Source organism: Sceloporus occidentalis, unplaced genomic scaffold (assembly GCF_023333645.1).
Source record: "Sceloporus occidentalis isolate IW3139 unplaced genomic scaffold, rSceOcc1.0.p SCAF_32, whole genome shotgun sequence".
Taxonomy (NCBI): domain Eukaryota; kingdom Metazoa; phylum Chordata; class Lepidosauria; order Squamata; family Phrynosomatidae; genus Sceloporus; species Sceloporus occidentalis.
The window spans coordinates 1,627,125-1,677,742 of NW_028317012.1; the positions used below are offsets into that span (position 1 = coordinate 1,627,125).

General features: G+C 45.9%; 1 pseudogene; it reads right to left on the reverse strand.

Annotated features, from left to right (window-relative positions):
- Positions 1–4,994: 4,994 nt before the first annotated feature.
- On the reverse strand, positions 4,995–26,420 carry LOC149298461 (neural-cadherin-like; annotated as a pseudogene).
- Between the last annotated feature and the right edge of the window lie 24,198 nt (positions 26,421–50,618).

Sequence of the window (50,618 nt, forward strand, 5' to 3'; positions counted from 1 at the left end):
GCCCTCCGGTCTTCCTGCAGAAAGCTTGCGCGGCGCTGCTCCGATCACACAGCTGGAGCTCTGTCACGTCGAATGCGTCCTGCGGAGAACATTCACTCGAATTAAAACTGATTGGTTCGTCTGTCTCAGCGAGTTGCCAAACGAGTAGTCATCCGATTTAACCCGTCCTGCCCCAAATCTGTGCTTCCCTACTCTGTCCGGAGTCAGAGCTACTACTGCAGAAAATGGAAAATCCCCCCCCCCCCCCCCCCCCCATAAATGTATTTTGAGTGTGATTTGGGTAATTAAAACATTCCATCTCGTTACACAAGGCCTTTATCCCTTTAACTTTTCAGCTGTGTATGAAGCGGCTTAAGGCATATGGAGTACGGATTGTATCAGAATTCCAGGATCGGCAGCAGCTGGTGAGTGGACCAAAGTCTTAAACTTGCTACAAACTACATATATAAAATGTAACATTGTATCCCACAAACACTTTACTCACGTGGTCTTCGTTGTAATGGAAGATGTTTTTTCTGGTGTCCTCAAGGTCCTGGCTATGCCCAGATCCGTGATAAACTCCTTGGTTTATGGTCTTCCTCCTCTTGCAGCGAGACCACAACAGAATTCCGGCGATCAGCACTGTGAATGGAGACACAAGAATTATCCTCTTGAAGCATGCAAGGTACTGAATATTTTTTATATTTTAATGCTTTTTCTTGATCCATCATGAATAACAGGGTTGCTACCAATCTTAACTTGCCCTGATCCACCCTTGGTAGGACTTCCAGCACTGTATAAACCAATGCCCTTGGGTTAATGAATTACCGATCCCCATAAAGGTGGTGCTGAGCCCCCCTCCCGGGTTACATGGGAGGTAATGAGGGAGACGGTGTGTTAAATTTACCTATGATCGTCAGGAGGCAAATCAAGATGATCTAAGGATTGCTGATCCAGAGTCCAGGGCTGAAGACGTGACATCCGCTCCCGACGTACCCCTCTGCGCAGAGGTGGGTGAATTCGGCTGGCGAGCGTGGCACGTGCCCTGTTTGCAGGGGTGGCTGGCACATACCGTGTAGACGCAGTGAGCCTCTGTGCCGTTCTCTGTAAGCAGATATCCGGGGGGGCACCTGTTGAGTTACAGGGAGAGAAGGGGTTAAATCTACCATAACAGCGGAAGATCAGATAAATTTTAAGCCAGTAAAACGAAATCCTGTAAAGTGTTTCAAAATGTTTTTCTCTTTCATACAGGACAACGATTCTCATTATCCCTCGACACATGGGAGTGGTGGTTTAACAATCGAGAGGAGTGAATGCGGTGTATGGAGTGCAGCTTAACTGGGAATGCATAGAAAGCACAAGGTAATTTCCCAAAGCTCTAATCTCTTCTGAAGTCTTGTGACCCCAGCACGCGTTGGGTGATACCTGCATTCGTGGTTCATCCATAGATCAACGCAGACAAAGCCGTGGCTGCAGGGGCCGCTGCTACAGACGTCGCAGACGCAGCCTTTGGTCACTCCTTCCCGGCTTATAACGGACACCGGCGAGGCAGTCGTGTTCTCCATGGGCAGGCGGCAGCCGTTCAGTCTCGCGTTCTTTATGCATCCTGATTACACAGAAGGAATTGGAGATCAGCGCATGATGGGACAGTGAGAATTCAGCATTGTATGGTGTATTCCAGGTAATGACGGGCAGGGAGAGTCTTTATACCCCATGGATTTACAGACGGCTTCTAATATTACATTCACTAGAATTGCTTTCAGTTTTATTGAAGCCCATTGTAGTGAAAGCGTAAACGCTTATCTTATTATCAGTAACTATTGTTTTTTTCCTGAAAAGAAAGGAAGTGTTGAAGAGTCATGACATAGTTTTTATGCATGTTTAATATCTGCAGGAGTAAAGCCCCACACCACGTGTTACTGTGACCCGTGTCTGATATGCATGCCATTCTCTGCAGGTTTTGGGAGCCGGATACCGTTCTGCAGCTCGGAGGCGTTAAGCAGTCATCTACTCGCTCCCACAATCTCCTTCCGCACAAACCCTTTAAAGGCCGTCTCCGCAACGTCGTTCTTAATAAGCAGGTAATGACTTTCTATCACGCAGAGTATTACTTACCTCTTACTGCAGACGGCTGCTCTGTAGTGGACGTGGGAGCTGCGGATGGATCCGGTAAACTGGATCAGCTTCGGTACTTTGGGGGTCTCTGAGCAGAGGGACGCGGTATAACCAGGTGGGTTAGCAGGATAGTCCCGGCTGGTATCATGTAGGACAGAGGTTGGTAATGATTCCTATAAGACACGAATACATTAGAAAGTTCTTTGATTAGTAATGTGTATTACCAATATTCAGTAACATACAACTCGCAGATATGCAGCCAAACTGTGTGAGGAGCCGGGTCAATAGACATTCTAAGGGTAACAAAGGGTAACTGAACCTTAAGAACGTAACAGGTAGGTCCGTATCAAAGCTTTCCACCGAGTTATCTGAGCTACTTTGTGCTGACCTGCAGAATGATATCTAATAATTTTCTTGATGCAGTGTGTGTTTCCTTTAACACAGGTATATGATCTAGCAGCCCCACTGGAGGCCGTTAATAGCTCCCCAGGCTGTGCGAGGAAGGGTACAGCTTACTCATCACCTGTACCCTGCGACTTTCCTTGCGTCAGTGACCCCCGGACCCCCAGCTGTGATTGCCCACCCCCTCACTAGGACTGCGGAAAAGGTACAGACTTGGCTTACACCGATGCGCTCACGGGTAATAACTCTACAAGAACATTAAAAAGAGACAAACCTGAACTAATGGTTCCACCACCTCGCTGATATCAGAATGTCTCCCACTATAAAGTGTTTTTATATTAAGCCATTTAGAAGAAGTGCTATTTTTCATGCCAATATTTGTTATATTAAAGAGACTCACCTGAACTGGGACATCTTTGTGAATGCCCAGAGTATAGTGTAGATTATTGGAAAAATGGGGAGTCGCGGTGCGATCATCAAGGAATCCATTCGAATGTTTGTGGCCAAAGCTCCGCAGACAGGACTCTTCATACATCACATCTGAACGCTCTGCCACCGCCTGGTGCTCTGCTGGGCGATCATTTCTGTATCATAGTGAATAGCGTAATCCGCATTATATACTCATCCTTTTGCAGATGTCCACAAACTTCTTCCATCCTGGAGGCAACATCCGGTACCTGCTCCCACATTCTCCATCCGCAGCGGACACATTTTCAGGCAACGTTAAGAACACGCAACGCCGACAGCGTCATCCTGCGTTTGTCTTCTAAGGACCGGAGCGAATCCATCCACCTGCAGGTACCAAACACAGCATGAAGTCCATACCTTGACACGCGCCATGCTGCACGTTGGGTAGAGTCGCGTCCACATCTGAAGCTCCCGATTCAGAGCAGCCGGTAGATGGGACAGCTTTAGGGTCATTGTATTTCAGCCTGTAGATCATAGCGATGGTTCAGCATGACCCGGGGATCTAACGGCACCGTTTTGTCGAAGTGATGCATGGGCTTCTAACAGTCTGCTACAATCTCGGTGATGGTCCCAACAGTCACACTTCCCGACCATAAAATAGACACTGGGGAGCGGAATGACGTTGGCTTGGAAAGGATGCAGAACGAGTTCACGCTTCGCTTTAATGGAGGAGGGGAGCACAGAGAGAAAACAGCAGCTCACGGGACCTACAAAGAAATTAAAGTCGATCCGAGAGGCGCGATTCTGGGAAGCATCAACCAGTAGGGTTATCAAGGTAGACTGTAAACCCAGTGGAGCAGCCGCTAGGCATTAATCCCGGTTTATTGTCTGTGACTTCAGAAAAGTCAGCCCTGATCTCCAGCCCAAGCCATCCATGTGCTCCGTACCTTCTGTCCTGCATGATGACTCCGTGGACTTCACAACTCGTTCGATCCTCTGTAAGTAGCTTTCCTCCGATCCCCTCTGTCATGTATCAAAGCCGTGTGGCAGCGACCCAGAGTCAGGCTGACTCCCTGCACTGAAGTAAATGAAGTCAGTAATTCATCTTCCCTGACTGCCCGATGTTGACACTTTCCTTTAAGTAAATGTGACTGCGTGCGATTAGAATCGTGTATTTGGCGTGACTTGTCTTGGTTATATGTTCCATGTAGAGTTAGCTGAGGGTCAGTTAGTTGAGTATAATGCAGCTCTGTGTCTGCTCTTAAAGATTTGCCTTCATTCTACTTCTGTGAGTAAAGGAGAATATTTAAGCTTTCCTGTGGCTGCATTAATTACATGTCTGGCTCACGATGTGATAATTAACTTACTTTATCTTTTACGCGCAGGTCTATCCGATGCCGTTCTGTCTGTAACGTTCTCCTGCTCTGGAAAGCCGAGCCTCAGCGTGGTCAGGTCTTGTCTGAAGATGAGAAGGAGCCGGCCGCTCGTAATCTCTTTGGGAATTGAAACAAAACCACATTAACAGCAGTGCGGCTGGACCCGGCGCAGACTAAGAATGTAATTAAATTGTGATTATTGTCAATGTAGATTTACTATTACACTCTGTGACTTCATAATTGTATTTGTAACTCGTTGTACTGTACTTGTGATTCTTTGCATTGATTTGTAACTCATTGTATTTTACTCCTTGCCTTGTGATTTGTAATTCATTGCACTGTACTTGTTACTTTTTGCCTTGTTACTTTACTTGTTACTCTCTGCATTGTACTTGTGATTTGACTCTCTCTATTGTACTGTGTAGATATTCAATAAAAGTGGTTTAGTTCGATTTCTTCTCAGTTTGAATCAATTAAAGCACAAAAACATACAACATTATCTTCCTCCTAAAGCAACTTAAAAGGATGTTTTAATTACTTAATAACCATACATAATAAGTATAAAATATAAGGGAGAGAAGGTTCTCTGCCTCTGCTCGCTAGTTGATGCTGCTCCTCCACGCTACACCCTTTCCTGATACTCACCAACTGGGATTAAGTTCTTACTGTCTCTTGACGCTCCGCTGTGTAGTAATAATCCATCTGTGCTGTCGCTTACGAACTCCAGCGATAAATGGCTGTCCGAGCAGTGGCCGATAGGATGAATCCATGCATAGCCGTTACCTCTGAGTCTGCTGGGAGCGTGGCCCAAGGAACGAAGTCAAACAGTGGCACCTAGAAAGACAAATGGAAATATTTCACACGGATAAGTCACACGGGAACATGGTCCAGAGAATCTGCCTACCTGTAACCGGTGAGAGTCGATGTGCAAGTCCCACCATTCAGGCAAGGGTTTTGAGGCAGAGAATAACAGTTCTGGTAAAAGTGTTTCTGTACCGGACATCTGCAGGACATGTTTCCAACTTGGGGAATTGAAACTATAGATGCGCTACCTCCATCCACGAGAGGCAGGGATCTGCTGACTGCGCTATGGATTGTGCACCCGCCATCCTGCAAACAGCCCATCCGTGAACAGAAATCAATGGATACTTGGGAATTCCTTTCCTTCAACACTGATCGGATCTGTCATTGAGAAGAATACAAAAAAACTCAGTTAAGACGGCACCAAAAACTTATCTAGACACCATCCCAGTTCTGTGGCCATTAGGCACCCCAGGACTAGCTCCCTCCCACAACAAATGCAGATAAAGATGATTAAAACGCATCGCTCTTAGATCCTTACTTTTGTTATAAAGTAATAAACCCCCGGCTGTACCCTCAGAGATTCAAAATCAAGGGAATTATTTCCACAAAACTCTGAAAGACAAACCAGATACATCTAGATATCACGAGACTGATAAATATTCTGCGTTTTGTAATATCATTAATTTTAAGAGACAGCCGACGTTATTCTTACTCAGTAATAACGCCATAAACACTCTGTCCATACCTTCTCTCTCTGGGCTGTCAATAAGCTCCGTAAGATCTCGGGTTTGTGGCAGGAGGCAGCTCCGCATACTGAAAATGTCACTGTGACGGGATCGACCTGTACCCCGACTGGGTACTCCCGCCAAACGTTGCTTCCTCCTGCCGGGACACCAACAAGTAACCCCTTCAGCACCAGGCAGAACCAGCGTTGTAGATAGAAGGAGGGACGTCGCTGCACCGAAGCCGCATTGGCACTGTGGCTATCCGAAGCTTAGCTACACAGTGTGGCTACAGCCCACCCCAAACATCAGGCAACACTCATGTTGAGGTGAAAGCAGGACTCTTTTATTAATTCACTCACATTCACTCACGAAGAACTGTGCAGCTGTCATCCAACAGCGGGCACAAAGAGCAAAAGACATGCTCAAGGACAAGACACAGGTGAGCAATTTTAACTGTGACCCAAGCCCTGACTGTGTCCCAGGTTCCCCTGCCCTTTTGTGGCCATCCCCGGGCCAACTTTGCTCAGGAGACCCTTGTGACGGGACCGACCTGTACTCCCGCCAAACGTTGCTTCCTCCTGACGGGACACCAACAAGTAACCCCTTCAGCACCGGGCATAACCAGCGTTGTAGATAGAAGGAGGGACGTCGCTGCACCGAAGCCGCATTGGCACTGTGGCTATCCAAAGCTTAGCTACACAGCGTGGCTACAGCCCACCCCAAACATCAGGCAACACTCATGTTGAGGTGAAAGCAGGACTCATTTATTAAAGCCAAATACAGAACTATATATACACAAGTAGAAAAGGGGCAAGACAAATATCACATGATCTAATTACCATGGCAGGAAGGAAGTAATTAGATCAAATCCTGGAACACAATATCCGGGGGAAGGACAGGATGACACGAGACATAAATAATTACATTAACTGGGGACGTAGACGTGGAATGACAATAGACATATAATTGGCTTAAGACAGACAATGGCCAGGACACAGGGATAACAGGAGCTCACAGGATTAACAGCTACCTGTTATGTAATGTATAATTAGGTATGCAGCAGTGACACCAAGTCATACCTACAAGGGCTAACTCACACAATAACAGGGGAAACACTTCACACCTATACAATCATCAATGCTAAGACAATCAGCCTTCTTCCTACCACAGGATGCCCAGCAGACGTTGCAGTTCTGAGACTCTGAGTGCTAAAACATGGGGTACATCAGCAGACTGAACCCCTGTATCCACACACAGAAGTCTCTACAAGGCCTGGGCCCATAGTCGATAGGGAGGAGGCTGGCTCTCAGGCCTCTCCAGGGGCCCCAGTGATGGCAGGTTCTGTCACAGTCACGTCGGTCGCGTTATCCTCTGCGTTCACCACACTGAAGATGTGGATATGGCTGGGATGGGCAGCTGCCATGTCTGCCAGGACGGCCTGGAGCTGGTCACGTCTGCTGACTCCAAACTCATCCTTCTTGATGAATTCCTCTGCTGTAATGCCTAAAATGCGGGTTAAAAAGTTATGACTGAGAAGCAGAGATAGTAACGTATTTACCCAGATAGGAGCGGGGAAGGGAATTGGGGTTACGCACTGAGTAGGACAGGGGTCACTTAATGCCAAGAGCGTTCCTGTCCCACCATTTCCTTCTATCCCTATGCAGGGATACTACATCATTTTAATGTCTTTATGGCACAATGTACAGGAGTCCAGGGAAATGGTTACATATATATGTAGCTATGGTGACCTGTACATCACTTCTTTATCTAGTGCAAACTCTATGATGGTCAAACCAGGCAGTCTTCCCATCAAATGTCCCAGCGGAGTCCTACAAGAATCTACCTGAGACCCCTCCGCACCACTTATTACTTACTTGTGAGTCTCAGAGACACGAGCTGCGGAAGGCGTCACTTCCAATCTCTTGTACATAAATTTTGATAGTAGAGAAGGTATCTGGCCACACACCGTCAGAAACCGTAATATTGAGGTTGTACGTTCCCTGCGGAGGTCTCTCGGTCATTAGGATTGTCCCGTTGTTTTGGTTCAAACAAAAATACCTACAGAACACAAACAGTCAATGCAATGTTATCTTCCTCAGACACGCCTTCTAACTCCCACATACACCAGACACGTCTTCTCTCTCCCTCATACACCAGACACGTCTTCTCTCTCCCTCATACACCAGACACGTCTTCTCTCTCCCTCATACACCAGACACGTCTTCTCTCTCCCTCATACACCAGACATGTCTTCTCTATCCCTCATACACCAGACACGTCTTCTCTCTCCCTCATACACCAGACATCTCATCTTGCTCCCTCATACAACACACATCTCATCACTCCCTCATACACCAGACACGTCTTCTCTCTCCCTCATACACCAGACATCTCATCTTGCTCCCTCATACAACACACATCTCATCACTCCCTCATATACCAGAGACGTTGTCTTCCTCACTCATAAATCAGACATGTCTTCTCACTCCCTCTTAACCCAGACATGTCTCCTCACTCACTCATACACGTCTTCTCTCTCCCTCATCCACAAGACACGTCATCTCGCTCCCTCATACACCAGACATGTCTTCTTGCTCCCTCATACACAAGACGCATCTTCTCTCTTCCTCATACATCAGACATCTCTTCTCGCTCCCTCAAACACCACACATCTCATCACTCCCTCATACACCAGACACGTCTTCTTGCTCCCTCATACACCTGACACATGTGGTTGTTCACGTACATAACAGACAAGTCATCAAGCTCCAACATACACCAGACGTCTTCTTGCTCCCTCATATATCAGACATGTATTCGCCCTCTCTTATACAACAGACACGTCTTCTCACTCCCTCATACACCTGACATGTATTCTCCCTCTCCCATACACCAGACACATCTCCTCACTCCCTCATACACCAGACACGTCGTCTCTCTCTCTCTCATACACCAGACAAATCTCCTCACTCCCTCATACACCAGACACATCTTCTCTCTTCCTCATACACCAGACACGTCTTCTCCTTCACTCATACACCAGACGTGTCTTCTATCTTCCTCCTTCAGCAGACACATCTTCTAACTTCCTCATACACCAGACACGTTGTCTCGCTCCCACATACACCAGAGACGTTGTGTTTCTCCCTCATATATCAGACATGTCTGCTTACTCCCTCACACACCAGAGATGTCGTCTTCCTCCCTAATGAATCAGACATGTCTTCTCACTCCCTCATACACCAGACACATCATCTCTCTCCCTCATACACCAGAGATGTCTTCTCACTCCCTCATACACCAGACATGTCTTCTCATTCCCTCATAATCCAGACATGTCTCCTCACTCACTCATACAGACATGTCATCTTGCTCCCTCATATACCAGACACTTCAGCTCGCTCCCTCATACATCAGACACTTCAGCCAGCTCCCTCATACATCAGACATGTCTTCTTGCTCCCTCATACATCATTCTTGTCTTCTCGCTCCCTCATCCACCAGACAAAGCTTCTCAGTTCCTCATACACCAGACACGTCTTCTGTCTCCCTCATTAACCAGCCATGTCTTCCACCTCCCTCATTAACCAGACACGTCTTCTCTCTCCTTCATTAACCAGACACTTCTGATCACTCCCTCATACACCAGACACCACTTCTCTCTCCCTCATACACCAGACACGGCTTCTCAGTCCCTCAGTCCCAGACACATCTGCTCGCTACCTCATACACCAGATATGTCTTTTCCCTTTCTTATACAACAGACATGTCATCTCGCTCCCTCATACACCAGACACATCTTTAATCTCCGTCATACACCAGACACGTCTTCTCGTTCCCTCATACACCAGACACTTCAGTTCACTTCCTCAAACATCAGACATGTCTTTTTCCTCTCTTATACACAAGACATGTCTTCTCACTCCCTCATCCACCAGACATGTCTTATCCCTCTCTCATACAACAGACATGTCACCTCGATCCCTCATACACCAGACACGTCATCTCGCTCCCTCATACACCAGACATGTCTTCTTCCACTCTAATACAACAGATACGTCATCTCGCTGCCTCATACACGTCTTCTCTCTCCCTCATACATTAGACATGTCTTCTCTCTCCCTCATACACGAGACACGTCTTCCCTCTCCCTCATACACGAGACACTTCTTCCCTCTCCCTCATGCACGAGACACGTCTTCCCTCTCCCTCAAACACCAGACACGTCTTCTCTTTCCCTCATACACCAGACATGCCTTCTCTCCCCCCAAACACCAGACACGTCTTCCCTCTCCCTCATACAGCAGACACGTCATCTCGCTCCCTCATACACCAGACATGTCTTCTTCCTCTTTAACACAACAGACACGCCATCCCGCTCCCTCATACCCCACACACATCTTCTAGCTCCCTCATACACCAGACATGTCTTCTCACTCCCTCATACACCAGACATGTCTTCTCCCTCTCTTATACAACAAAAATATACCAGACATGTCTCCTCACTTCCTCGTACACCAGACACGTCACCTCGATCACTCATACACCAGACACATCTTCTCTCTCCCTCATACACCAGACAAGTCTACTCGCTCACTCATACACCAGACATGTCTTCTCTCTCCTTCATACACCAGACATGTCTTCTCTCTCCTTCATACACCAGACACATCTTCTCTCTCCCTCATACACCAGACATGTCTACTCTTTCTCTTATAAAACAGACACGTCTATTCTCTCCCTCATACACCAGACACGTTTTCTCTCTCCCTCACAAACGAGACACGTCTTCTCTCTACCTCATACACCAGACACTTCTGCTTGTTCCCTCATACACCAGACATGTCTTCACTCTCCCTCATATACCAGACACGTCTTCACTCTCCCTCATACACCAGACATGTCTTCTCTCTCCCGCATACGCCAGACATGTATTCTCCCTCTCTCTTACACCGAACATGTCTTCTCTCTCCTTCATACACCAGACACGTCTTCTCTCCCGTATACACCAGACACTTCAACTCTCTCACTCATACAACAGACATGTCTTCTCCCTCTCTTATACAATAGACACGCCATCCTGCTCCCTCATGGACCAGATACATCTTCTCGCTTCCCTCAGACACCAGACATCTCTTCAACCTCTCTTACACAACAAACACTTCATCCCGCTCCCTCATACACCAGATATGTCTTCTCCGTCTGTTATGCAACAAACACCTCATGTCACTCCCTCATTCACGTCTGATCGCTTCCTCATATACCAGACATGTCTCTTTACTCTCTGATACACCAGACACGTCTTCTCTCTCCCTCATACGCCAGACATGGCATCTCAGTCCCTCCTACACCAGACACATCTTCTGTCTCCCTCATTAACCAGACACGTCTTCTCTCTCCCTCATTAACCAGACATGTCTTCTCCTTCTCTTATAATACAGACATATCATCCTGCTCCCTCATGCACCAGACATGTCTTCTATCTCCCTCATACACCAGTCACGTCTTCTCTGTCCCTTATACACCAGACATGTCTTCTCACTACCTAATACACTAAACATATCTACTCCCTCTCTTATACAACAGACATATCACCTTGATCCCTCATACACCAGACACGTCTTCTCTCACCCTCATACACTAGACACGTCTTCTCTCACCCTCATACGCCAAACACGTCATCTCGCTCCCTAATACACCAGACACGTCTTGTCTCCTGTATCATGTCTCTCCATCATTAACCAGACATGTCTTCTCCTTCTCTTATAATACAGACATATCATCCTGCTCCCTCATACACCAGACATGTCTTCTCTCTCCCTCATACACCAGATACTTCTGGTCGCTCCCTCATACACCAGACACGGCTTCTCAGTCCCTCATACACCAGACACGTCTTCTGTCTCCCTCATTAACCAGCCACGTCTTCTCTCTCCATTACAAACGAGACACGTCTGCTTGCTCACTCATACACCAGACATCTTCTCTCTCCCTCGTTAACCAGACATGTCTTCTCCTTCTCTTATAATACAGACATATGATCCCGCTCCCTCCTACACCAAACACGTCTTCTCTCTCCCTCACACACCAGTCACGTCTTCTCTCTCCCTCATATATCAGTCACGTCTTCTCACTACCTAATACACTAAACATATCTACTCCCTCTCTTATACAACAGACATATCACCTTGATCCCTCATACACCAGACACGTCTTCTCTCACCCTCATACACTAGACACGTCTTCTCTCACCCTCATACGCCAAACACGTCATCTCGCTCCCTAATACACCAGACACGTCTTGTCTCCTCCTCAAACACCAGACACGTCTTCTCTCCCCCTCATACACCAGACACGTCTTCTCTCTCCCTCATACAACAGACACGTCTGCTCTCTCCCTCATATACCAAACATGAATTCTCCCTCTCTCATACACCAGGCATCTCTCTCCTTTATACACCAGACACTTCAGATCACTCCCTCATACACCAGACATGTCTTCTCTCTCCCTCATACACCAGTTACATCCTCTTCTCTCCCTCATACACCAGAAACTTCTTCTCACTCCCTCATCCACCAGACATGTCTTCTCCCTCTCTTATACAAAAGGCACGTAATCTCGCACCCTCATACACCAGGCACGTAATGTCGCACCCTCATACACCAGACGTGTCTTCTCACTCCCTCATACACCAGACATGTCTTCTTCCTCTCTAATACAACAGACACGCCATCCCGTTCCATCATACACCGGATACATCTTCTCGTTTCCCTCATACACCAGTCAACTTTTCACCCTCTTTTATACAACAAACACGTCATCTCGTTCCCTCATTCACGTCTGATTGCTCCCTCATATACCAGACATGTCTCCTCGCTCCCTCATATACCAGACACGTCTCCTCGCTCCCTCATATACCAGACACGTTTCCTCACTCCCTGATACACCAGACACGTCTTCTCTCTCCCTCATATACCAGACACATCTGTTCTCATCCTCATACACCAGATACGTCTTCTCTCTCCCTCATACACCAGACACTTCAACTCTCTCCCTCATACAGCAGACATGTCTTCTCCCTCTCTTATACAATAGGCACGTAATCTCGCACCCTCATACACCAGACATGTCTTCTCTCTCCCTCATACAGCAGACATGCCTTCTCCCTCTCTTATATAATAGGCACGTAATCTCGCACCCTCATACACCAGGTACGTAATCTCGCACCCTCATACACCAGGTATGTAATCTCGCACCCTCATACACCAGACATGTACATACACCAGAGGACTTCTTCCTCTCTAATACAACAGACACACCATCCCGCTTCCTCATGCACCAGATACATCTTCTTGCTTCCCCCATACACCAGACATCTCTTCACCCCCCCTTTACAACAAACACGTCATCCGGTTCCCTCATATACCAGACATTTCTCCTTGCTCCCTCATATACCAGACATGTCTCCTTGCTCCCTCATACACCAGTCACGTCTTCTCTCTCCCTTATACACCAGACATGTCTTCTCTCTCCCTCATACAGCAGACATGTCTTCTCCCTCCCTCATACACCAGACATGTCTTCTCCCTCCCTCATACACCAGACATGTCTTCTCGCTCCCTCATATACCAGACATGTCTTCTCTCTCCCTCATCCACCAGACACATCTGCTTGCTACCTCATACGCCAGATATGTCTTCTCCCTTTCATATACAACAGACATGTCATCTTGCTCCCTCATACACCAGACATGTCTTCTCGCTCCCTCATAAACCAGACACGTCTTCTCACTCCCTCATAAACCAGACACGTCTTCTCGCTCCCTCATACACCAGACACGTCTTCTCTCTCCCTCATATACCAGACACGTCTTCTCTCTCCCTCTTACACCAGACACGTCTTCTCGCTCCCTCATACACCAGACACGTCTTCTCTCTCCCTCATATACCAGACACGTCTTCTCTCTCCCTCATATACCAGACACGTCTTCTCTCTCCCTCATATACCAGACACGTCTTCTCTCTCCCTCATATACCAGACACGTCTTCTCTCTCCCTCTTACACCAGACATGTCTTCTCCCTCCCTCATACACCAGACATGTCTTCTCGCTCCCTCATATACCAGACATGTCTTCTCTCTCCCTCATCCACCAGACATGTCTTCTCTCTCCCTCATCCACCAGACACATCTGCTTGCTACCTCATATGCCAGATATGTCTTCTCCCTTTCTTATACAACAGACATGTCATCTTGCTCCCTCATACACCAGACATGTCTTCTTGCTCCCTCATAAACCAGACACGTCTTCTCGCTCCCTCATACAACAGACACGTCTGCTCTCTCCCTCATATACGAAACATGAATTCTCCCTCTCTCATACACCAGACTTGTCTTCTCTCTCCTTTATACACCAGACACTTCAGATCACTCCCTCATACACCAGACACGTCTTCTCTCTCCCTCATACACCAGACACGTCTTCTCTCTCCCTCATATACCAGACACGTCTTCTCTCTCCCTCATATACCAGACACGTCTTCTCTCTCCCTCTTACACCAGACACGTCTTTTCTCTCCCTCATACACCAGACACGTTTTGTCTCTCCCTCATACACCAGTTACGTTCTCTTCTCTCCTTCATCCACCAGACATGTCTTCTCTCTCCCTCATACACCAGACTCATCTTCTCACTCCCTCATAAACCAGACATGTATTCTCTTTCGCTCATACACCAGATACTTCAGCTCACTCCCTCATACATCAGACATGTATTCTTGCTCCATCATACATCAGACATGTCTTTTCGCTCCCTCGTACACCAAAGACTTTATCTTGCTCCCTCATACATCAGACATGTCTTCTCATACCCTCATACATCAGACACGTCTTCTCTCTCCCTCATACACCAGACACGTCTTCTCTCTCCCTCATACACCAGACACACCTTCTCTCTCCGTCATACACATCTTCTCTCTCCCTCATACACCAGACATGTCTTCTCTCTGCCTGATACACCAGACACACTTCTTCTTGCTTCCTCATACACCAGACATGTCTTCTCGCTCCCTCATACACCAGACACATCTTCCCTCTCCCTCATACACCAGACACGTGTTCCCTCTCCCTCATACACCAGACACGTCTTCCCTCTCCCTCATACACCAGACACGGATTCTCAGTCCTTCATACACCAGACATGTCTCTTGACCCCCTCATACACCAGACACGTCTTCTCTCCCCCTCATACAGCAGACATGTCTTCTCCCTCCCTTATACAATAGACTCGTAATCTCGCACCCTCATACATCAGTCACGTAATCTCGCTCCCTCATACACCAAACATCCCTTCTCCCTCTCTTATACAACACGTCATCCCACTCCCTCATACACCAGACGTGTCATCCCGTTCCCTCATACACCAGACGTGTCTTCTCTCTCCCTCATACACTAGACATGTCTTCTCGCTTCCTCATACACCAGACACATCATCTCTCTCCCTCATACAGCAGACACGTCTTCTTGCTCTGTCATTCACCAGACACGTCTTCTCTCTCCCTCATACACCAAACACATCTTTTCTCTCCCTCATACACCAGACACGTCTTCTCCCTCTCTTATACACCAGACATGTCTACTTCCTCTCTTATACAACATGTCCTCTCACTCCGTCATTTATCAGACACATCTATCTCCCTCATACACCAGACACATCTGCTCAATCCTTCATACATCAGACTTGTCATCCAGTTCCTTCATACACCTTATAGACCGCCACTAAAGATCGTCCTACCTTAGCAGTGATCCACCTGAATGATCAAAGTCTGACATCTCAAACGCTTGTCAGGACATAGAGTATTCCAATTTACCTCTGGATTGATGAATAAATATCCGTGAACTTCTCTGAGACCTCTTTAAGCAACTGGTCAGCCACCGGCCGACATGGTCAACCTATAACCCATTGCGTGTCAATAGTGAAGTGCATTAATGACCATGAAATGCGTGTGTTATTCGAGCAATGGAACTCACCTGGTTATTTGAGAGACGGCGGAATAGTGTTTTGTATCCCATTTATCTTCATCCAGCACAGCGACCTTCCCAATCTCTGCTGATGACCACCCGGCTGTTTTAAACAAGAAAAAATGGTAAGACATTCATAAGTATGTCTGCATTCGTGCCCATCTGTATTTTTAATCATTTGTCCTACATTCTGCTGTCAGGAACTGTACAATATACGATCAGCATGCCCTGCTGGAGAATTAACGAGGACTAATTTCCAATACGTCCCTCCTGTTTAGCTCAGTTAACCGCGGAATGAAAATAACTGACAGCCATTAACGTTGACTAAAGATCATTCGTTCACTGTTGCTGCTCACTTTCACTTGGCGGCGTTTGCCAGGAGGGATTTTTGGATGTAAACTCATTGTGCAGATTTAAAGCGATCTAATAAATATCAATATTTTACATGTCATTAGCCTACTTAAAAAATGTAAAAAAAATAAAAAATAAGTGGGCCTGCGTGTCTGTCCTTGACAAGGAGATTAATTATTTTTTCCTTTGTTTCGATCTCTCGTATGCTTAAATTATTAATTTTATGTACAAATATAAAATTCATATTTATAAATCTTCTAGCAAAAAATGACGTGTCTAGAACGACCTTTATCTTACAGCCACCATTCGCCGTGGGTCTCTATAATCAGTTTAAAAACAAACATTATTCCTGCCTCTTTATCAAGAGAACGTACGTATAACCAAACTGATGTTCGGGGGGGGGGGGCGGATAGGAAGGGTTATTAAAGACTTGGAGCCAAAACATGTAAAATAATGCATCTGGGACAGAGAACGTAAAGATATAATTAATAGCTACAATACTGGTCACAACAGCAGAGAAGAGACTATTGAGGCTACTCACTTACAATGTTTTCCCAAACAATAGGTTTGTACAGAGCAGCCAATGCTGGCCCGTTGTCGTTAACATCCAGAACGTCTAGAATGACAGTTGCGCTTCCTGTTTGAACTGGGATACCCCGGTCTGAAGCTACAATGACCAGGAGGTATTGGGAAGTCACCTCCCGGTCTAGGGCTTTCACCACTTTGACAGCCCCACTTTGGTCAACATAAAACAGACTGAAGACATCAGACTCCGCGTGAACGCCATAAACAAACTGTCCATTTAATTCGGATCAGGCAGTGGGAAACTGAATTAAAATCACAGTCCCGGACCTCGATGGTAAGGTTAAATCTCCGTTCCTCAGGGATCTCATAATCCAGCTTCTTATTAAGTTTAATTATCGCGTGTTTCTCCTTTTGGTTGCTTTCAATAGTGAATGCGTGGCCTGGGTCTCCTCCAACGATGCTAAATGACAATAAAGTGTTTTCTCCGTCATCTTCATCTACTGCCACCACCTGAAGGACGTTAGAGTTGATTTCACTTGTCTCCCAGACGGTAGCATGCCACGTATCCTGAGTGAACACCGGTGCGTGATCGTTTATATCTAGAACATGAATAGTTGCCGTACCGGTGGAACTCATTCCTCCGCCATCTTCAACTTCAATAAGAAGAAAGTAAGTATCTGTCTCTTCATGGTCTAGGTTCCCGAGGGCTGTAAAAATAACATAGGTGGAGTCTATGCCGAAGATGCTTCGGTTAAGCAAATCCAGGGGATTGTTAACGATGGAGTAAGTCAGAATAGCATTGGAACCCTTGGTTCAACTGCACTCATCTCCATGACGGACGCGTTGGCAGGAGCGTTTTCCAGCACATCTCCACTGCAGGTGTTTCTCTCACAGATGAAATGCGGTACGTGGTCATTCACATCATCTACATAAATGATCACATCGGCAAATCCTGTGAGGCCATCTCCTCCTTCATCTGTGGCAAGAACCACAAACCTCCAGAGAGCGTGTTCCTCGCGATCCAGAGGCTTTTGGGCAAATATTCCTCCTGTCCTTTCATTTATGGTAAAAACATTACCTGCTCCGCTTCCATGCAGAAAATACTTCATGGTTCCTTGTTCTCGGTCATCTGGGTCTACAGCAGAAACCTTGACATACGTCAAAGAGTAAACACAGTAGTATTGTTATTATTGGCCAAGAACATTTGAAGAATACCCCTAACCCCCTTGTTCTGAGAGTTATAAGGAAGATGAAGTCAAACAAATTCTGGAAACATGTTCAAAGTACCAGTACCAAAACCGGTAAGTGTGACAGTTCTTCCATTATGTGACCTTGGTACTCGTTCTGCGAGAAAACCGGAGCCTCATCATTTTTGTTCAACACGTTGATCATGACCGTGGTATAATCTTCCCACTTCCCGTCCGACGCCAGCACAGTGAGTTCATAGACCGGCACCTCCTCGTAATTCAGTGGCTGGAAAATGAAGACAGCGCCGGTTTCTGGGTCTACATCCAGGGCTCCCCCGTTATTCCCAGCTGTGATCTGATAGCGGATCTTTGCATTCATCCCTGTAACATAAACAAACATTCTGAGAGCTTCTTCCAAACCAAACAGCTTCCCTTTAAACGGAATGACTTGTATGTCGAGTCAAATGAATGATCCGCATTACTGATAAGCACAGGAATGAGATATTACTAGTTACTGATAATTCCTTTGCTCACCAAACTTCCGTAACATGGACTTTATGTAGATTAGCAATTTCTTCTTGGTACAAAAAATCAGTTTATTACCATTCTTTACTCTTTTGAGAACTAGGGGTGGAAACCCCTGGTCTAGGGGTATCAGTTGAACTATCCTTGGTCACATTCCTAGACCCAGCTGAACTATCCTTGGTCACATTCCTACATTTATAACTCTTTGGGGGCAGAGCTCTGTAACTCTCTTACAACTCGGTCACACTTATTTCACCTTCGTCAAGATCAGTGGCACTGACAAGGGCAGCAATGGACCCCACGTCCTGGTCTTCCTGCACGTTAACGTGGTAAGCGCGCTGAGCGAAGGCCGGCTGGTTATCATTAACATCGCTGATGAAAACGCTCACGTACGCCGAGTCTGCAGAGACGAGAGGCAGGAGATTAAAATACTTCACAGAGGCACTTCTGTCAGCCGCAATTCCTTAAACTGTCCGCCCGCATGTTAAATGAAAACTAATATGCAGACAATCCGCGGACAGACCCTGCGGCTCGGAAACAACTTATACAGCCGCGTTATTCCAAAGCTCTTGAAGATGAGATGAATGTGGACGGGAATTTGTTTCAATGGATAACACGAGTATAACTCCCCATGTCAATGGCTCATTTAAAAAAAAAAAAATATTTCTGGCCCAATCGCCCCAATAACGCATTTTATTGGGGTTAATTTGTTCTCATTTGCAAACCGTGCTGCTCTTCAGAGGAGCGTTAGGACGTAGATCCTTTTGAACACCATTATAAATTAATGATATTAGTGAATTTCATTAGCATTGCATAAAAGAATACATTTCATTTTTTGCGCATAACTTAATTTAAATACACAAAAAGTTACATGATTTGCATAAACTTCTGGCAGCTTAAAGTCATTTTATACGAACAGAACTGCATGAGTTAATCCCGGGGTTTCTTTACATGTTGAAAGGTGTGCCCAACCCTAAATATTTAAAAGGTGAGGAGGTAACAGGGCTGAGAGTTACCAACGTAACAATTGACCCTCCCTCTGGCACTGCAGCAGGATCAGACTTTGGGGTATCTCAGCAGGATCAGATGTTGGGGTAAAGAGGGGCATGGATATCTCAGCAGGATCAGACCTTGGGGTATGGAGGGGTATGGGTATCTCAGCAGGATCAGACATTGGGCTATGGAGGGGTATGGGTATCTCCGCAGGATCAGACGTTGGGGTATGGAGGGGTATAGGTATCTCAGCAGGATCAGACGTTGGGGTATGAAGGGCTATGGGCATCTCAGCAGGATCAGACGTTGGGGTATGGAGGAGTATGGGTATCTCAGCAGGATCAGACGTTGGGGTATGAAGGGCTATGGGCATCTCAGCAGGATCAGACGTTGGGGTATGAAGGGCTATGAGCACCTCAGAAGGATGAGGCATTGAGGTTTTATGGGCTATGGGCTATGGGCACTGCTTTGTGAACATACATTGGGGTGGTTTGTGGGCAACTTCGCAGGATCAGACCTTGGGGTAGGGAGGGCTATGGGTATCTCGGCAGGACCTTGGGGTGGGGATGGTTGTGGGCAACTATTTAGGAATAGATCTTGGGATGTATGCTGCATTTTGGTTGAGCAGTAAGGCCACTGTGCCAAAATAAACCCCATATTATCCTCACCAGAATTGGGTTGCCCATGTTTTCCAGGTCGAGCAGACTCTGATCCATCTGACGACATAACTTCTAGGAGATACGAGCCCTTGGTCTCCCGGTCAAACACGGCAGCTGTGTAAATGACTCCCGTCTGGGGATCGATGTGGAACAGAGCATGGTCTCCGCTGCGATCTTCTAAAATAGAATAGGTGATCTGGAGCAAGACAATCAGACCACAGTTAGCGCAGGCTGGCTTGAAAACACTTTGCTGATATGAGGTGGAACTGATGGAAAACCACTAATGCTCTTTGTTGCAAAGGCCTGGAAGCTTTTACTGAACACGTTCTGCCAGGACTACATATATTATTAACGTAACAGTAATGCCGGTGCGCAGGAAATGCTGCGATCCGATGAGCAAAAGGTCTGTCTGCTCTTTATTATTTATTTGTGGCTTTAACTGACACGTGACCCCTCGACAATCAACAATCTGGCCCTAATACCAGACAGTGTTATCAGGCGAGAAAACCCCCCTATGTGGCATCAGTAACTCTAATTAACGTGCTGACCCCCTGATCTAGTGTAGATATTGGTATGGCCGTGTCCCACGGATCAGTATGGCCCTGTACTATGAACTGGTATACACCCCTCTCCTATGGATCGGTATGGCCCTGTGCTATGAATTGGTATACACCCCTGTCCTTTGAACCAGTATGGCCTGATCCTATGAATCAGTATTGCCCTGTCCCATGAATCGTAATGGCCCTGTGCTATAAACTGGTATGCACCCCTGTCCTCTTGATAGGTATGGCACTATGCTATGAAATGTTATGGCCTTGTCCCATGGATCGGTATGGCCCTGTCCTGCTGATTGGTATGACCCTGTCCTGCTGATTGGTATGGCCCTGTCTTACAGTTTGGGATGCCCCTGTCCTACAGATTGGTATGGCCCTGTCTTACAGACTGGTATGGTCCTGTTTTACAGATTGGTATGGCCCTGTCTTACAGATTGGTATGCCCCTCTCCTACAGACTGATATGCCCCTGTCCTACGGATTGGTATGGCCCTGCCCTACGGATTGGTATGGCCCTGCCCTACGGATTGGTATGGCCCTGCCCTACGGATTGGTATGGCCATAAAGCACTTTGTTTTACATGTGCAAATTACAGGAATATATGCTATGGCTAGAAGGACCAGGGATATCTAAAGAACATGCGTCAATGGGTGCAGATTTTATAAGTTGGTACCGCATTTAGTATACCTAGGAACACAGAGCTATAGGAGTCAGAGTGTGCGTGTGATGAGGTTTCACGTATGAACTCACCTCTCCATTCAGTCCGAGATCTTGGTCAGATGCAGACACCTGGAGCACAAATGTTCCCAATTCAAGGCCTTCTGTAACGGTGGCCTCATATATGGACGACGTAAAGAAGGGCACATTGTCATTCACATCTGCAATATAAACAAGTCCGGCTTCACATTTGCTGTTCTAGCAGCGCAGGCACAGAATTGATATCCGAAGATTTTACCTGTAATGTTAATGTACACCGTAGTGAAGGCAGCCAATGGCACAGCAGCAACGGTCTGAGCTCGGATCTTCAGGATAAAAGTCCTGGTTGTTTCATAATCTAAAGGTTCAGCTACAAGAATGGAGGCAGAGCCTTCTTCTCGATTTACCGTCAGGTAGAAACGAACGGGCATGTTAGTCTCCGGGACCAATCCTTCCTCTAAATTGTACGTCACACGAGGGTCTCCCAGCAGTGAGGAAGCTTTAACGGTCTGTAGGAATGGCAGAACATTGTGTAATTAACAGTGAATTACAGTAAAAAGAAGCCCTCAACAGCAGGAAGTCCACTCGGAAATGACAGACATTAGAAGGGTGATTAAGGCTCCTTAGTGGTGATGTCTCCATACCCCGTTCCCTCTCACTAGCTTCATATCAGGCCTAACGGGAAGCAGATGTCTAGATGGGAATGATCCCTGGTAGCCGGGCATGAGGGAGAAATCCATATTCAAATGAGATCATACACCAATGGGCAGAATCCTTCTATGACTCCTACCAATGGCTGGAAGCATTGTACAGTTCCCACCGACGGGTGGAAAAATTCCACTGGTTTCCAGGTCAGAGGTCACGTCATACCACAACAGGCGTATCTCTCATGGTATTTTCCGGAATCACCAGGTCATATCTTTCTTTTTCCCAGACCAGAGGCTGATTCTGAGCATCTGTGATTCGAACGGCTACTTCCACCTGCGTGCTTCTATTTCCTCCGTCCACGGCCGTGACCTCTAGTGTTATTAATGATTTCTGATGGGAAAAAAAAGGTTAAGACAAAAAAATGAATTACATTCACTTAAACCTTCTCCATTCAGCAACCTCCCCGACAAAAAAAACAAACCCAAAACTGCTCTCCCAATTGATTTAAAAGCTGTGAGTAACAGATGGTTGAGGAGTTTCATGCACCACTCACATACTCTGGTACTCAAAGTGTTATTTAGTTGTATGGTACTTTTCTTTTTTTTGTATGGTTTTTCATTCTATCGCGCAACCAATTTCCAATTGCAGAGCTACCCAGAGGCACGTATCAAAAAAACAAGAAAAAAAAGACAGTGGACGATTCCCAGCAAACAGCTGGCATTCTGCAATGGAGAGTCTCATTTAGCGGTAACCTCGGGGACTCACACGGGGGCCTTCCAATCAGTGTCCAGATGTCGTCGTCTGGCCGTAGAGACTTTTGATTTCAGAAAAAGCAAACATGACAGCTTGACAATGCCTTAAAACTATCCAAAAAGCCCCGTTACGTCCCCACTTAAAAAGCCACCAGCTGTGTTTGCAAAGCATAAAGTTGAAATATCCAAACACAAAGCTACTCGCTGTCATAAGAGATACATTGTAGTTTTGCAATATGTACATTAAACCGGTTACTTAATATTAGGAACAAAAGAGAGATACAAGTGCGCCATATCTTATTATTGCATTATATATATAGTGGCTTACAATCCTACTATAAGTCATATTGTATAAAGGGGTCTGGGGTCAGAAGGTGACACCGCGATATTTTCATTTAAGAGTACTATCACTTGTTGAAATGTAAGTTGGTTCTCTAAACACGGCATGTAAACGCTTGCTACGTTACCCGAGATATTGGCTGGCGAACATAAAGCCACCCCGTAGAGGTGTTAATGCTGAAGGCCACTGGTTCCTCTCCAGACACCGAGTACGTGATCGTTCCATTCACGCCATAATCGTCATCACGGGCCGCAACGCGGAGGAAGCTGGTTCCCACAGCAGCATCTTCTCTCAGGAAATCTGGGACAAGAATGAAAACATTTGAATTCTATGTTGTCAACTGGGGTCCCAAATACCCCATGGGCGAGCTGGCCAAGCTCTTGTGGACCAGCAGATCTAGGAAGACTCTAAACGCTGAATTCCACTTAAAGCTATAATTAGAAGAGGACAGAAGAACATGATGGGGACTTGGTGCTTGTAGAGATCTCATACTCTACCCACGGAAACATTCGTAGTGTTTGTTCTCAAAGCTGGGGTCGTTGTCATTTTGGTCCTGGATCTGTATGTTGATCTGGCACAGCCCTATGAGAGGCTCGGCCGCCTGGTCTGTGGCTTTGATGGTGACGGGGAACTCTTTCTGCTTCTCCCGATCAAAGCTCTGAAGGGTTGTCAGGACTCCTGCGTGGGAAACGTGTTAAAGAAAGCACGGAGGCAATGTGACTGGCAATTCCTGCTATAACACGTGAAGAACATTTTCTCATAAGCTTTTGAGAAAAAAAGCTTGGCTGATTAACCTGACCAACAACCATGGTTAAAACCTGCATCACCGAGCCTATCTGACCCACTGGTTTTAACAGAATCAAATGAAGCTCCAAGATGTCACCTCTGTTGACCCTGGGGTAGAAGGGTAGAAGCGTATACACCAATCCAGCAAAAAGCATATTAAAAACCTAGAACACAAATACACTGGGAGGAAAGTGTGTCCTCGGTCACCGTGCCGGAGCCCTTCTCTCCATGCAATGTTTAAAGGGCTTTAAGGTATAGGAGGCGGTGGCACCTGTGTCCGGATGGATGCTGAATACAGGAAGAGAGCCCTCGCGATGAACGATCCCGTATTCCACTTGACCGTTGACGCCAACGTCTGCGTCTTTCGCCTCCACCTGCAGCACAAACGTTCCTGGGGGCTGGTTCTCCAGGACTACGGCGTGGTGATGGTACTGGGCACACTGGAAATAACGTTAAATCCACACATTTCTTTTAGGATCTGGCTACATCTTGTAGCGAAGGACAGTTCTAACGCGGCTTTAGTTCGTTGGCGTTCAGTAAGGGATTATTCTTCTAAGCGGTTTTCTGGAGTTAATGTATGACGTACCTGATTGGAAGAAGGGCTTGTTCTGGTTGACGTCATCGACTCTCACGACGACCGTAGTCGTGCCGGTGAGGCTGTGAGGACCCTCCGAAGCGTTGTCATCTGTGGCGGTCACATACAGAACATACTCGGCTCCATGATGCTTTGGAAGCAGGTTAGAACCAAGATGGATTTTTCCTGTTAAATGGTTTGAGGATAAATCAGTCCCATTGTTACAAACCCTTAACCCAGGGTAAGCGATACCCCCTACTCAACTACTTAAGAATGTCAAGTTATAGTTACTGCGATGGAATTCTGGGGAGGAACTTGATTTTATCTGAATTTTCTTCCTAAGGTAGCAGAATATGCAAGAAATCATCAGGTATCTGTAAAAAGCATTGGTGGTATTTTACAAAAGAAAGCTCCCCGTACCTTTCTCGGAGTCAATAATAAAGTTTCCTTCTCTATTTCCTTCCAAAATGTTGTAAGTCACATGATCTCCATCTGGATCAAAGGCATGTACGGTGGCAACCAGGGTGTTGGGAGCCGCTTCCTCCGATACAAACGTTCTGTATCTGGAAAACAGTCCCCAGAGTACAAAATCAAGTCCCTCCGCAGAGAAACGCTGCCATAGAACCATTCAGTGCTACCTCCTACCCCGAGGCTCGTGAAACACCAAACCTATAGGTCTTCTGAGCCTAAAACTCATCCCAGCCTGACCGCCCCCGGCAAACCACTTGTGAGACGTTATAGAAGGAAGTCTATGCAGTCGCCTTTCATTTATGGATCGTATCGGGGGAAACTCTCGAGCCTTCGTTGGGAGAGACCCGATGAACCACAATGTATTACAACGCATTAGGTTATGGGAGTGAAGCTGATACGCCGGCTGTAATATTTTACGCCATGAAAAAAAAAAGACCAAAAGGTGACATTCTCCCCGGCAGAGACGTAATAGACGTTCTATGCCAGGCTTTAAAACGTATTGAGCTCTCGTCTCCAAAGAATCGCGGGAATTACAGACATGTCATCGATGATAATAGGTTGAAAAAGAAAAAAAAAATTGCATGACTTTATGATAAATGAATTTGTGCAAGCGGAAGAAATATGAAATGAGAAAACCCTGAATGAGAAAAAAAGGGTAACCAGCGGCCATTACGCCGAGACGTCTGCTCTGTCCGGATCACACGGCTGCAATTCCAAGGAGACCGGAGAGGAGATTATTGGAGAAATGAGGGATTCCCCAATACGCAGGACCCTCACTCACGAGTTTCTCCAATAACCCGGACCCTCACTCACGAGTTTCTCCAATAAGCCGGACCCTCACTCACGAGTTTCTCCAATAAGACGGTTTCTTATGATGTTGTTCGGATCACAGAATATCGTGGAGTTCTGCTTTGAGGTCCCTGCATTGCCCCTAAATCAGATTCACAGAGCTTACAGAGAGAGAGCGCATGGCAATACATATCCGTGGGCTCTGATCACTGCAGGTTATAACAGGGATCGCTCCATAGACTCCCACAGATTTCTCTATTAATTGTTTAAAAGCAGAACACACAGCAAGATTTTACATGTGGGGCAGTCACCATGGAGACCAGTGGGGTGTTAAATGTAGTGCAGTCACCATGGAGACCAGTGTGATGTTTGCCATGTAGCACGTTGTCCCAGAGTTCCGAATGGACCCCTTACCGGTACCGTCCAGCACTCTGAAGAGACAGCGGTGTTTGGCAGCGGACTCTCTGTCCAGGGTCCTGAAGAGGGTCACGGCGCCGGTCTCCCAGTTCACCCCAACAGGACAGTCCACGGGGGAGACCGGCTGGAATGAGGAGACATTGAGTTCTCCAGGTTCCAGGGCACTCACAGCAGAGCCCGGGGCGGCGTCTTCTGCTATGGAGATGGCATAGAACGCCTGGGGCACGGGGGATGCCCTCTTCCACCTGAAGAAGCCCGGAGAAGCCTCGGCGTTGGTCCCTTGATCCGGATCGTGGATCTGAACACCACGAACCTCAGCCCCGCCATCTCATCCAGGCTGATTGTGGAGCAGTTCGCAGGGGCAATCCGGGGGGCATTATCATTCTAATCCAACACATGCACGGTGAGCACGGCCAGCTCGCTGACGGTATGCCCCGGAGAGGAGCACCGCTGGCAGCACAGCCCCAGCCTGAACACATACCGGGAGCTCTCCTCCCTGTCCAGCACCTGGGTGGTCTTCAGAGACAGCTGGGCATACCTGTGGTGGAAATAGACCTCAAACAGAGACCCCCTGTCCCCGAGCAGCTCCAGATGCAGCCGGGACCTGTTACCCCGGAGCACCAAGTCTGGGGGCTGATTCTGTTCAGGGGGATGTTTAACCCATTCACTTTAGTCCCTATGGGCCAGTTCTCCTGCACTGACCCGGAGAAGACTTTTAGGTCTTTTAGGTACTTCATCAGTCCAGGTGGCCAGAAACACCAGAGCCGACCTGGAAAGGAGGATGCAGAGCAGGCAGCCCCTGAGCCTGGTCCTCATCACACCCAGCAGGCTAGGAAAAGGGGATTCAATGGAAACGAGAAGATACAACGTATCAAAACCCAACAACATCTGCGATCCTCCTGAAGCTGAAGGTAGTTTGATGCAGAAAGCCAGAGATTTGGTCAAGTTGGAGGCGTTTAGGGCACCCCCTATGGGTGGAGAAGGAGACATTCAGCCCGCTCTCTGTGTGTGGCAGAGACATCAAGGGGTCTGCTAGGATGTGATGGGAAGGGAGAGGAGGGGGCATTTCATTTACCAAAACAAGCCTTCGATATACTAAGCGATGCGTGAGACGGGGCACGAAGAACATTCAGAATTACCCTAGAATAAGACAAAGTACGGCGCAATTGAGATTTATCCTGTAATTAAATCAGTGAGCTTTCCATTGGGAACAATATACGATGTGTTAACTCTCGGTGTGCCAGCGCCGGTCTTTTTGCCACTTGAAGGGTCAACAAGGTCACAATGATGACAAGACAAATTGCCAGTCGGAGGATGTCCCCCTTTCTCTATATTTACGTGTATCAGTGATATTATCTGATATTATCGCACATCCTCAAACCAGAAAGTCATAAAAAATTTGAGGGGGAGTCCTAAAAAAACACCCATCCAAAAAAAATATTTTTTTTCTGCCCGTAGGCATAAAAAAGTGAAAAAGTGAATTTGAGGCGTTTTCTTCTGTTCTAGAAGGTATTTCAAATGTTACGCATCGGGTTTTTTTCTTAAGACTATTCCCCCCCAGTAACATTTTTATTCTTCAAGTGACCTTTGGAAACATTTTTTCCATTAAAATTATCAAAGGAAAGATCTGGAGGCCGGCTGTCAGCGTGACAGATTCCGAGGAAGAGTGACATAGCCCATCTCTTTCTATAACGTGTGGCAAATGTAATGACTCATAGAGCTGTAAGCCGCTTACGATGTCATTTGTACGATGCAGTCTTTGGTGTATGATACCCCGGGGACATCATTACAAACTCAAAAGCCAGCAGGATAAATGCTTTAGAACCCAACATGTATGCGGTGGAACAATAGGAACCTTTAAGAACCCAAACTTGTAGCCCACTGCGCCATCAACCTCTTAACTTCCAAAGCAGATCTGCAGCAGCTGTAGGCTCCGCGGACCACCGGGTATATGGACGTTCCACGGCACTGAGTACGCGCACAGGCAGCAGGTCCGCGGGCAGCAGGTCTTTATAATATAAAGACGCAGATATGCAGACAAAGTTATAATATAAAGACGCAGATCTGCAGATATAAAGTTATAATATAAAGACGCAGATCTGCAGATATAAAGTTATAATATGAGGACACAGATATGCAGATATAAAGTTATAATATAAAGACGCAGATCTGCAGATATAAAGTTATAATTTAAAGACGCAGATCTGCAGATATAAAGTTATAATATGAGGACGCAGATATGCAGATATAAAGTTATAATATAAAGACGCAGATCTGCAGATATAAAGTTACAATATAAAGACACAGATCTGCAGATATAAAAAGTTATAATATAAAGACGCAGATCTGCAGATATAAAAAGTTATAATATAAAGACGCAGATCTGCAGATATAAAGTTATAATATAAAGACGCAGATCTGCAGATATAAAGTTATAATATAAAAACGCAGATCTGCAGATATAAAGTTATAATATAAAGACGCAGATCTGCAGATATAAAGTTATAATATAAAGACGCAGATCTGCAGATATAAAGTTATAATATAAAGACGCAGATCTGCAGATATAAAGTTATAATATAAAGACACGGATATGCAGATATAAAGTTATAATATAAAGACACAGATCTGCAGATATAAAGTTATAATATAAAGACATAGATCTGCAGATATAAAGTTATAATATAAAGACACAGATCTGCAGATATAAAGTTATAATATAAAGACATAGATCTGCAGATATAAAGTTATAATATAAAGTTATAATATAAAGACATAGATCTGCAGATAGAAAGTTATAATATAAAGACACAGATCTGCAGATATAAAGTAATAATATAAAGACGCAGATCTGCAGATATAAAGTTATAATATAAAGACACAGATCTGCAGATATAAAGTTATAATATAAAGACGCAGATCTGCAGATATAAGGCTACGATATAAAGAGCCAAATCCAGTGAAAGTAACGCGTGGCCGAGCCAACTACCCACAGCCATTAATATCACATTTGTTGCACGAAGTCAGAATTATCCGGCAATTAAACACGGAACGTCCAGAACATGGCAGAGAACCGAGGGGCATCTGGGGGCGTGCGGGAGGCTTTAAATAACACATAGCAAACAAAAATGGCAGACGGCATTATTACTTTTATTATTATTACTTATATACAACGTATCAGCACCAAGAACTTGGAACGATCAGCTTTACACACATGAGAGGGGAACCGGCATGCCGCGGCCCAGCGAGCGAATCAAACCCCAGAACATGGACATAAACTCTGCACAAAGAGTAAACAGCGCTACAATATAAACCCTCTGTGTGCCACAGCGGCGTTCGGCCCATCGCCAGGCAAACACAATCGTATCATTAAAGACATATAAGCGAGCGGCAAACATCTCAGATGCTACATCACAACAGCATAAAACACAGGGTTTAACCCTTTCGGCCCAGTTTGTATTTTTTTAAAAAAAAACTATTTATTGATAAATAAAACCACATGCTTGTCTTATAAACAAGCCACTCACCGGCCCTCCGTGTCCTTACTGTAACAGTTCAGCCGGAGTCCAAACAATCCCTCCAGGGGGTAGATTTTGGTGTAATAATCCAGACCCCAGAGCTCTGCCGATCTGCAACCAATATTATATTCCAGGGCCTTGGCCTGCTGCTTGATTGAGCAGATAATTCCCCAATTCACCCCAAACAGGCTTTTCAGGGGGCAGAAAGTTGACAGCAGCCCCCCACGCAAACTTGTGGGGTCTTTTGGGTTTCCATTTCTTAATAGAAAGAGTGGATTAAGAGGCAACATCAAAGCAGCTCTTTGGAAATCACTGAACAGCCCAGCAGTCCTGACCCAGGTGGATCAATCAGGGCCGCCCTCTACCTGCAAGATCCACCTCCATTCCTACCAGGAGATCCTGACAGCCTGGGGGGGGGCAGACCTCGCAGTAACAATACGTGAATAAACCGTGATATTCATCGGAGGACAGCTACAGGAGCTGTAACAGGGCACCTACCGCATGGAGAGGGGCAATAATAATCATTATTATGTGAAAGATGTATAACGGGGCAATATCTGCACTTTATGCTATAAGATTGGACTATAGTATGTGCTATATAAGGTTTCAGACATGGCGTCTGTTCATCCTCACCCCAGCCTCAGGGAGAACCGGGAAATTAATGGGGTTCATTGTTAACCAACATATTCAATGATGCAAAAATTTTTAAAAATAAATGATTGTATCGATAACAATAATAATAATATTATTAATAACAATAACAGCAATACTAATAATAATAATCATAAAATATAACAATACTAATAGTAATAATATTATAAATAACAATAACAGCAATACTAATAATAATAATCATAAAATATAACAATACTAATAGTAATAATATTATTAATAGTAGTTATAATATTATTAATAACAATAATAATAACAGTACCGTATTTGCTCGATTATAAGACAAGGTTTTTCCCAGAGCAAATGCTGTGAAAAATACCCCTCGTCTTCCGCTCAAGAGGAAGTTGTCTACGCCAATCGCGTAGAGCTCTACACGCTGCCCGGACTACGCACCGGGGACTCAGAAGCACCGGTAAGTTTGGAGGAGGGAGGGGGAGGGAGTGTTAAACGGGGGGCATAAGGCATTTCTGGAGGCAGAGTGCTCTGTGAAATGCCTTTTTACCCCCTTAAAGCCACTCTGCCCCATAATATGCCTTTTAACCCCCTAAATGCCAGAGTGGCATATAGGGGTATAAGGCAATTCTGGAGGCAGAGTGGCACATATGGGGTCAAAAGGCATATCATGGGGCACAGTGGCATATAGAGGGTTAAAAGGCGTATCATGGGGCACAGTGGCATTTAGAGGGTTAAAAGGCACATCATGGGGCACAGTGGCATATAGGGGGTATAAGGCATTTCTGGGGCAGAGTGGCAAGCCTGGGGGCAGATGTGCATAACTGGGGGGGCAGGTTGTAAAAAAAGGAAATAAAAACAAAATATTTTTCTCAATCATAGCTTTTATTAACAAAAAATTGTTCACATAGTTTACATGAATTAACATTTACTGGTAAAACTTTTTTCCTATAGGGTCGTCTTATATTCAGGCTTTTTCTTTTTTTCCTAAATTAATATTCAGATTTTGGGGGGTTGTCTTATAATCAGGGTCATCTTATACTCGAGCAAATACGGTAATAATAATAATAGATACGGGAATGTATTAGGGATGTAACACTTTGTAATAATGTATCAACGTCCTCATTACTCGTGCTGCATTTTATTATAGCTGAATCGTTACAATTCTCCAAAATGACAAGATTTTTTATCTTTCACTTACATTATCTGCAGCCCTAGCACACGCTATTGCTGGTGATCATGTGACATTTGGATGCCCCCCTGTTATGCTCAGTGCTTGGTGGATGAGCTCCGTAAATCACCGCAACACATGCATTTGTAGCTGACCACCGTGCAGTAAGATAAGTACTTTCATCCAAAGTGACCCCTACCCCCATTACCCCTTCACAGTAAGTCAAGGGCTTTCGCGTTAAAGAAGACGATAAATTTCTCCGGCAGCACATCTCCTGTCTGCTGTCCTTTGTGCTTAATATAATTGGATATATAATAATATATAATATTATATAATAACGGTTTAATATGAGGGAAGCACATACTTCACCCGTGGCTACAGCGGAATCTTTGTGTTTAATATAATTGGATATATAATAATATATAATATCATATAATAACGGTTTAATATCAGGGAAGCACATGCCTCATCCACGGCTAGAGCAGAATCTTTGTGTTTAATATAATTTCATATATAATAATATATAATATCATATAATAACGGTTTAATATGAGGGAAGCACATGCCTCATCCACGGCTAGAGCAGAATCTTTGTGTTTAATATAATTGGATATATTATAATATATAATATCGGTTTAATATCAGGGAAGCACATGCCTCATCAGTGGCTACAGCGGAATCTTTGTGTTTAATATAATTGGATATATAATAATAATTAATATCATATAATAACGGTTTAATATGAGGGAAGCACATGCTTCACCCGCGGCTACAGCGGAATCTTTGTGTTTAGGCTTTTTATGTAAATTGTCCCATTTATGACAATCTCCAAGCCGCTAATGATACCTCCAGACTGAGAGGGTGGATGATTGCTCTGCTATAAAAATGCGCAGATTGCAGAGTGTATCATTCTGTATATACAATACAATTTGTAACAATGCATCCCGGGAACATGAATACAGAAGTAGGGGAAGGTGATTGGAGATTATACAATGGGCCATTTTAGGAATATCAGTTTTAAAGTGTTTTATATGCAGGGAAACGACGGTCCCTCTTTTTCAAATGTATCTGTTTGTCTTGGTCTGTCAATTCTAAATTTGTCACAGCCTTTGAATGTATGGACTGTATGAGGCGCTGCAGAAATAATAACAATAATAATAATGAAGCAGTTCTATGTCCAAAAGCAGGCAGTGTTAGGTCGCCCTCTGCTGGAGAAAAAGCGCAACTACATATAAATCAAGGTTCTTGCTCAGGCTATTTCTGTTCTTCCACCAGGGCTAAGAATATTTTTTATCTTGCATGTTGACATCTATGATTTTTATTTGTTCTATATTGATGCAAACCTGCATGGAATTCACTGTCGGTTCCATTAGTATTGTACACATGGAGTTGCCCCTATGTGTAAGATATTATAGAGGGGGGGGGGTCTATGAGGTACATGTAGTGTAAATGTATTGGTCCAACGGAGGAATTTTTTTTACCCCTTTTCTGATATAGAAAAAAGTCTGTTTTTAACCAATGGGTTAAAATGTAGGGCTCTATATTTTTAAATTGCCACAGTAAGCTTTTCCGTATTGTAAGATATTATAAAGGGGGGGGGTATATGTGACACGACTCAACTGTTAATATTTTGGTACAATGGGGGAAATTTTTTAACCCCATGTAGAATGTTGAAAAATGCAAGTTGCTAACTACTGGGCAGATATCTGGGGCGCTATATCTTTACATTTCCACTGTAAAAACACATCGTATTGTAAGATATACCGTATTTGCTCGATTATAAGACGAGTTTTTTTCCAGAGCAAATGCTCTGAAAAAGACCCCTCGTCTTATAATCAGAGTCGTCTTATAATCAGACCTCAACTAGGTCTGACTATGAGACTAAGATCCAGATCTTTCCCCTAGAGGGTTTAGCACTTGAAAATAAGGACAATTCATATGTTAAGAGTTTTTCGCTCACCTTTTTACTATCTGTAAACAAAGGTGCTGACCATTCTTTGTCTTTATATTAATATGTTGTGTGTGTTTTTTTTTTATACACAAAACAAAATAAAGATTTAAAATAAAAAAAATAATGGAAAAATGCCATAGTTGGCACTTAAAATGCGCACGGGTTTCATCAGGCTATAAAATGAGCATAAAGCGCCGCCTTGTGGACATAATATAAAACGACCCTTAAAATCTGGAACGGTGCAGTTAACCCCAACTATATAGTTACATTGTCACCATTATGGTAGTGGAGACAAGGAAAATAACATCAAACTATTGAATTTGAGTCACAGCAACTCAATGAGGGCTTGTTTACCTTCCAGCCTGTTGTGGGACTTTTCTTTAAGGCAAACCTGCAGGTGTTAATTGAATGACAGCTGACCCCAATCCAAGTTTGGTTCCGCCCCGTTTGAAGGTTAAGCTTAGAATGTTCAGGCTCGCCGTGCAGACGATTACTCTGGCTCTGCCGCCCCACACAAACGTAAGGAAAACATCTTGTAACAAACAACTACCGATAGTTTTAATAAGAGATTGTTTATGTGCAAGTGCAAACAAGTGCAGTAATATATTAAACACTGGTAACAGTGCAATGTCTGTAACAAAACTTGGGCCTTCCACACCCCCTAGCATGCAATCACTACCTCTGCTCCCACAACTTAAAATAAAATATTTGCCACACTGGCTGAGTGAAGACAGAGTTAATGCAGTCTTCCATCGTTCTGACCATACTGTAACGTTGGGAGGTCCTCTCCCCCGTAATCATCCCCAGAGTCCCTTTGTCCCCTCATTCACTAAGCTGCACCTCTCTTTTACATTTCTCCCTGTAGTTCAGGGATAGCTCAAATAAACATTGTGGTGTTGGTGTGTGTGTATGTGAGAGTTCCTGTGTAGGTCAGGAATCATGAAACGTTTAAAGGGTCGATAAGACACCTGACTTTCATGCCGCTATGTAAGAGTATTTGCTCTAAATATGTAAGACAATACTTTTGTGAGCTGTGTGAGAGATACTTTTTTCTTTGTTCCTACAGTAAGAATGGATGGAACTGCGCACCTTGCCTATTATTTCAAGTTGTAGTTGAAGTTGTAGCTTCGATTCTCCGGGCTAGGCTTAACCCCCCATTAACCCCAATAATGACACCACACTCCATTGAATATGGATGAGAAAAGGCCACAGCCGATTTTATTTGAGTCATTGTCACGCCAAAACCTGAAACAAACATAGGCGCGTTAACAAGGACAATGACTCGAGACACAAACATGTAAATATATACAATAAACACAATGCACACACCAAGCTTGCCAAGTAATCCAGGTACCATAACCAAATACCACTTAAGGGACATACCCAGATGCCCCCACCCTGACCTGAGGTTCCCAGCACCGACAGCCAAGAACCTCCCGCCAGATGTTACCAACAATTCACTTACCACCAAATTAACCCCCTGGATACCTGGCAAGCTGCCGCCAAGAGCCCATCCCTTGACACCTTAAGCTGGATGGACTCCCCCCTAAAGAAAAAAAACAAGGCCTTTTCTATCCCCTCCGTAGTAGCCAAGTTAAAGAAATCAAGTCCGACAGATGTACCCCATCACCACTAAAACTAGGGCAAAACTCCTCCAATGCAACATGTCTAACCACCACCTCGCGACGTCAATGCACAAAACTCGCCATTAACTTATTAACCTTACCACGGCTACGCTCCATAGCTGCACTATCCCTCACATGACGCCAATCGCATCTCGGAATCATCTCCGACCAAGCAAACCAGCTCCAACAAACGCTCAACATCACCCCCATATCCAGGCCCGGACTGGCCATCGTCACATGACCCTGCTGCACGTCTGCTTCCCCTGTGGAGTAGAACAGGTTGTACGCTCCGCTCAGACTTCCGTGGACATCATCAGTTCAAGTGAGGGAGGCTGTATGAAGGAGAATGGGAGATTGAGTGAGTAAATTAATCAGCATCTGTGAAGGAGTGAGTGAATGAATGAGTATCAACGTATGAATGAATATCTGAAGGAGTGAATGATTATCTGAATTAGTGAATAAATATTTGTGAAGGAGTGAATGTGTTTTAGGGGGCAAAGATGTCACAGGAAGGCCCTGAAATCATTTAGTGGAAAAGATAAGGTATTGCATTATTTACTCGTTAATATTTATTTCAAGGATTAGTCGCACTAAATTGTGGCTTCAGGCTTCCCATGTTGAATGACCAAGTATTATGTATGTATGTATGTATGTATGTATGTATGTATGTACATATATGTTTTTTCATAAAAATGGGCTGCTTAGTCTGAAATGTCCGGGCCTTTTTTTTGTCCCAGTCCGGTCCTGCCCATATCATCCCCAGCGTGGAGGCTGTTGCGCCTAACTGCGGCTCTCCGTCGGGCCCAGTACACAAAAGAGTGGCTGATGATCCAAACGATGAAATGAGGCCCTGCAAAGGAAAAACTGAAAAAAACATAACTAGCAGAGGAAAGAAACAACCAAAACAAATCACAGTCAACTCAACAAAAGCAACGGCCTGATAACATCCGAAAATAAGCCAACTCCCACCGACCGATTCTCCGGATGACTCCACCATCCAACCCCAAACGTGCCGCCTCCGTAGCCGCCCCGATCCGGAACGAATGCATCCCAAATTCAGCCAACGCCAACCCAAATTACCAAGCCCCAGCCTCATCACATGCAAAAACTGAAACAGATACTGGTGATAAATCCCGATGAGCCAAGAATGACACCCCACTTGCCGGCCGAACACCCCAATAACGCCGCACGCACGGCACAGGGCAAAGCATACAACCGTACCGGCTTGCCTCGTCGCAACACATCCGTTTTAGAAGACCTCAACCAGATAACCACAGAATCACCCTCACACGCGACATCCCGCAAAGCCAAACCACCTTGCACAGACTTAGTGGGACTAACCAATTCCGACACCCGAAAAAGGCCAAAGCAAAAACCGCCTAAAACAAGAGCACCTCAAAACCGTCAAAACAAATACCCTGCAGCACCCCCAAACAATCTACAAAGAAGTCCCGCAGAAACGCTGCATCCGCCCGCCTACCGTAACGGCTTAGCCACGGCAGTATCGCGACGCGGTTCACTGGCGTTCTCCCTTTTAGACCCAGACTGACCCGAGCATGCACCTGCCTCGGCACGCTTAAAGCACTTGGACAGGCTGTGACTACTCCCACGTTCTCCCCGATAACACTCGCCAAAATACAAAAAGCCCGCAGCCAATTTCCGAGAGTCTTCGGAATTTTCCTCCACCTCTTGTCGGACTTTAAATGCACCCCCAATGGACCCCAGAGACATACGCTGTCTGCCGCGCCGCATCCGGCACCACACCGGCCAACGACCCCTTATCACCCACACCCTCGCCGACCTCAACCTCAGAAGACGCCCCTGCGTCCCCTACGTCTGGCCCTACCGATGGGGGTACCTCACCAGCCAAACGCTCCCCAGCACCACCTGCCACCGGAGCCCCTGGCTCCCACGCCCCCCTAACCCCCGAGGCCAAGCTGGCCCCTTGCCCACAGGCCTCCAACAAAACCGAAGCCCCTGCAACAAACCCTGAACCGACCCACTGACGCCCTGGGCAACGCGCTAATCAACTGCAATAGACACTCACCGACCGATCCCCCGGCTGCACCGAACCGCTGGGCCGTAGAATCCTGTGCTGACGTCGAGGGAACCTGTGGAGTGGCTGCCACCGAACTCGCGCTCACAGGCTGTAAGGCCGGCTGCCGGCGATCCTCAGCATCCCGCTGACTCCTGGAAACAGAAAGACACCTGGAATGTGCTGCCAAAGACCGCAAACCCGATGACCTCTCCCGCCACCTCAACGAAACAACCCCCCCAAGCCTGCACCCCCGTAGCCCTGTCCCGAGATACCCGCCAACCCCCCCCACCATCTGAACACCCCGACCCTAACACTGCAAACCCCCCCCTATCACGAGAAGAACGACGCACCAACCAACTACGCCGGGACAGGGAACGAGAACACCTAACCCGCTGAGAACGGCCAGATGCACCGCTCGCCCCCAACGCCCCACCAGACCTGGGAGAACCACCCGCTGGGCCAGCCCCCCCGGCCCCCACTAAATCAGCAGAAGAACCCAACATACCACAAAACTTCCAAGGCCCAAACACGCTACCCACAGGGGAAACAGACATACCCACCGACCTCCTACCTTAACCCACCCCCCCTTACGACCCCATGGAAAAGGGAGACCCCTCACAGGACCCCCACCTACAACATCCCCCCCCCCCACCTCCTGCTGCCCCGCGTACTTCTCTGGTCGACTGCTCCCAGCACACGCAGACCGCGATGCCGTCCATCCGGCTCCTCTTCCTCCCTGTCTCCAGATCCAGGGACTCTGCTCCAGGCGACACCTGATCCGGGCCTCCTCTAGGCCCCGGAAGCCTAGCACGACTACTCCTTCTCTTGCAGCTCCGGACACTGGATCCTATGTCTGGGGAGCGAGCTGGCTCCCTGTCCGGCCTCGGTCTCCACCAGCTCCGGAACGTCCCACCGTCGCCTGCCGTCCGCCGCCTCCCCTCCGAATCCCGGCCGCCTCCCTGGGAAATACCGGCGCTCCGGCTCCGGAGGCAGCACCACGATTCTCGCCGGGCCTCTCCTCCTCTCCAGGACTCAACCGACACGGCAGACGATTCCTCTTCACCGGCCTTCCAGGCCCTCAAACCGGCTCCAGTGCAGAGCCATGCTCCAACGCAGCCTTCCGCACGCCAGCGAGCAGCTCCTCCATGTCCCAATCAACCCACCAACCTGCAGGGGCGGTCAAAAGACAGCAGGGGTGGGGGAGAAGCAAAGTCAGAAAACAAAACAGAAAAGCCAGAAAGCAAAACAGAAAAGCCAGAAAGCAAAACAGAAAAGCCAGAAAGCAAAACAGAAAAGCCAGAAAGCAAAACAGAAAAGACAGCTAAAGCCCAACAGCACACGCAACCAAGTAAGCTGAGCCCTGGAAAACAGCCACTTATATAATCTACCCCCAACTCCACCCCCAAATTCAAATGTATTCAATTAACACCTGCAGGTTTGCCTTAACGTGTCATTTTATATTGTGTCCACAAGGTGGCGCTATATGTTAACTGTATAGCCTGGTGCATGTTTACACGCATGAACACACGCATGTACACAAAATATGTTCTGCTAAGCTACTTATCTGTTGTTTGATGCTGTAGGCTGCAGGTATATGGCGGCACAGAGCTGCCTTTTGGATTTCTGTGCTGAGGGCAATATATATTCATATTCAAAGCTGGGTGGCTCTGTAATAGATTTTAATACACTATAAATGCTCATCCCTGGTGAGCTTTTGCTGCAGGAAGATAATGTCTGTGTAATGTATAGTTAAATCTATGAGATTTCTCCAAAGTCTCCTCGCCTATTGAGTTATACATTATACAGGGCCAGCTCAACATTTCTTGTTGGAGGAAACCCCGGGATTGGACCCTTCCTAATAAACAGCGAAATGCACTTCTCCTTCCAGCCCTCTCTTTATTAAACAGAGAGTACCTTGTTAGGTGATACACCTGCCAATTGTACAGCGCTACAGAATATGATGGTGCTATATATATCAGTAATGAATAATAATCACTTTATCGCTCTATACGCACGTACAGTATTTTGTTGATACTAAGAGACTAAAGGACACTTGAAATCTTTATTGTTTTACATTGTGGAGTTAGGAATAAGGATCCTGGGTGCTAAAGGTTTCCCCGTCATCCCTTTTGGGTATCCACATGAATTACACAGTAGAGATTTATGACCATAAACCATTTTCGGCAGCCTTTTAAAAATATATACGTTCAGCATATTAAGCGTATTTAATTGTGTCACCTTCAGCTCCCTTTCTTTTAAACTAAATATCTACAAATAATTCGGCTCATTGGAAATTGGATGAGCCATTAGTTCTTTTAAAAAATAATGGAAAAATGTCATAGTTGGCCCTTAAAATGTGCACGGGTTTCATCAGGCTATAAAGTGAACATATAGCGCCGCCTTGTGGACATAATATAAAACGACCCTTAAAATCTGGAACAGTTAACCCCAACTATATAGTTACATTGTCACCATTATGGTAGTGGAGACAAGGAAAATAACATCAAACTATTGAATTTGAGTCACAGCAACTCAATGAGGGCTTGTTTATCTTCCAACCTGTTGTGGGACTTTTCTTTAAGGCAAACCTGCAGGTGTTAATTGAATGACAGCTGACCCCAATCAAAGTTTGGTTCCGCCCCCTGTTTGAAGGTTACGTTTAGAATGTTCAGGCTCCCCGTGCAGACGATTACTCTGGCTCTGCCGCCCCACACAAAAGAAAGGAAAACATCTTGTAACAAACAACTACCGATAGTTTAATTAGAGATTGTTTATGTGCAAGTGCAAACAAGTACAGTAATATATTAAACACTGGTAACAGTGCAATGTTTGTATCAAAACTTGGGCCTTCCACACCCCCTAGCATGCAATCACTCCCTCTGCTCCCACAACTCAAAATAAAATATTTGCCACACTGGCTAAGTGAAGACTGTGAGAGTTAATGCCGTCTTCCATCGTCTGACCATACTGTGACTTTGGGGGGTCCTCTCCCCCATAATCATCCCCAGAGTCCCTTTGTCCCCTCATTCACTAAGCTGCACCTCTCTCCTTTTTCCTCCCTCCTTACAGTTCAGGGATAGGTCAAATAAACATTGTGGTGTTGGTGTGTGTGTATGTGTTTGAGTGGCTGTGTAAATCAGGAATCGTGGAAAGTATAAAACAGTCGATAAGACACCTGACTTTTAAAAATATTTGCTCTAAAAATATAAGACAAAATACTTTTGTGAGCTGTGTATAAGTTAGAGTGGCTGTGTTCGTATTTACACAACCACACTGTACAAGAACCCTTAGGTATGGAGCCAGAAACCTTGTCCTTTGTAGGCATCCCACCTAGCCACAATGCCACAATGCTGTTATGCGCTTTGTCTCCCCATTTGGCGTATAAAGCCTGCCTGTTCCTGAGGAGATGTGCGTAGGGGCGGCAGGCGAGTGTAATATATCCGTGGGGTGTAGAAGTTTCCAACTACGTGGTGGTGCAAAGGTTAGGTGTAAATCCTCCGATACAGAAGGTTCCCGGTTCGTTCCCCCAGCTTGACTTATGTAAATATATATAAGTTTTTGTGACGAGTGCATGTGAGGATAAGAGGACTACGGAAAGCTGAAATTCTTGGCCACGTGGGTGGCACAATGGTCAGGTGTCTTATGCACCATACTGAAAGGTTGCTGGTTCAATTCCCATGAGCCTTAACAGTAGTGGTGTCCATGGTGTCTGTGGTGGTGGTGTTGGCCTTAGGTTGAGTGCATGAGTTGGTGTGGTTGTGTATGAGTGTGTTTGTGTATGAGTGTGTTTGTGTGTGATGGTGTGTTTGTGTATGTCAGGACTCATGGGAATTGAATCACAAGATAAGGCACCTGTTTTTATGCCGTTATCTAAAGATATTTTGTGCTGAAAAAAATAATAATTGGTCCATACAGCTAATTATATATTTACACAGCAGATTTTTTCCTCAAACACAACCTTGAGGAATCAAACCAACAACCCAGCACATCATAGGCAGCTCACTTAACCATCACACCACAAGGTTCTCACAAATGGCTATGCTCCCCGTGGATATATAATGCCTGCCTGTGCCTGGATCACGGAGCCGGTATATAAATGTGAAACAGAATTGTTTGTGTGACTGCCGTGTGGCATAATGGTAAGCGATCCATCTTCCATCCAAAGGATTGCTGATTCCAATCCCAGCGCGTCGAAAAGCTTTATTAGTAAGAGATATGTCCTTTTTTTATTTATATTACAAAAAAACGTTGCATTTAATAAATGGATTGCAAAAAGCCGTGTGAATTTGTGATTAGGAAGTGAAGTTCATATTCTGGAAATATAACGGATGGTAGACGTTGCTTACAGTCAGGATGTGTATTTTGTTACACTGTGATGTGAGGGATGTCGATGTTGAGGGACCTAATAGTAAGAGTCAATGAGCACCCAATGTCGACTGGCTCCTTTAGTAAAGTTTCCGAGAGAGCGCAAGGGTCCCTTCTGGCTGCCTGTGTTAAACATAGAAAGTGACGGCAGATAAGAAGCATTCGGCCCATCCAGTTTGCCCAACCTCTGAGTCCTTTCCTTAGTATCTGGCCTCATCCTATATCTAGCTTAGCCCTATGCCTATCCCATGCTTGCTTAAATGTCTTCACTGTATTAACATCTACCACTTCTGTATGGTGATTGCATGCATCCACTACCCTTTCTGTAAAGTAGTATTTCCTGATGGGCCCGTTGATGTATGGTGAATAGTACACGATGGCAGGATGCTCATGCTATTGGAACAGCACAAAATATATACGTAGAGAAGCATGTTTCCTTGTATAACATTTTGGATGATTTATAATTTACAATACAAGGCAGAAACTCTTCCTGCTACAAACGCCTCTTGTTATACAACCCAGCACCCTGCTTGCTTTTTCCAACGCTTTACGGCATTGTCTGCTTACCTTTAAGTCATCAGTAATTATTACTCTAAATCCCTCTCGTCTGCTGTCACTGGCAGAACAGCATTCCCAATGCTATAGTTTGCCTCACTATTTCTACATCCCAAGTGCATTCGTCCATAATAGATAAACTCAAATTCACCTACTCTGAAGACTTAGATATACGCGCAGCCGCTATAATAATATATATTTACCAGGAATTGAATCACCATTACGCCACAAGACAACTAGACTTTTTGCTGTTTTGCCATGAAACAAGCTATATCTACATATATTTTGCACTATTTACCTCTCCATGGACATAAGATGCCTGCCTGCTCCTGACTCACACCTGTACCTCATTTCCTCAATCAAAAGTCTATTTAACCCGGGCGTTTCTCCAGCCTTCCAGCCAGAACTTTGTGTTGGTCCTGTGGAGCTGATGCTCTGGTCTTGAGCTTGGAGATTGACCGGCAAAGGTTTGTGAATTCTGTGATTTTGAAATGAATGCAGCCCTCTAGATCTACCCCCCAGAAGCAGAGATCGTTTCTTTAAGTCTCACATAGTCAGGGTATGCATAGTTTTTTGGTACAAGTTTATTTGCCTTTTGTTACCTAATGCTGTGAAAGTAATTTCTTTGTGTTACATAAGTTTTTCAGTAGTTTGGTTACTTAAATGGTTAATTTCATACTTTTAGATGCTCTTTCGCAGTATACAGGAGCTCTCAAGGGCCATAATCCTGTTAGAAGCGGTTTTCTATATATATTTTTTATTTGAAATGTGTTTGTCAAATATACTTTGAAAATGCAGGGTTTGCCCCCTATTAACACAAGCGGGCCCTCCTCACCTGTGTTTTAAGTTATCTTATGTTACATACGGCTTATACCCTGTCTAGCCATTGTACAGCGCTACTTAATATGATGGCGCTATATAAAACAAATATTGGGGCTGGAACTTACCATATGCAGCAAAAATGGCCTCATGAAGTTTTGGGTTGGTCTCCAATTGTTTCCATGGTTTTGTTTTAATCGCCGGCCCCTAACAATGTTTTACTACAAATTGAGGACAAAGAGCCAAATAATTGTTTTACTGAGTTTATTTCAATCTTTAAAGGGTGAAAACAGAAGAGGGAGCTGGGGCTTTGGCACAGGTGAATGCATGCCGGCGGTAAGGCATGAACAGGGGGGGTCACGTGGGTGGGCCGAGTGAGCCCCGTAATGTTAAAATGAAATAAATCCTCTATCCTTATTGGGCCCTCGTAAGGAAATGGAATCCCAGTCCCGGGTGGAGCTCGTTAAATGGAGTCGTTAAAGCTTTGATAGGGGTGCGGTGATCAGACGTTAATTGGAGTCACGCGGGGGTATAAAGGGTAACTAGAGAACTAATGCAAGCTTCTTGTCCCGGCTCTAGGTTTGCAGATCTGTTTGCTGCTGTTCTGGACATCTTCAGACACGGTGGACTCCGTCCCAAGGTGAGCGAGGGGATACCACTGGTTAGACTGTAAGCTCTTTGGTCTGCTTTCTCTCCTTTATTTCTGCAGCTTCTCCAGATCAAACCATTGTTGCTTTGGGTGCACAATCCTCAATGTTATCACCGCAAGTCTCTGCCAAAAGCATAGGATGTCTTTCCAAATCATCGCTCTTTCACTGCAGATCATCGGCGTCCGTGTAAGAGTAGAGTTTAGAGAGAGTCACAAACTTTGGCCCCCACCGTCTCATCTCCTCCTCGTACTCCACGTCCCCCTCGGCTACGGACGACGCCAGCGTGCTGAGGCTGCCCGCCGGGGAGCCGTCTCCTTCCACGGGATAGACCTTTAAGCTGTCGCATGAAAGCGCTTGCTGGATGTAGGCAGCTTCTTGGAACGCGTCGGAGAAGTATCGGCCGAAATCTCCGCAGGTAAAAGAACAGCTCCGCTCCGACGCAGCTGACAGACGTCTCGGAATCGCAGCTTAAGGGACAGTTTCCATGAAGCCCTCCGGTCTTCCTGCAGAAAGCGTGCGCGGCGCTGCTCCAATCACACAGCTGGAGCTCTGTCGCATTGAATGCGTCCTGCAGAGAACATTCACTCGAATTAAAACTGATTGGGAACTCGCTGAGACAGACGAACGAACCAAACGAGCATTCATCCAATTTAACCCGTCCTGCACCAAATCTGTGCTTGCCTACCCCCCCCATAAATGTATTTTGAGTGTGATTTGGGTAATTAAAACATTCCATCTTGTTACACAAGGCAATTATCCCTTTAACTGTTCAGCTGTGTATGAAGCGGCTTAAGGCGTATGGAGTACGGATTGTATCAGAATTCCAGGATCAGCAGCAGCTCCCACCCGTTATTGGCCTGTAATTGTCCATGGTTTGTATTAGTTGGTAAGCGGACCAAAGTCTTAAACTTGCTACAAACTACATATAAAAAATGTAACATTGTATCCCACAAACTCTTCACTCACGTGGTCTTCGTGCCGCCGCATTCTTCGTTGTAATGGAAGATGTTTTTTTTTCTGGTGTCCTCAAGGTCCCCAGATCCGTGATAAACTCCTTGGTTTATGGTCTTCCTCCTCTTGCAGCGAGACCACAACAGAATTCAGACGATCAGCACTGCGAATGGAGACACAAGAATTATCCTCTTGAAGCATGCAAGGTACTGAATATTTTTTATATTTTAATGCTTTTTCTTGATCCATCATGAATAACAGGGTTGCTACCAATCTTAACTTGCCCTGATCCACCCTTGGTAGGACTTCCAGCGCTGTATAAACCAATGCCCTTGGGTTAATGAATTACCGATCCCCATAAAGGTGGTGCTGAGCCCCCCTCCCGGGTTACATGGGAGGTAATGAGGGAGACGGTGTGTTAAATTTACCTATGATCGTCAGGAGGCAAATCAAGATGCCATAAGAGTGCTGAACCAGAGTCCGGGGCTGAAGACGTGACATCCGCTCCCGACGTACCCCTCTGCACAGAGGCAGGTGAATTTGGCTGGCGAGCGTGGCACGTGCCGTGTTTGCAGGGGTGGCTGGCACATACCGTGTAGACGCAGTGAGCTTCTGTGCTGTTCTCTGTAAGCAGGTATCCTGGGCGGCACTTGTGGAGTTACAGGGAGAGAAGGGGTTAAATGTACCATAACAGCGGAAGATCAGATACATTTTAAGCCAGTAAAACGAAATCATGAAAAGTGTTTCAAAATGTTTCTTCCTCTTTCATACAGGACAACTATTCTCATTATCCCTCGACACATGGGAGTGGTGGTTTAACAATCGAGAGGAGTGAATGCGGCGTATGGAGTGCAGCTTAACTGGGAATGCTTAGAAAGCACAAGGTCAGACCCCAAAGCTCTAATCTCTTAAATCTTGTGACCCCAGCACGCGTTGGGTGATACCTGCATTCGTGGTTCATCCATAGATCAATGCAGACAAAGCCGCGGCTGCAGGGGCTGCTGCTACAGACGTGGGAGACGCAGCCTTCAGTCACTCCTTCCCGGCTTATAACGGACACCGGCGAGGCCGTTGTGTACTCCATGGGCAGGCGGTAGCCGTTCAGTCTCGCCTTCTTTATGCTTCCCGATTACACCGAAGGAATTGGAGATCAGCGCATGATGGGACAGTGAGAATTCAGCATCGTATGGTGGATTCCAGGTAATGACGGGCAGGGAGAGTCTTTATACCCCATAGATATACAGACGGCTTCTAATCTTACATTCACTAGAAATGCTTTTAGTTTTATTGAAGCCCATTGTTGCGTAAACGCTTACTATCTAACTATTGTTTTTTTACCTGGATAACCCGATTGGTTGATGCTTCCCAGAGTCGCGCATCTCGGAACGACTTTAATTTCTTTGTAGGTCCTGTGAGCTGCTGTCGTCTCTGTGCTCCCCTCCTCCATTAAAGCGAAGCGTGAACTCGTTCTGCATCCTTTCCAAGCCAGCTTTGTTCCACTCTCCGAGATTGTAGGAGACTGTTAGAAGCCCATGCCTCACCTCGACAAAACAAACGGTGCCGTTAGATCCCCGGGTCATGCTGAACCATTGGGTGCTGAAGCTCCGCTATGATCTACAGGCTGCTCGCCATTGCTGCGGACCCGGACCACCTAACAGTGGAGCACTCTGGGCTCTCGTAGCGAACGCTGAAATACAATGACCCTAAAGCTGTCCCATCTACCAGCTGCTCTGAATCGGGAGCTTCAGATGTGGACGCGACTCTACCCAACGTGCTGCATGGCGCGTGTCACGGTATGGACTTCATGCTGTGTTTGTTACCTGCAGGTGGATGGATTCGCTCCGGTCCTTAGAAGACAAACGCAGGATGACGCTGTCGGCGTTGCGTGTTCTTAACGTTGCCTGAAAATGTGTCCGCTGCAGATGGAGAGCATGAGGGAGCAGGTACCGGATGTGGCCTCCAGGATGGAAGAAGTGTTCGTGGACATCTGCAAAAGGATGAGTATATAATGCGGATTACGCTATTCACTATGATACTGAAATGATCGCCCAGCAGAGCACCAGGCGGTGGCAGAGCGTTCAGATGTGATGTATGAAGAGTCCTCTCTGGCGGAGCTTTGGCCACAAACATTCAAATGGATTCCTTGATGATTGCACCGCGACTCCCCATTTTCCAATAATCTACACTATACTCTGGGCATTCACAAATGTCCTGGTTCAGGTGAGTCTCTTTAATATAACATAACTATTGGTATGAAAAATAGCACTTCTAAATGGCTTAATATAAAACACACTTTATAGTGGGAGACATTCTGATATCAGCAAGGTGGTGGAACCATTAATTCAGGTTTGTCTTTTTATTGTTCTTGTAGAGTTATTACCCGTGAGCGCATCGGTGTAAGCCAAGCCTGTACCTTTTCCGCAGTCCTGGTGAGCGGGTGGGCAATCACAGCTGGGGGTCCAGGGGTCACTGACGCAAGGAGAGTCGCAGGGTGCGGGTGATGAGCAAGCTGTACCCTTCCTCGCACAGCCTGGGGAGCTATTAACTGCCTCCAGTGGGGCTGCTAGATCATACACCTGTGTTAAAGGAAACACACACTGCATCAAGAAAATTATTAGATATCATTCTGCAGGTCAGCACAAAGTAGCTCAGATAACTCGGTGGAAAGCTTTGATACGGACCTACCCGTTACGTTCTTACGGTTCAGTTACCCTTTGTTACCCTTAGAATGTCTATTGCCCCGGCTCCTCACACAGTTTGGCTGCATATCTGCGAGTTGTATGTTAGTGAATATTGGTAATAATACACATTACTAATCAAAGAACTTTCTAATTTATTCGTGTCTTATAGGAATCATTACCAACCTCTGTCCTACGTGATACCAGCCGTGACTATCCTGCTAACCTGCCTGGTTATACCGCGTCCCTCTGCTCAGAGACCCCCAAAGTACCGAAGCTGATCCAGTTTACTGGTCCATCCGCAGCTCCCACGTCCACTACAGAGCAGCCGTCTGCAGTAAGAGGTAAGCGATACTCTGCGTGATAGAAAGTCATTACCTGCTTATTAAGAACGACGTTGCGGAGACAGCCTTTAAAGGGTTTGTGCGGAAGTAGATTGTGGGAACGAGGAGATGACTGCTTAACACCTCCGAGCTGCAGAACGGCATCCGGCTCCCAAAACCTGCAGAGAATGGCATGCATATCAGACATGGGTCACAGTAACACGTGGTGTGGGGCTTTACTACTGCAGATAATATTAAACATGCATAAAAACTATGTCATGACTCTTCAACACTTCCTTTCTTTTCAGGAAAACAATAGTTACCAATAAGATAAGCGTTTACGCTTTCACAACAATGGGCTTCAATAAAATTGAAAGCAATTCTAGTGAATGTAAGATTAGAAGCCGTCTGTAAATCCATGGGGTATAAAGACTCTCCCTGCCCGTCATTACCTGGAATACACCATACGATCCTGAATTCTCACTGTCCCATCATGCGCTGATCTCCAATTCCTTCTGTGTAATCAGGATGCATAAAGAACGCGAGACTGAACGGCTACCGCCTGGCCATGGAGAACACGACGGCCTCGCCGGTGTCAGTTATAAGCCGGGAAGGAGTGACCGAAGACTGCGTCTAAGACGTCTGTAGCAGCAGCCCCTGCAGCCGCGGCTTTGTCTGCGTTGATCTATGGATGAGCCACGAATGCAGGTATCACCCAACGCGTGCTGGGTCACAAGACTTCAGAAGACAGAGCTTTGGGGTCCTACCTTGTGCTTTCTAAGCATTCCCAGTTAAGCTGCACTCCATACACCGCATTCACGCCACTCGATTGTTAAACCACCACTCCCATGTGTCGAGGGATAATGAGAATCGTTGTCCTGTATGAAAGAGAAAAACATTTTGAAACACTTTACATGATTTCGTTTTACTGGCTTAAAATGTATCTGATCTTCCGCTGTTATGGTAGATTTAACCCCTTCTCTCCCTGTAACTCAACAGGTGCCCCCCCGGATACCTGCTTACAGAGAACGGCACAGAGGCTCACTGCGTCTACACGGTATGTGCCAGCCACACCTGCAAACACGACACGTGCCACGCTCGCCAGCCAAATTCACCCACCTCTGCGCATAGGGGTACGTCGGGAGCGGATGTCACGTCTTCAGCCCTGGACTCTGGATCAGCAATCCTTAGATCATCTTGATTTGCCTCCTGACGATCATAGGTAAATTTAACACACCGTCTCCCTCATTACCTCCAATGTAACCCGGGAGGGGGGCTCAGCACCACCTTTAAGGGGATCGGTAATTCATTAACCCAAGGGCATTGGTTTATACAGTGCTGGAAGTCCTACCAAGGGTGGATCAGGGCAAGTTAAGATTGGTAGCAACCCTGTTATTCATGATGGATCAAGAAAAAGCATTAAAATATAAAAAATATTCAGTACCTTGCATGCTTCAAGAGGATAATTCTTGTGTCTCCATTCGCAGCGCTGATCGTCAGAATTCTGTTGTGGTCTCGCTGCAAGAGGAGGAAGACCATAAACCAAGGAGTTTATCACGGATCTGGGCATAGCCAGGACCTTGAGGACACCAGAAGAACATCTTCCATTACAACGAAGACCACGTGAGTAAAGTGTTTGTGGGATACAATGTTACATTTTTTATTTGTAGCACTTCTTCTAAATGGCTTAATATAAAACACATTGTATATTGGGAGACATTGTGCTATCAGCGAGGTGGTGGAACCATTAATTCAGGTTTGTCTCTCCTTTTAATGTTCTTGTAGAGTTATTACCCGTGAGCACATCGGTGAAAGCCAAGCCTGTACCTTTTCCGCAGTCCTGGTGAGCGGGTGGGCAATCACAGCTGGGGGTCCGGGGGTCACTGACGCAAAGAGTCGCAGGGTGCGGGTGATGAGCAAGCTGTACCCTTCCTTGCACAGCCTGGGGAGCTATTAACGGCCTCCAGCGGGGCTGCTAGATCATACACCTGTGTTAAAGGAAACACACACACCCCATAAAGAAAATTATTAGATATCATTCTGCAGGTCAACACAAAGTAGCTCAGATAACTCGGCGGAAAGCTTTGATACGGACCCCGCTACCGGTTGCGTTCTTACGGTTTAGTTACCCTTTGTTACCCTTAGAATGTCTATGGACCCGGCTCCTCGTGCAGTCCGGCTGCATATCTGCGAGTTGTATGTTACTGAATATTGGTAATAATACACGTTACTAATCAAAACTTTCTAATTTATTCGTGTCTTATAGGAATCATTACCAACCTCTGTCCTACATGATACCGGCCACGACTATACTAACCCACCTGGTTATACCGCGTCCCTCTACTCAGTGACCCCCAAAGTACCGAAGCTGATCCAGTTTACCAGATGCATCCGCAGCTCCCACGTCCACTACAGAGCGGCCGTCTGCAGTAAGAGGTAAGCGATACTCTGTGTGATAGAAAGTCATTACCTGCTTATTAAGAACGACGTTGCGGAGACAGCCTTTAAAGGGTTTGTGCGGAAGGAGATTGTGGGAACGAGTAGATGACTGCTCAACGCCTCTTAGCTGCAGAACGGTATCCGGCTCCCAAAACCTGCAGAGAATGGCATGCATATCAGACACGGATCACAGTAACACGTGGTGTGGGGCTTTACTACTGCAGATAATATTAAACATGCATAAAAATTGTCATGATTCTTCAACACTTCCTTTCTCTTCATCCACGCAGACTGCAAACCCAGTGGAGCAGCCGCTAGGCATTAATCCCGGTTTATCGTCTGTGACTGCAGTAAAGTCAGCCCTGATCTCCCGCCCAAGCCGTCCGTGTGCTTCATACCTTCTGTCCTGCATGATGGCTACGTGGACTTCACAACTCGTTCGATCCTCTGTAAGTAGCTTTCCTCCGATCCCCTCTGTCATTTATCAAAGCCGTGCGGCAGCGATCCAGAGTCAGGCTGACTCCCTGCACCGAAGTAAATGAAGTCAGTAATTCATCTTCCCTGACTGCCCGACGTTGACATTTTCCTTAAGTAAATTTGACGGCGTGTGACTCGAGTCGTTGTGTATTTGGTGTGACTTGTCTTGGTTATATGTTCCATGTAGAGTTAGCTGAGGGTCAGTTAGTTGAGTATAATGCAGCTCTGTGTCTGCTCTTAAAGATTCACCTTCATTCTACTTCTGTGAGTAAAGGAGAATATTTAAGCTTTCCTGTGGCTGCATTAATTACATGTCTGGCTCACGATGTGTTAATTAACTT